Raw genomic sequence first — 72,089 nt, 5'->3', positions numbered from 1 at the left:
CAACCCAAACATTCAATGTTAGTGGCGTTTAATCTTGTGATCTCAACTTTCGTTATTCTTCTCCATTGTGTTAAACCTCTTGTGCTGTCATAACTCTGTTAAAACTCTAAGTATGTTAAGTTTGTAAACACTCGTAACCTTTGTAAACCCGTTAACGTAAAGCATTATAACATATGTGGCGGGTGTAGTGGACCGGTTTAGGCACAATGTAGGCTTATTGGGCCGTACATTTTAGTAGGCTACGCACATGACAAGAGTGGTTTAGCATGCACACTATACTTGGGCCGCACCTTCACGAATTCTATTTGGGCTGCTACATTTTATATACACACACCCAAAGCTTATGGACTACCTATTCATGGAAATTGATCATATATGGTTGGGCCTGGTCAAGCCCAATAGGATTTAGTAGATATGGGGCGGCTAGGAGTTAGATTATATACACACAAGTTCCGTAAATTAATAACTCAGTTATATCATACACAGAAGTTACATAAATTAATAACTCAATAGTACAACTTTTAATTGCCATGTGTTTGGGCCTAAGCCCATTGCTTCGGTTGTTAAGTAAATCTCCCAAACTTTGTCTATTATATTTCCTTGATTAACAAGTATACGTAACATACTTGCTTATAATTGGATTAGCTTAAAACCAAAGAATAAACCATATTGTTCCCTTATCGCACGAAGTCAGTGGAGACCCCCCCCCCTGTTTGTGATTGCACCTTAATTAATCAAGTTTTTGGTAAGTAATTCTTGCTTATTGATTTCCTGTTTGTGTGATAATGATTGGCGTTATGGTATTGATTGTTTGTTGTGTGGACTGAGCATGTATATATACTTATATATCGAGTTGTGATGATTATAATTATGAACGAATCAGGGTTTCTTCATGCTAGAGTCACGATAATAAGAAAGTTTAGAGTTGTGATGATTTCCGGATCACTGTATGAACAATAAACGCATGATTAGGACTTTTGGTTTGGATCGAATACCTTAACAGGGTGTATATATATTGTTGGGCCGATGTTTATGCTAATTAATCAGGTGATTTTTTTGATGCGATTGCCATGATGATATACTAGATTGTTAACGTGTTGTTACGTGAAATTAGGGTACAATACTTGCTTCGGATTATATGACATACTGTGTAATGTTGAGATTGGTTGAATGATAATTGATGATGCTGATGATAACATAGGTATTGAATATGATGACATGATCTAACAGTGCTCGAATGATTAATCTTAGGTCATTAGAGAAACAGTAGTGTCACACCCCGATATTTCCACATATTACCGGTGGGCCCGGTGGGGAGTATCGTGATGTAGTTGATATCATCATAGTCAAACAACACAATTTAAATGCACAGCGGAAGCAAAAGATGAATATATTACAAACCGATATAAAGTAATATCAAAGTATTACAAACGGAAAGTAAAGGATCCACAGGCGGATCGAAAATAAAATGAAACGTTGTTCAATAGACTTTAAGCATCTAAGCTTGCGAGACTCTTTAATGATGCTAGGAGTAGCCAGCCTATTCCGATTAGTACCTTCACTTAGCCTTTTTGGAAAATACGTCAGTTTTCACTGGTAAATACAATTTAACTTACTCATTTTGAAAATGTTTTAGAAAATTGATTTGAATGCACATGGCACAAAACTTTTTATAACTTGGGATAATTATTTTAATATAATACTTGTAAAGAATTACATGTTTATTATGCGTTCAGTTGCCCGGTTCATGCCGGGTTAAAGATTAATAGACACACCACGGGTATAATGCCCACAAGGTTATTCCTTTAAGTGGGATACCAGTTTTTACATATGCAGCTGTCAGGTGTACGCCTACACCCCGTGCTTAGGTCGTGGCCATTTCATGAATGATGCCAAGGATATCCGGGACATGGTCATTAAACTCCCAAAGGCGTTAAACAAACAAAACAATTTTTAAACGGGTCATCTTGATAATACTTAACCACTAATCGATTAAGGTCAAATGCCCGACCAAGCGGTATTTTATATACCGTACCCCAAGCCCGTATTAGTGAAAATAAGTTAAAAGTATTTACCTGAGCAAATTTATACAATTTATCCCAGCCGTATACCACCAAGCAAGTATAGATAGCTTTTACTTGGCTCCTAAATCTGGAACGAAGATTTTTAATAACCTATTAGATTCCTAACGGGTCTTTGAGATAAAAATGATATGGTTTGACCCGTTTCGGCTAATATATGCAAATTAGTTACAAAAGCCGATCCGAACGCGAGAAGTGCGTAACGGGTAACCAAATGAGTCATATACAATTTTCTTAAGTTAATATGCCTTAAATATGTTGTGACATCAGTAAGATATCTTCTATTATGCCCCAAATGAATTTAAACTCAAATTATGCCCCGTAAGGGCATTTTGGTCATTTAAAAGGTTATAAAAGAGTTTAAATAAAATTCTGAATTTCGGGTCTGATCTAATCAGTAAAAATACTTAATTTAATAAGTTATATCAGTAGGGTATAACCTATATGTGAAATTTATCATTTCTAACCATACTATGCACCGAATGGGGCGTTTTGGTAATTTCACTTAAGGTTTAAAGGTCAAATCTGGAAATCTGAGTTTAAAACTTTTGCTTACTGCTAAAGTATAGAATTTTACTTAAAACATCAGTAGGTATCAAGCCTTATATAACTAAAATGGTTTTAATACATACTATGCGTTAAAAATACTTAAAAACGCTTAAAAAGACGATTTTGAGCTATTTCCGGGTTCTTAAAGGAAAGCTGATATTTTTAGTATTCCAGAAGGCTTAAAATATTCTATTTATCATAGGATCAGTAGAAAAAGGTTTGGTATCAAAATTTTTGGTAAAACTCATTTTATAGCCTAAAAGGGTAAAACCGACGACTACCGAATTAAGCTTAGAATTCTAGGTTATGTTCCGCCTAAAAATAAATAAAAATCTCCAAAAAAAATACCAAAATATTATTTTAAATCAGTAGGTATAAAGTTTGGTATCAAAAATTGGGTTTAGATAGGCTATATGCTAATTACGTCGTTTAATTAATAAAAGCTTTCTAATTACGCTATTGAGCATAACTCTTAATCTAGACCTCCAACTGATGTGAAAATTTTGGGACATGCTTATAAATTAGTAATAAGGATTATTGTCCTCTCACATTTTCAAAATTCTTGTTTTAAGGTCAAAAGGGCATAATAGTCAACATTTAAGCATTTAACGGAAACATGCATATGAATCGGATAACTAAGGATGCAAGTTGTATAACCTCAGAGGGTTATACTAACCTATACTATGGTCCTAAAGGAATCCTAAGGCATATCTAAACTAAGCTAAATCGGGTCAGAACTGAAAGTCAAAGCAAAAGTCTAGTTTTGCGACTTTCGGTTCCGAACCGAGCCTATAATCAAAATCGTCGGGTTGAACATGGTTAAACATGTTCTTATATTAATTACCAAGTTATTTAAGTGTTAAAACATGTTCCATAACTTCAGTATTATTAGTTATGATTTTATTTGAAAAGACTGACTCGTTTGACTTTTTATTAAGAAGTTTGACCCGACAATTGACTGAGTAAACGTGGTAATTAGGAGGTATAGTCACAAGAGACTAAAACCATCGTGATTACGCTCACGTTATGAAGTTCAAACGAACTTCATGTTGACCATAAACTGGTCAAAGCAGAAAGTCAAACACAGTTTGACTTTCACGCGAAAAAAGAACAAAAGAGGACTTACAACGGGTCCAAGAATGGAAATCTAGATCCAACTTGCTCAGGTATGAGGTGCTAAGCCCCAACTTAGAGCAAATAGATCAGATTGAGTGAGTTGCAACAATGAGGAGCATGGGTATTTATAGGATTTCTAGGACCGTTAGGATCGTTCCTCGAAAAACGAGCTTCGATCTCATCCGTACACATGTGCCCACGGTTTTGTGAAACCATGGGAGCCCCTAGTTTCATTAATACCATGTGCAAATGAGGGGAACAGCTGGAACAAGCTGGAATTTAGATTTTTCATTTTGGTCCCTTCCTAAGATAACTATGGCAGATTGTCAATTTTGGTCCCTGAATGTGCAAAACATGGTTTTTGATGCATTTTTGACACGTTTATGCCCCGTTAATCCCATTTCAAGGATCTAAAATGAAGTTGAAGTATAGGGAACATGAAACATGCTTAAAAATATCTCGGATGTCGGTTCGTTTGGTCGTACGGTTGCGTTGTTCGGCTAATTACAACGAAACACGGACGGATGCTAAAAACGAACCAAATTACGTGAAGAATGGAATTTTATCAAGCCAAAAACTAAAATAAAAAATTTTAGTGCTTACATAAATTTTTGGGTGTCCGGGGATATTCCGAATGCAAGATATGCGCGAAAATGCAAACTTGTGCACTTTTTGACACTTTTAGTCCCTGCATGACGTAAAAGTTTATGTTTGCGCACCAAACACCTCTAAGCCTATAACTAAGCTATATAAAGAATAAATAGGGTATGTTAAACTAATGGGCATATTCCGGAAGTTCCGTTTTCAAACGAATCGACATACTTTTGCAGTTTGACGCAATTAGTCCCTTAATTGCGCAAAGTAGCGGGGAATGTCGTTTAATGACATCCAAGCCTTCCATGGCCCATAACAGGCATTTCCATGCATATGTTTAAATATTACTACGCTCCCGATCACTTAAATGGTCACCGAAAGGCGTAGATTCAAAAGTTAACGCTTTAGGTCCCTCTATTGCGCAAACTTGCGCATCTCATCATTTAATAGCATTGAAGCCTCATCTAATCCATATTAGGCATTCTTGAAAGTGTTATTAAACATCAAGATGCTTCGGGTTCACTAAAAGGTCATTCAGAGGTATAATTAAACATATTGACACTTTTAGTCACTCTAACTTGCAAAGTTGCGCGTAACTTCACTTATAGGCATAAAAACCTTAGACGGCCATTATTTGGCATTCCCGAGAGTATAATTAAATATTATGAAGCTCCCAGTTTGTTAAAAGGTCACTCAGAGGTAAGAATTAAAATGTTGACGCTTTTAACCCTTTATTGCGCAAACTTCCAATTAATTACGCAAACGGCTACACTTAATCATCAAGTGGAACATTTGTGAATATAATCATTGTTAGAGGTTATTTAGAAACCTATTTTAGGTATGCTAACACTTCCAGTCCTTACATAAACAAAGTTTTTGATTTTTCGAAAAAATAGTCCTTTAAATTCAATATTGGACTTTATTAGGGTTTATTACACGTGTCAATACATCATTGGACGTGATTTTACGAGGTGTTACATCCTCACCCCCTTAAAAGAAATCTCGACCTCGAGATTTTCTTAAACGCTGGAAGTACTTTCTGATGTATCATGGACTTAACTTCCACAGTATATTTGGGGCTTCTTCAAGCACCCAAGTTGTCCTCTATAATAGGTACATGTATTCTTTTGGGGCTTCTTAACTTTGCCGATCTTTAATTGATACGAGTTTCTCATCAAACCAAAAATATTCATTAATCCGCATATCATTAGGTGATAATGCTTCTTGATTAATTGGGGAAACATATCCTTTAACCATTAGTGTGTAATATATTGTGAGCTCCGCCAAGCTCCTTAAATGGGTTTTAGCTCATAAGCTATTTGATCTTGGTACATTCGATTCCTTCGAATGATTTTATATATTCAGAGCTTAACTAGTCTGATAATTAACAAATTGGCACACCCCTCCAGGGTGATATATTTTGTTGAACCTTATTCCTTAATAAGAACTTAGGAGGGTTGTTACTTTCATAAATCCTTGTTTTTCTGCCGAATACTGGCAACTTACAGATGATTATGGATTTGTTTAATCTTATTCTTTGTTTCCAAGGCAACTTTCAGATCCTGATAATTGGACTTACCAATCTTCTGTCTAACAATAGATGTTTAACATTCCATCTTTACAAGGTCTCCCAAGGAGCAGCCTTAGTACTTATATATCAACTATTATAAAAAAAAAAGCTTATCTTAAGGTGAGATGGTTATTCCAACCACTGCTTAAAACTAATCTTAAGGAATAGCTAATCCTTGCCGTTAGTCGAACAAATCGACGATCCTGGGCAGCTGATGGCAAATTCTTAATTGTTGCCTAATTTGGGTTGCGGTAATCAATGCATAAGCAAAAAGAACCCTCTTTCCTAATTAACTATACCGAATTCTCAGAATATTGAGTTAGGCTATACGAATCCTTTATTTTAAAACTTACTTAATCAGGGTTTCGATTCTTCCAATGACGGTACTAGCCGTCTTGGAGATTTCATACTAATACAACCCTAAATGGGATATAAATCTTAACTCTACTGGCCTCTCAGGAGGTAAACAGGGTAATCTTAGGAGAAGATAATTAAGATACAAAGAGGTTGCAGAGATTATCCAAATCTCAGGCCTCAGTTCATCCATCATTGCTTGTGTCAAATAAGTGACACATTTATGTTACAAGTCCACGAATTCCTTATTCGGGAACATTTACTTGGACAATTCCATTATGGATATCTTCTTTGAATACCATTAGTTGATTTTAGTACCATATGACCATCCTGATATCTTTGTGGTCCCATGCATTAAACCTCCATACTGATTAGGCATGGAAGCAATCTATGGAACATATTAAGATACATCAATCCTCATATGGCGCTTTTATCATACTATCTGGTATTCGTAATCGATAGAGATTAAAGAGATATCAACTATATGTGCTGACGCACCTAGAGAGAGGATACTTCTAGAATTCTGCAATTGGAAGTTTCTGACAGGAACAGAAGGAATGGTTCTTATGATTTCGCTTGTAAGTTTTACCTTACACTTAATATTTGGGGTTCTTACGGGAAAATTTCTAAAAGTTTGCTAAACTTATGGTCTTATGAGAGACTTAGCAGCACCTGCAACTAAACGTAACTCCTAGCAAAAATTACAATAAGGGATTTATCTGGTGTCATTATTAATGTGAACTGCCTCTAATCATTCATCAGGAGGGTTAAACACCTCCATTCTTAATCCTTTTAAACTTAGCTGCAAAATCTTTGAAAATTTTTTAGGGCAGACTCAGCTTTGACTGGTTGTCTCTTAATCTATATAACATGAGTAGCTGAGGTAGATCCATAATGGATTTATAATAAGCAGACTTTGAAACCTTAATGTGCCCTCTTATTGCCGATGCTAAATCATCATTATATATAGTGCATTATGCTTAAATTCTAGGCTAACCGTATAAGGGCACTATTTCAATCAATGAGCCAAGGTTTGCAATATACTGCCGATAGTTTATAACTCTTATGGGGAAGTCGGAAAATTCTTATTCCATCTTTTTCCATTTCGTGATGCGGATAATAGGTTTTCTAATAAGGTCCTTAAAACTTGGACCATTCCATACTGTATAAGAGGATATTTCTTGTGGACTTCATTAATGTCCTCACTAATCAAGGGTATTGCCATCAAATGACTGTGACGCATACCTCACCGTGTCCTTTCCAGCACAACCGTTGATACATCTAAATGTTTCTACTTCCTCCAACAATTTCCTGCAATTGATGGCCCCTTTTTACTATTGAAGTCTCTTGACTTCCAAGAGACGAAGTACTTTTAAGTACATCCTAAAAGGAATAGGCTCTTTTCCATATATGATTTTGTTGAGTTTATTCTTCGCAATTGAAGTATGAGTAAAGCTCTTCTCATGAGTAACGACATATGTTTTAAAGCAAACAACATTCAGCTTCTTGAACCTTTTTATGACTTTTCTCATAGTCTTTCTAACCGCTGCGTTAATTCCAGTTTTGGAGATTAACTCCATTAACATTGAGGTTCACATTTGATGCACCATTAACATTTGTCGCATTTCTAGCATCGCGACTTTTGTTTGTCTCTTCTGAGTTTTCCATACTCAAAGCTTTGGTATTAAATACCAAATTCAGCAAGTGCCTAGGCGATCCATACCCAGTGTCTCCTTGAATTGTCAAAGGCTCACCATAAGGAGTCTTGATAACTGCTTGATTCTTATCACATAGTGTGGCCTTGGTTATAAGACGACCAATCCATTCCTATCACTATATCGAGTCCCTCTATTTTAACGGAAAGAAGGACAACGGAAAAGAATGATTCCTAATGGATATAAAACATCCATCTAATATTGCTGAAGCAGTCTCTGAGATACTATCGACCAATTCTACTTTATACTTAACGCTTAGAGTTTTTAACAGGCAGATTTAATGATTTACAAAATCCATTGTCTACGAAAGACTTATCTGAACCTGAATTAAATAATACTCTAGCATGAGCGCTATTGATAAAGAAAGTATCTGTTGTGACATTGTCATCTTGAATAGCCTCTTGAGCATCCATTTGAGAGCTTCCAGCTTTGGTCTTCTTAGCCTTGCCAGGCTTCTTGGTTTTATTTGGGCAATTTGTCTTGACGTGCCCTATTTCATTGCAACCACAGCAGGTTGCGTCCTTTATGTCTTGGCACTCCAAAGTCTTGTGCCCTTCCTTATTATAAATTCCACAAGGCTTAGCTTGTGAATTTAAAGTGCCTTTTCCTTTAGTCGCCTTCTTTGGGCAGCGGGTCCTTTATGTGCCCTTTCTCGCCACAACCATGACAGGTCGCATCTTCCAAATTTTTGCAATCCAAGGTCTTATGCTCTTTGGACTTGCAGATTCCACAGGGTAGAGGCTGAAATTCGAATCTGCATTTCCCGAGGTGGTATTTCCTACAGGTTTTGCATCTGGTCTTTTCACCTGACTGCTGGTTGTCCTTCAAGTCCTTGCATTCATGGCTCTTGTGATCCATCTCTTTATAGATGACGCACCCCCTGGTCTGATCATAGAAACATTTCCGAAGTGCTTCTTCCCGCAGGTTTTACATTCGAGTTTTGCCTCCCTTAGCTTGGACTAGTTATAGCTTGAACTGGTTTCACCCTTTTTATAATCCTTATTTGGGGTATCATCGCACTTTTGCTTATGATCCTTCAACACACGATCCACGGCGTTGTTTATGGCTATATCTATCATAGCCTGTAGCTCGGTGCCCGTTAAGTTTAGTCTTGCATCATCATTCTGATCAACTGGATGATTGCGAGCTTCAGAGGGGTCAGCCATGATGAAGCTTTGAAGGTTACAAACTAAGTAGTAATAATTTGCTTAATTATAGGGAATCGTCGAGTTTGATGATTAAATAGACATGGTGCAAATAAACCATATAGGCCAATAGATAATATTAAGTTTATTTGATTATGTTTTGCCTAGGTTTTTAAATAAACCATCTTTGGCGTTTAAACGGAATATAATCCTTCATATTTATTAGACAGGGGACATAAATCACGACTGTCAATGTCGCACCGACATTTTATAGCACAGGGCTTGTTCCAAAGGACTTTTGATGGCACAGAAACCTTGTCACTAAGGAATTTTAAAACATAATCAATGATTCCTTTGTATCGGAAAATTTCATAGCTCATTGTCTTGACAAGACATTATGAAATGAAACTATCTTTTTCATGTATACACCTTTGCCCGTAGGTATACATCCCAGGTGGATGTTTAGATGTGTACATCATGTTTGATGTTTATTAGCCATGATTCCTATTGATCATTTATGCTAAATAAGGGGTTTGGAAGATTTCTAATATAAGGATGACAAGTGTGATTTTATTGCATCACCTTTGTCAGGAGTGTTAACACGTTTTCAGGTGTTAACATGGATCTGAATCTCTTTTAAACAGGTTTTACCATCGTAGCCAGGTCTTTAGTGACATTCAAGCTAGGTTATGCCCTTTGAGACTCTTTTTGATATAAATACTGGCAGGAAAGGAGAGATATTTATTTTATTCAGGATTTTCATTATAATCCTATATCATAATCTAATAATAGCACAAATGCCTAGTCACACAGACAAATTAAATTTAAAAACCAAGATTTTCACAGAATCAAGGTATTTAAGGTTTGAATCAAAGTTCATTACCTTTTTCTAGACAGGGAGTTGTAGGCTACCACTGTCTTTTAGTCCCAAGGACATTATTCTTTAGCCCGTAGGCACTTCATCCTTAAGGGATGGTTATATAATTAAGGGAATTTAAATAATCCAATTAAATGATGACCTATGTGATTTTATCGCTTCACAGTTTGTCATAAAGGTTAACATTCTTTCAAATGTTAACAAGATTTGGAATCCTTTGTGTAGGTTTTACCATCTTGGTCATGTCTGCAACAACATATAGACTAGGTTTTACCGTTAAGATTCTTTTAATATTTAACGCAGAACGATCCTAAATTGAGATGTTAATAAGGATCTAAATCTAATTGAGGATCTACCATCTTGGCCCTGTCTTAAAATGACACCTGAGATAGGTCTCGTCCTTTTTAGATTTTTGCCATTTTATAATAATGGTAGATCTTAAAAAAAATAATTTATTTCATATACTATATTCATATATAATGATATAAATGAATTTAAATAAAACATCCCAATGATTTTTAAAAGAGGCACAGAATTGACCTAAGCGAGACTTGAAAGAAATGATGTTGTCCATAAAGGGACTAAAAGATAAGAATACCCTTATAAGGACTTACTGAGGAAACGAATTTCAGCATAAGGAGTTTCTTCTTCATTATATTTCTGAATGCTTTCTCCTTGGTTGCACGTTCATCCTGGTCGCAGTGCGAAGCTCGGCCTTCCCTAGGCTTCAAATGGGGAGAATTTCCATTATGGCTTCTTTGCTTGGCGACATATTAAAATATATAGAATTGAAGGCAAAAATTCTCCGAATAGAGATGAGAGTGTTCCTATGTTAAGTCTGGACTCAGAAGGTCAAGAAATGTGCTATTGTGTCATTGAGATTAAACACAAAAGGCTGGTGTTTAATTCACTCAATGTTGGCTCTGATACCAACCTGTCACACCCCGATATTTCCACATATTACCGGTGGGCCCGGTGGGGAGTATCGTGATGTAGTTGATATCATCATGGTCAAACAACACAATTTAAATGCACAGCAGAAGCAAAAGATGAATATATTACAAACCGATATAAAGTAGTATTACAAACGGAAAGTAAAGGATCCACAGGCGGATCGAAAATAAAATGAAACGTTGTTCAACAGACTTTAAGCATCTAAGCTTGCGAGACTCTTTATTGATGCTAGGAGTAGCCAGCCTATTCCGATTAGTACCTTCACTTAGCCTTTTTGGAAAATACGTCAGTTTTCACTGGTAAATACAATTTAACTGACTCATTTTGAAAATGTTTTAGAAAATTGATTTGAATGCACATGGCACAAAACTTTTTATAACTTGGGATAATTATTTGAATATAATACTTGTAAAGAATTACATGTTTATTATGCGTTCAGTTGCCCGGTTCATGCCGGGTTAAAGATTAATAGACACACCACAGGTATAATGCCCACAAGGTTATTCCTTTAAGTGGGATACCAGTTTTTACATATGCAGCTGTCAGGTGTACGCCTACACCCCGTGCTTAGGTCATGGCCATTTCATGAATGATGCCAAGGATATCCGGGACATGGTCATTAAACTCCCAAAGGCGTTAAACAAACAAAACAATTTTTAAACGGGTCATCTTGATAATACTTAACCACTAATCGATTAAGGTCAAATGCCCGACCAAGCGGTATTTTATATACCGTACCCCAAGCCCGTATTAGGGAAAATAAGTTAAAAGTATTTACCTGAGCAAATTTATACAATTTATCCCAGCCGTATACCACCAAGCAAGTATAGATAGCTTTTACTTGGCTCCTAAATATTGAACGAAGATTTTTAATAACCTATTAGATTCCTAACAGGTCTTTGAGATAAAAATGATACGGTTTGACCCGTTTCGGCTAATATATGCAAACTAGTTACAAAAGCCGATCCAAACGCGAAAAGTGCCGAACGGGTAACCAAATGAGTCATATACAAGTTTCTTAAGTTAATATGCCTTAAATATGTTGTGACATCAGTAAGATATCTTCTATTATGCCCCAAATGAATTTAAACTCAAATTATGCCCCGTAAGGGCATTTTGGTCATTTAAAAGGTTATAAAAGAGTTTAAATAAAATTCTGAGTTTCGGGTCTGATCTAATCAGTAAAAATAATTAATTTAATAAGTTATATCAGTAGGGTATAATCTATATGTGAAATTTATCATATCTAACCATACTATGCACCGAATGAGGCGTTTTGGTAATTTCACTTAAGGTTTAAAGGTCAAATCTGGAAATCTGAGTTTAAAACTTTTGCTTACTGCTAAAGTATAGAATTTTACTTAAAACATCAGTAGGTATCAAGCCTTATATAACTAAAATGGTTTTAATACATACTATGCGTTAAAAATGCTTAAAAACGCTTAAAAAGACGATTTTGAGCTATTTCCGGGTTCTTAAAGGAAAGCTGATATTTTTACTATTCTAGAAGGCTTAAAATATTCTATTTATCATATTGGATCAGTAGAAAAAGGTTTTGTATCAAAATGTTTGGTAAAACTCATTTTATAGCCTAAAGGGTAAAACCGACGACTACCGAATTAAGCTTAGAATTCTAGGTTATGTTCCGCCTAAAAATAAATAAAAATCTCCAAAAAAAATCCCAAAATATTATTTTAAATCAGTAGGTATAAAGTTTGGTATCAAAAATTGGGTTTAGATAGGCTATATGCTAATTACGTCGTTTAATTAATAAAAGCTTTCTAATTACGCTATTGAGCATAACTCTTAATCTAGACCTCCAGCTGACGTGAAAATTTAGGGACATGCTTATAAATTAGTAATAAGGATTATTGTCCTCTCACATTTTCAAAATTCTTGTTTTAAGGTCAAAAGGGCATAATAGTCAACATTTAAGCATTTAACGGAAACATGCATATGAATCAGATAACTAAGGATCCAAGTTGTATAACCTCAGAGGGTTATACTAACCTATAATATGGTCCTAAAGGAATCCTAAGGCATATCTAAACTAAGCTAAATCGGGTCAGAACTGAAAGTCAAAGCAAAAGTCTACTTTTGCGACTTTTGGTTTCGAACCGAGCCTATAATCAAAATCGTCGGGTTGAACATGGTTAAACATGTTCTTATATTAATTACCAAGTTATTTAAGTGTTAAAACATGTTCCATAACTTCAGTATTATTAGTTATGATTTTATTTGAAAAGACTGACTCGTTTGACTTTTTATTTAGAAGTTTGACCCGACAATTGACTGAGTAAACGTGGTAATTAGGAGGTATAGTCACAAGAGACTAAAACCATCGTGATTACGCTCACGTTATGAAGTTCAAACGAACTTCATGTTGACCATAAACTGGTCAAAGCAGAAAGTCAAACACAGTTTGACTTTCACGCGAAAAAAGAACGAAAGAGGACTTACAACGGGTCCAAGAATGGAAATCTAGATCCAACTTGCTCAGGTATGAGGTGCTAAGCCCCAACTTAGAGCAAATAGATCAGATTGAGTGAGTTGCAAAAATGAGGAGCATGGGTATTTATAGGATTTCTAGGACCGTTAGGATCGTTCCTCGAAAAACGAGCTTCGATCTCATCCGTACACATGTGCCCATGGTTTTGTGAAACCATGGGAGCCCCTAGTTTCATTAAAACCATGTGCAAATGAGGGGAACAGCTGGAACAAGCTGGAATTTAGATTTTTCATTTTGGTCCCTTCCTAAGATAACTATGGCAGATTGTCAATTTTGGTCCCTGAATGTGCAAAACATGGTTTTTGATGCATTTTTGACACGTTTAAGCCCCGTTAATCCCATTTCAAGGATCTAAAATGAAGTTGAAGTATAGGGAACATGAAACATGCCTAAAAATATCTCGGATATCGGTTCATTTGGTCGTACGGTTGCGTTGTTCGGCTAATTACAACGAAACACGGACGGATGCTAAAAACGAACCAAATTACGCGAATAATGGAATTTTATCAAGCCAAAAACTAAAATAAAAAATTTTAGTGCTTACATAAATTTTTGGGTGTCCGGGGATATTCAGAATGCAAGATATGCGCGAAAATGCAAACTTGTGCACTTTTTGACACTTTTAGTCCCTGCATGACGTAAAAGTTTATGTTTGCGCACCAAACACCTCTAAGCCTATAACTAATATATATAAAGAATAAATAGGGTATGTTAAACTCATGGGCATATTCCGAAAGTTCCGTTTTCATACGAATCGACATACTTTTGCAGTTTGACGCAATTAGTCCCTTAATTGCGCAAAGTAGCGTGGAATGTCGTTTAATGACATCCAAGCCTTCCATGGCCCATAACAGGCATTTCCATGCATATGTTTAAATATTACTACGCTCCCGATCACTTAAATGGTCACCGAAAGGCGTAGATTCAAAAGTTGACGCTTTAGGTCCCTCTATTGCGCAAACTTGCGCATCTCATCATTTAATAGCATTGAAGCCTCATCTAATCCATATTAGGCATTCTTGAAAGTGTTATTAAACATCACGATGCTTCGGGTTCACTAAAAGGTCATTCGGAGGTATAATTAAACATATTGACACTTTTAGTCCCTCTAACTTGCAAAGTTGCGCGTAACTTCACTTATAGGCATAAAAACCTTAGACGGCCATTATTTGGCATTCCCGAGAGTATAATTAAATATTATGAAGCTTTTGTTAAAAGGTGACTCAGAGGTAAGAATTAAAATGTTGACGCTTTTAACCCTTTATTGTGCAAACTTCCAATTAATTACGCAAACGGCTACACTTAATCATCAAGTGGAACATTTGTGAATATAATCATTGTTAGAGGTTATTTAGAAACCTATTTTAGGTATGCTACCAGTCCATACATAAACAAAGTTTTTGATTTTTCGAAAAAATAGTCCCTTAAATTCAATATTGGACTTTATTAGGGTTTATTACACGTGTCAATACATCATTGGACGTGATTTTACGAGGTGTTACAAGTAGGGGGCTAGAGGCTGCCATAATAATAAAACTTATGCAAGTGACATTTATGATTTGGGCTTAACACATGATTTATTAGATTAACTAAGTATTGGGCCGCAACATGTAAGAGGCTGCCATAATTGTAAATTCGAAATTTGAGTTATGTGTTTCAAATGAAGGGTGTGTGTATTTGGTGATGAGTTAATGGACCAGACTGTGTTCGTGATGAATTAATAATTCATGGGCTATGGCCATAAGGTGCATAAATTATCTATGGGCTTTGTATAGTAGATGGGTCGCATTAGAATGTGATGTTGATTTAGTTAACAAAAGGTTTGTAATATGTGAACTAGTAACATGAACTTGTATTATGATTGAGCACGGCCCCGGGGAGGAATGCTAGTTTATTGGGATGTTTGTTATTATTAGTCAATTTCTATCACATAAGACCCCTTACATCTACCAACAGTTACCGGGGAGGCAGCGAGGTTATTAGTTGATAGCGCTATTAGGTTTGGCACCCTCACACCGTACCGGGGAGGACGGGCGTGAACTAATTACCTTAAAGCATGACCAATGTTTTGATAGAGACATTGGGGTTGGGCAAATACATCTTGTAGCCATTTCGGTAATCAAGTTAATAACAACATCAAATCAAATTGATAAACTGTTTTATATATGTATCTGGTAAACTGAACTCGGTAACAAAACTTTGAACTCACCAGCGTTGTCTGACACACTTGGTTGCATGTTTGTAGGTTGTTAGATGTTTTGCATTGGAACTTGCTGTCTGGAGTAGCTGGAGTGGTCATGGGTCGACTGGATGCATTTATGTTATTGATTTCTTGACACTCTACTTTGATTTTGAAACTATTTAATTTTGCTTCCGCTGAATACTTTGGTTTTTTGCTTAAACTTGATGATGGTGTTTAATTAATAATTAAGGATTTTATTTGGAAACTTGTGCGCATTCAATGTAATTAGTGGCTCGTTATTGGTATGTTGCACGCCTGATAGGGACATTCCCTAGGTGGTAATTTGGGGGTGTGACACCTAGCATATTCGAAGAATATGGTAGTGTAACCTTTGCAGTCTATTCCAGTCATTCTAAGATTTAGGAACTTATTGACGATTTATTGCTTTTCATTGGGAGGACAAAATTTTTCTTTCAACCATTTCCTTAAAGTTGATCCATTCCATATTATAAACTCTGTCACTTCCCCTAGACTGGAGAATAATATTCCACCATTCTAAGGCTGCATTTTTTAAAAGATTAGAAGCAAACATTATTTTTTCTTCGTTTGCGCATTTACATATTTTTATGACTGCTTCTGTCTTCTCTATCCAACGTAAGGCTGCAATGGCTCCTTCATTGCCTGAGAATTCTATTGGTTTGCAAACCAAGAATTCTTTATAAGAACAACCGTAAGAAGCGGTTCTTCTTTTAGGAATTGGAGCTTGGATTATAGGTCCATTATCGTTCACACTGTGACTTGGTTCAGTGTGTCGACGTTTACTTCCATTTGCAGATTTATTACTTTCTGCTTCTTTAACAGTCTTGATAATATAACGCATAGCATCTATAATTCCTTGTGCTACTATATGTTGGATGACACTGTTATCTATTTGGTTTCCATTATTCTCATTATTCTGGTTTTCCTGATTTACTTCATTCGAAATCTGAATTGGGAATATTTATCAGGTATTAATTATCACAGAATGAACTTAAGATAATTACATATACATAACCACACAACAAATTGATCAAAAACGTTGTACATTGCGACTTTTACTCTTTTTGATATATATATATATATATATATATATATATATATATATATATATATATATATATATATATATATTAAAAAAAATTTGGCTACTAAAAGTAGCAATTTTTTATAAAAAATATAAAAAAAAATTGTGTGTTTTTTTAGCTATTTTTAGCTATTTTTAGTTGTGTTCAAATTGGTTCTCGCGGTTCTCGCAATAAAGGGTAAGGTTCATTTGAGAACCACCCTTATTGCGAGAACCGCGAGAACTAATGTGAACACAAAATAAAATCTAAAAAAAAAAATCAAAAAGCACTCAAAAAAAATCTTTTTTAATATCTTTTTAAAAAAAATCGCTATATTTGGTTAGCAAAAAAAATAAACTTTTTTTTTCGAGTAACAGTTATCCATGCACATGTGTATATGTATCATTACTTCGACAAATTCCGTAATACGTTATCAGTAATAGACAATTGCACTTTAATTTACAATATCATCCGTAATACACTACTTTTTACAATACCAATATTCAAAATGCACATGTGCATCATTATGTATAACCATGATATAATGTGTTTTGGTACAAAAAGTTTGTGATTGTGAATGGAGAAGTAGGCCCATATACATGTTTTTTTGGTTAGTTATATCTAGTGGTTGATAGTTTAGTTATAGTTGTCAATTTACGATGTAATATGTTGATTGGATGGTATAAATGGTGTTGATATACATGTAATAAAGTGAAAATATTGGTAACGGTATTGTATTATGGATGGTAGGAGGTAATGGTATTGTATTATGGATGGTAGAAGGTAATGGTAGTGTATTATGGATGGTATGATAGATGAAAGGGAAAGTGTATTCAAAGTAGTGTACCAAAACACCTTATTTTATGTTGATACATATAGATGCACATGTGCATTTCTAATATTGGTAATGTAAAAAGTAGTGTATTATATATGGTAGTGTAAATGAAAGTGCAATTGTCTAATATTTGTAATGCACATGTGCCTGTTTGTGTATTATGGATGAAATGATAGATGAAAGGGAAAGTAGTGTACCAACACACCTTATTTCATGTTGGTACATATAGATGCACATGTGCATTTGTAATATTGTTAACATAAAAAGTAGTGTATTACACGTGATAGTGTAAATGAAAGTGCAATTGTCTAATATTTGTAATGAATTACGGAATTCGTCAAAGAAATGATACAAATAGGGGTGTGAATTTCTGACACGACCCGAAAACCCGACACGAATCTAACACGAAATTCGTGGGTTTAGGTTTAGTCTAAACGGGTTCGGGTCAGTTTCAGGTTGAACCCGCAAACCCGTTTAGGTTAACGGGTCGGGTTCGGGTCAACCTGGTCGGGTTGGCGGGTTGACCCGTTTAACACATTTATACTATATTATATTTTTTTTACAATATATTTTATGTTATAAATTAAATAGGGTCTGTATCTTATGCAATGATTATAACTTAAAAAGAGAAATTAACATAGATTTTATAATTTAAATATGATATTATTATATACATTTGTGTTTTTTAAGTAAATTGAAATTTTAATATATAAATTTCAGAAAAAATAATTAAAAAATTCGCGTTAAACGTGTCGTGTTCGGGTCAACCCATGAAACTTCGGGTCGTGTTCGGGTTCATATGTATGATACGATTTTCGGGTTCGGGTCGGGTTCGGGTTCGTGTAATATTTTCGGGTTCGGGTTGGGTTGCACCCGCCAACCCACAAACACGACCCATTTAAAATTGCTCATGTGCATGGATAACTGTTACTCGAAAAAAAAAATTGAAAATTTAAAAAAAAAATTTTTGATTATAAACAAAATATAGCAATTTTTCCAAAAAAAATAGTAAAAGAAAATTTTTTTTGGGTGTTTTTTAGATTTTTTTAGGTATTACTGTTTGTGTTCACACTGGTTCTCGCGGTTCTCGCAATAAAGGGTGGTTCCTAACGAATCCTTCTCCTATATATATATGTATGTATATATATATATATGTATATATATATATATGTATGTATATATATATATATGTATATATATATATGTATATATATATATATATATATTTTACCAAACACAAAATTACACATATATCTAGGTATGTTCTAAGTGCCGTTTATCCAGTACTGCATTTCTCGCTCATCATATTTCCAAACTAGTTTTTCTCCTATCTATCAGATTCTATTCCCCTCATTCACTACATCTTCTCCATACTGATGGAGTTCCTGCACCTGTTTCCGACTCATTGGTGGGTCTAATGGTTCAGGAGGAGGTACGGGTTCTTCGTAAGGATCTGCGCTATTCATTTCGAAAAATGTTCTATCATTATCCTGCCACGGATCGCGTTCTAAAGGCATTGGTTCTTCAGGAGGGTATAGGGTGGAGTATGACCTATTATCATCAAACCATGGATCATATTGTAAAGGCTGGGAGTTGGGATTCTAGGTAACTCGTTGGGGTCAAATGCAGGTATTGGGAATTGGTTTACTTGGTTGAGTTCTAGCATTTGCTGGTCTAGGAATAAAGGTAATAGTGGCGGTTTAGCTTTTTGATTTAAGTTAGCATATACTGCTGTAGTGGCTAACATATGGAAATTGGCCAAGGTGGCCTATTGGCTGTTTCCTGAATCTAGGCTTTTGCTTCCCTATTAGCCCTGACTATCGTTCTTTACTGTTGTAACATCTTCATTCTTTTTCTTCTCTCATGTGCTCCTCTATTAAACCAACCTCTTTTCTTAGTAGTAAAGGGTTCCTCAGACTGTGCCGTAAATATAAATATTCCTTCCTCAGTATCGGCTGAGTATCCTGAGGGATTAGGTTGAGATGATGTTCCTCATCTTTTGGTGAACTATCTAAATGACGATAAGCGTCCAAAGTTCCTTGCTAACTCATACTGTAAACTAACAAATAGACAAATAACACACAAAACATAATCACATAAGTTATTTCCTAACACAAAATTTAAAATTTAAGTGTCAGTAGAACACTTCTTTGGTTTAAACCAGTGGCTGTAGCTCTGATACCACTCTCTGTCGCAGCCCCCGACCCCTACCCCGGAAGCGGGCACCGCGAGGGCAGATGGGTGGTATCAGTGTTTTTTAATTTGGCAGCGGAATACATCAGGACCGTAGTTAGAAAATATTTTGATCAGAGTAAACCACCAACTTTTATAATAATAAATCTTTGGGATAAAAATCCAAGCTCATTTAACAATACATTTGTAGGGAAAAACAAAAATTTATTGAAAACAAAAACTCCTTTTTATTTAGGTAACTTTTAAAGCCACTTTTCCATGCCTTCAGTGCTCTCTAGCTAGCTTCTATTAGCTTTCACATTTTGTTACCTAAAACGCGTTTTAAAAATATTTTATCAGCAAGAAATACTGGCGAGTGCATCTAGTTTAATCAAAATAGTTTTACCACTTTTACAGTATTGAGGGCATTCGCAATTACATTTGCTAATATCTTTCCAATTACCCCTTTTCCTGGTACTTTCTTTCCTGAATGGTTGGGCATGCTACTATTCCAATAGTAGCGAGTTTCAAGTAATGTATATAAAACTCCAACATATCGGCAGTAATTGTAGAATCGCAAATACTCAATTACTGTTAAACGTTATTTAAAATATTTGATGTTTTGGTAAAGAATTTTGACTCATAAAAGTAATTTACAAAAAAAAGTGTTAAAAGCAGATGTACTCACATTGTTTACTTAGGTAAAACTAAAGCTTCCTGAGAATCTCCTGGTTATTATCTATTAAAATTAAACAATGAGCACGTGTTAGTAAAATAACCCAATTCACAATAACCGTACAACTCGAGACAGAATTCCAATGACTGAGACGGGCAGAGCCGACATGCATTATGGAATCCTAGATCAATCGGGTTTACACACGAGACAGAATTCCAATGACTGAGTCGGGCAAAGCCGACAAGCATTACGGAATCCTAAATCGATCGTGTAGGGTAATAGCAGGGTTATAGTACTTACAACGAGGCAGAGCTTCGCTTTATAGTGGGTATTATGCCCGAGTAGAATTTCTACTATTAGAGAATTTGAGAGAGAAATCGAGAAATGAACGAAACTCAAATGAAGCCGAAGCCCCCCTTTTATAGGCTGGTCGAGAGGTCCTCCGCGCCCCGCGACGCCCCAAGGCTTGTCCGTCGCGGGCCGCCGGAGCCAGAAAAGGCGGCGGTAGGTTTGGTTAGTCAAGGGGTAGGCTGGCCACGAGTGGTGCCACGTGGCTTCATTGTGTGTCTGGTAAGTCAAGGTCGTCGCGCCCCGTGAAGGATCCTCTTTCGTCTGTCACGGGCCGCGAGCGACTGCCAAACTTTGTTTTTCTTGATTTTTCTAAGTGTAGGGCCATTTCGGGCTCGTTTCTTGCGTACGGGGTATATTTTAGGACATTTAGGGTTACATTAAGGGTTCTAGGAGGGTCGTTATAGCGGATGTCTTATATTTTAAGTTTAGGGTCTCAATCCGTATATTTTGATGCTTTATTTAATAAAAAATAAAGGGAGTTTATGGGTTTACGCTTTATGGGCATGGAACATGAAAGGATGGCTTAATAAGCCGAAGAGTGGGTGATCAAATAGCAAAAGCGGTGATATCATTGGTAGGTCATCTCGACACACCGGTGGATCAATGGGTTTTGATGAACATCGTGAAAATTGGGTAAGCTAATTATATTTATGAATTTCAGTATTTGTATGTACTTTAAATCTCATAACATTAATTATACTCTATTTTTGTGTAGAGAAGGACATATGATAGGGAGCCTAGTTGGAAAGAACTCTTCCTATAAACCCACCTCGACAAAGAGTGCAAAGAAAAGTTACAGAAAGAGGATATTAGCATATATGACATGAAGAATTTGAAGTTTTGTGTAGACCGATCCAAAAAAGTATATGTAAGTTATCTTCGTCATTTTGTTATAATTGTCATATAAAGATTTTAGTACAATAAAAATTGTATTATTTTGATGTATTTCAGAGGGGGTACTTGGAGGCAATGCATGAACTTCACGGGCTAGACCTCACTGATTGTCCTGATGATCCTGAGGTGTGGGCTCGTGTGCAGCCAGAAGGTCATAGGACCATTCGGGCATTCAAGGTAGACTCTTCAGATCTGCATTACATGATGAGCAGGACATCATCCTCTTCTAGCGGGTGTGGACCATCATCTATTGAGTACCAACAGTCTCTAGAAGAGGTATCGTGTTCATACTCAATTGAAAAATAACTAGGATCTGTTTTGCTATACGTAAGGGTGCTTGGGTTTGTTGCAAAATTAATCATCTCCAAAATCAAAACCACATAATCATTAATCAATTTTGAAACAAAATGACCTGAGTAGTCAAAGGCGCAAAAGATGCTCACTTCATAGCCAAATTGCAATCTGAATAAGTACAACTAAAACTAGTCTGAAACATCCAAAGATTAGTGATGCGGGTTGGTGTGTATATGGATTTAAGTATATTTTAAGACCTTTTTACACGTTAGTCAAGTTTTAAATTTATAAAACACGATATTTTACTAACACCAAACACACATATGGGCAAGTGCACCCATCGTGAGCGTAGTATAGTGTTGGCAAGATACCGAGGTCGTCCAAGGACATAAGAGCTTTTAGTACCGGTTTATCCTCAACATCTAATCAAATCAAAAGTTAGAAAAAGGTTTTAAACTAGAAAAATAAAAACTAACTTAAATGCTGAAAAATAAAAAAAATAAAAACAGATAGACAAGATGAATCACTTGGCTCCGACGCGTATATAGTGTAACCTTTGATTATTTCCGCACCTTTGCACTTCTTAAGAGATTATCTTAGTTAATGTAGTAGGCCCCTCTTTTGAAGGGGACGTTACCCTCAACCCAGTAGTTTGAGTCAGCAAGGATACAATCCTAAAGGGTTAGATTATTAAAAGATAATTAATTAAGTTATTAATGCATATTGTGGTAGGCCCCTCTTTTGAAGGTGACGTTACCCTTGGCTAAGTAGTCTGAGTCAACAGGGATACAGTCCTAAGTAGCCGGGTTAAAATATTAATAATAGTTTAACTTATGAGGGGATAAAAGAGTTTGGACCCCTGCCATCCAATACCGGTGGGTATTGAAGGAGGTCCTACAAAATTTGACCCAGGTCCTTTACAGGATCTATACACTGAACAATGGCAAGACTCTTACCAAAGCGTTCCCTTAACCCCCACCAGGTAGCCAACATACCTCCATATAGACCGTGGAGATATGAATGGTTAAAATCTTTTATTTTATATAGACAATAAAATAATGCCAAGACACCACGGACAAACGATAAGGAAGAATCACCTTCAACATAAGAAACTAGTTATTAAAGTCATTAATACATAACCAAGTAAAAAGTGCGAAAAGATTAAAAATAAAAAGTATTACACTAGACACTTGTCTTCACCAAGTGATGTAAGAGACTTAGGCAAACATGGCCTTTGATTGTCAAGAACTCTTACGATCAATCTTGGATCCCGAGACGACTCACACACTCTATGATGGACAATGGATGGTGGTGGTGGATGATGGTGTTGTGATGGTGGTGGGTGGTGGGTGAAGTGTGAGAGAGGTGGTGTGCCAAGCGATGAGTTGCAAGTGATCCAAGCACTCCTATTTATAGGATGAACAGAAGCACGGGCACGGCCCCGTGTCCGTTGGGCACGACCCCATGTCCATCCTTCTCTCTTTCTTCATTAATTGCAGTTTGTCTGCATTAGTTGACCACGCCCCCGTGTCCACTGAGCACGATCCCGTGTGTAGAAGCGTATACGTACTATCAAGATTTGCCTGGATTCTGCGAATCTTATAGTTGACCACGGCCCCGTGTCCGCTGAACACGGCCCCGTGGTGGGTGATGGAAGCTTCTACAACTTTGTCTTTTCTGCTGACACTTGGGCACGCCCCCGTGCTCACTGAGCACGGGGCGTGTTCAGCCTTCTGTCTTCTTGATTTTGCTTGGGAAGATGTTGTCGGGGGGTCGGGCATGCCACGTTTGTTCCTTTTCTTGTATTTATGTTAGATTTTGTTGCCTTTTTGCTTCTTTTGTTCATTTGAGCTCATTTAATCCTGAAAATACAAAAGGAAGACAAAAACACACTTTTTCCAACATTAGTACTAAAAAAGGGTTAGTTTTACGCCACAATTGATGTAATTTATATGTTGCATTTTGTGCACATCAAATACCCCCACACTTGAATCTTTGCTTGTCCTCAAGCAAGACTCTTTATAATGTGGCTTTACACTCCCAAATGGAATGGGTAGAAGAGAAGGTTTTTTGGGCTTGTCATAGAGTGTCGGGATTTCCATGATTTTTTATTAAGTTTTATTTTTATTTATTTACAATCCTATTCGTCATGATTTATTAAAAACGTTTCATAAGACAAATTACTTAATAGGGCATAACATGCCTTTTTAAAATTCCATTTATATACAAGTTCACATACCTCACAGGGGATCACTCAACACTCGGCCGAAGGTGTATTTCTAGTGAATCACTCGAGAGCGGCATGGAACTTACTCCTACCATAGGCTTGCCAAACAATCAATCCTCCTCCTTTTTAACTATGCACCTTTGTAAATATCAAGAGGACTCTTTTGGGTGAAGGGTTAGGCTTGGGCTAAAGGTGGGAGGTTGGGTTAGTAGTTAGTAAAAGATCGAAAAGCGTAAAAAGCGTCGGTTTTCGTAAGACTCAATATTTTTTTTCAAAACTTTTTTTATTTTGATGAAGTATTTACAAATAAAGTTATTTTTGATAAACTTGTTCGTTTATTCCTTTGACTTCATCATTTTTTTTTCAAGTCATAAGAAAAATCGAGTTTTGTTACTAAAATAAAGGGTTTAAAAGGAAAAAGGTTTAGGTGGGTAAAAGGGTGTTTGAATTTGGTTAAGAAACGAAAAGGTTTAGGCTCAAAGGGGTTAACTAGGGGGATTTTGGGTAGGTGGTAAAAAAAAGAAAAATAATGATGTAGAAATAAAAAGGGTTAGTCCTAATGCCTCCATCATTACTTACTCGGGTTTAAGTTGGTAAGGACCGGGAATGTATCGTCGTGGCAAGTTGTAGAGTCGTGAGAACCAAGCGGCTATTCACACAAGAAACAAAAAATGAGCATTTAGTTTAAAGATATGTATTTATATGCTCAATAAAGGCTCAAAACTCACTTTTGTGGGAACGGGTTTTATCTGATCAAGTATATATAATCAAATTTTAACTAAGCTTGTCATGCTGTTTCATAATTTTCTTATGTTGGTTCTTTTTATCACGACGCTATCGGTTATAAATTTGTATAAATATAACCTTTTTAGAACTTTAAACTTAGACAAGTAAAAAAAATGAAAATTTTTTTGAAAAAAAATTGGGGTGATTAGCGGTTCCAATAGAATTTTGTGTAAGGCTTGTTGATTAGGACTTGCAAGATTCAAGGTTTTAGCATCCCCCCACACTTAAATTACACATTGTCCTCAATGTGTCCCAAAAATAAGTTTTTAGGTTGGTTGAATGTGTGAAAAGGTGTGAAAAAGCAAAAATTGGTGTTACTGGTGGTCTGGACACGGCCCCGTGTCGAGTAGACACGACCACGTGTTCAGGTGCCAGTAACGAAAACTTATAGAAGGTGGACACGAGGGAGTGTTGGCTGGGCACGACCCCGTGTCTAGCAAAAATCTGCAGAATTTAAACAAACAGCAGATCTGGGAGGTGGGCACGGGGGCGTGTCGGCCGGACACGACCCCGTGTAGACAATCTGCAATGGTGAAAAACAGGTCTCTGGCTTTGGTTTTCCTGTCCAGGCTTTAGTAGTACTAATATTTAGTACTCTAAGCCTCATATGTACCTGTTTTATCAATAAACACCACACCAAACCATAGCAAACATCCTAGATTACCAAGTTCAACATCCAAACCACAAAGTTAAAAATAAAAACAAAAGCAGAAAATAAAAAGAGTAGAAGGGAAAGTAAATTTTTCAACACTCGGCACGCATGCCGGAAATTTGTTCGATAGAAAAGGGGGTTAACCCGTGGGATCACCAATCAGCTGCTCCTGCTCCTACTCCACCCGCCTAGTCCATGTCCTCATCCTCGTTATCACCTCCTCTTCCATGCCCCGCCATGTACTCCTGGATGTTCCCGATGTCATCTTGGATATCGGAGATGTTTCTTTCAATGGCTCCGACCCGGTTGTATGTGTTGTTGGCGAGGTTATAGGTGTTCCTAGTGCACAAAAGGTTTTCCTGCACCAAATCATGTAAACTTTGGAAGTTAGGAAAACCACCTCAGTGTGAGGAGGATTGGCCCAGATCACCGTGAGGCTGGTACTGGTAATGGGGAGGTTGTTGAAACTGTGGAGCATGAAGGACTAGTGCCTCCTACGGGTTCCATGCATGCCCCTGCATTCTCTGGAAGCTAACTGACCCGTCTTCAGCCTCATAAATTAGGTTCATGGAGCGGCAAATGTGTATATCCACTCTTCCCGACCATGGACTCCTTTCAAAAGATCGAGGCATGTTTACGAAGCGCTTGAAGAGACGGTATATCCAACCCCCGAAGAAGATAGGGGTTGGTGGAGTAGCAAGCCGGTTCCAGTGCATGTTTCGGAGTAGGAGGAAAGGAACATTGAGAGGTTTGCGGGTATGGATGCAGTGAAGAACTATCAGATCTCGCAGCCCAACGACACCACTGCTATCGTGCCTTTGACTAAGAGAGTAGGTGAGGACCCGATGGATTTTACGGTAAAGAGGGTCCCTCAACCTAGTACGCTTAGTGCTGCTTGGGTTGTAGTGCCCATCTCCAATTTGTGCCCACGCAGCTTGGCGTTCATTTTCATCAAGTTCACGTAACCCGCCAGCGTTTTCTTCATTGCCCGCGTCTTCCTCCTCATACAATCCCACCATTGACCCAAACTGCGTCATTGAAATTGAGTACTTGGTTCCGCCACGTCGGAACTCCACACCATTATTGTCAAATGGCTCGCACCTTGAGTTGAACACAAATGTGCTATAGAATTCCAAGGTGTATTCGGGAACCGAACGAAGGGGAGTAGTAAGGGCGACTCTCAGCGGCCCGGTGACTAGATTGTTGAAGCGGTCCCATTGGTTTACTAATCCCAAAAGATCCGAACACACTTGTCTTGGGTATTCTTCCGGTCTTGTTCGAAGTGAATCATATCTTGCCTTGGCATCGAGCTCACTTGCGTCGAACCTTGTGAATTTCTTCGACATCTGAAAGAATACACCAAAAGTTAGTATGAACGGTGAAATTTTCGGAGAAAACTGAAAACAGTGGGCTAGACACGGCCCCGTGCTCAGCGGGCACGACCCCGTGTCCAGGCGTCTGTTACTCAAAATTTTCATTTTTCGACCCGGTCCCGAAAACTTGAAAATTTTTGGTCAAGTAGGTGCAGTTTCCCCCGAAAATGAAACCCCAAGTGCCGTTTTTCCCAAAACACACCGTTTACCCCTTCAATTTTATCTTTTTCGGTTCAAAAACAAGGGTTTGGGGTTTTTGTGAGAGATCGGGCAAATCTATGAACAATACAAGTGGATTTACTTCCTATAACACTAATCTAAACTAATGCTAACAGATTTATGCAAAAATTTGAGGTTCGATCCGGATGAACTTCAAGAACCCTAGATTTTTCCCCAAATTTTTGATGTTTTAACTACATGCAAGTAACTAATCTAACTACTAATGGTGATAGAATCATACCTTGATGTTGTTAGAGTGAGAGGAGACGTCGAATTTCTGCGGAAATTCGCCTGAACCAAAGCGTTTTGTGGGGAAACGGGGCGTGTTGAAATGAAGAAACTGTTTTGAAAAGTGGTTTTATCCCGACAGTTGCGCGGACACGGCCCCGTGCCGAGCAAAGTTTTTTTTAGTGCTCGTGTGAGTGCCCTGTTTTCCCAAAAGTTGGTTAGAAGACTTACCGGTTTCGATGTTTATCCGCTTGTTCGTAACTTACCAGGTATGATGTTGATGTTTTTATTCTTCGACCGTTTGAAGCGAGATTTAATTTCTACTGCACCGTCTGGGAAAATATGGGTGATAGAAAAAGGCCCTGACCACCTAGACTTTAATTTTCCAGGAAATAATCGAAGTCGTGAATTAAACAAAAGAACTTGATCCCCTACTCGAAATCCATTAGGTTTAATATGTTTATCATGCAAGTTTTTCATTCCTTCCTTATAAATTTCAGAGTTAGAGTATGCATAATTCCTTAATTCGTCTAATTCATTTAATTGACAAAATCGATTTTTACCTACAAATTCTAAATCTAAGTTTACGTTTTTAATTGCCCAGTAGGCCTAGCTATTTCTACCGGCAAGTGACAGCTTTTTCCGTAGACAAGCTTATATGGGGTTGTACCTATTGTTGTTTTATAAGCAGTTCGAAAGGCCCATAAAGCGTCATCTAATTTATCAGCCCATTCCTTTTTATTTAACCCTGCGGGTTTTTCAAGTATTCGTTTTAAACCTCTATTAGTCACTTCGGCTTGTCCGTTTGTTTGAGGGTGATATGCTGTTGAGACCCGGTAATAGACCCCATATCCTGTTAAGATTTTTTCAAGTTGATGATTACAAAAATGGGTACCTCTATCAATTATTAATGCTTTAGGTGTTCCAAAACGAGAGAATAATTTTTTTTTTCAGAAATCTTACCACGACTCTTCCATCATTTGTTGGAAGTGCCTCGGCCTCGCCCCATTTAGACAAGTAATCGACCGCCACAAGTATATATTTGTTTCCTCTTGACGGTGGGAAGGGTTTCATAAAGTCGAGTACCTACACATCAAAAATTTCACAAACAAGAATGCCATTTTGTGGCATTTCGTTTTTGGAAGAAATATTACCTGTTCTTTGGCAAGCATCACATGTCTTGACAAGAATTTGGGCGTCTTTGTAAATGGTTGGCCAATAAAATTCTGAATCAAATACCTTTCGTGCGGTACTAGCGGCACCATGATGTCCTCCGTATGGACCTTCATGACAATGGCGGAGAATTCTTCGTGCTTCGATACCATGTACGCATCTTCGGATGAGTTGGTCGGCACACATTTTGAAAAGATAAGGATCTTCCCAAAAGTAATGCTTTACATCGGCAAAGAATTTTTTTCTTTGGTGACGTGGGCATCCTTTGGCGACTATACCGCTAGCTAAGTAGTTAGCATAGTCGGCATACCATGGTTCTTGTCTATATTCCACCATCTCTAGGGACTCCGTTGGAAATTTTTCATTGATTTGCTCGTCCCTGGTTGCCACTAAAGCTGGGTCTTCTAGGCGTGAAAGGTGATCTGTTGTGGTGTTTTCTGCTCCTCTTTTGTCTTTGATTTCAATATCAAATTTTTGAAGATATATCGAATGGCTGCATGATCTGTATAGACTATAGTTTTAGAAAGAACAAGATAAGAACGAAATTTATCAAAAGCAAATACCACGGCTAGTAATTCTTTTTCAGTTGTTGTGTAATTTTCTTGTGCATCGTTAAGTGTTTTACTAGCATAATAAATTGGGTGAAAATGCTTTTCTTTTCGTTGTCCCAAGACAGCTCCAACTGCAAAGTCACTTGCATCGCACATGATTTCGAAAGGTAATTTCCAATCAGGCGCTATCATGATAGGTGCATTGACTAGCATTTCCTTGAGGGTTAGAAATGCTTGATTGCAATCCTTGTCAAAGATGAAAGGGGCATCTTTTTCAAGTAATTTTGTTAGAGGTCTTGAAATTTTAGAAAAGTCTTTGATAAACCGTCTATAAAATCCGGCATGCCCTAGGAAACTTCTGATGGCTCTAACGGAGGATGGGGGTGGTAATCGAGAAATAGTGTCTATTTTGGCTCGATCAACCTCCATTCCTTCGCTTGAGATCTTGTGACCGAGTACTATTCCCTCCGTTACCATGAAATGGCATTTTTCCCAGTTAAGGGAGATGTTAGTTTCCTCACAGCAGGATAGCATTCGTTCAAGGTTATCGAGGCATTGGTCGTATGAATCTCCAAAGATAGAAAAGTCGTCCATGAAGACTTCCATTGTTTTTTCTATCATATCATGGAAGATGGCCACCATGCATCGTTGGAATGTTGCGGGGGCATTACATAGACCGAATGGCATGCGTCGATAAGCAAAAGTTCCGTAGGGACATGTGAAAGTTGTCTTTTCTTGGTCTTCAGGTGCTATCGGGATTTGAAAGTAACCTGAAAAACATCCAAGAAACAATAAAATTTATGACCGGATAATCTTTCTAACATTTGGTCAATATAGGGCAAAGGAAAGTGATCTTTCCTTGTTGCTTCATTTAACCATCTATAGTCTATACATACCCTCCATCCTGTGATGGTTCTTGTTGGTATTAATTCATTCTTTTCATTAGTTATTACCGTCATACCTCCTTTCTTTGGAACTACTTGAACGGGACTTACCCAAGGACTATCGGAGATAGGATAAATAAGTCAGGCGTCAAGTAATTTGATGACTTCGTTTTTAACCACTTCTTGAACATTTGGATTTACTCTACGTTGTGGTTGTATTACTGATTTGTAGTCATCATTCATTAAAATTTTGTGCGTACACATGGAAGGACTTATTCCTTTAATATCTACAAGCTTCCAAGCGATTGCATTTTTGTGTTTTTTCAAAAGTTTAATTAATTTTTCTTTTTCTAAACTACTTAACTTAGACGAAATAATTACATGTGATTTACCATCTTTGTCTAGAAAAGCATATTCCAAACCTTTCGGAAGTTCTTTGAGCTCAAGAGGTGGGTCTTTAGGAGACTCCTTATTTGGTTGCTCATTTTGATCTAGAACCTTAAAAGTTTGTTCTATGGCGACCTCTTCTTCAACAAAGTGGTCCATCTTTTCACTTGTATCGGGTGGTTCATCTTCATCTTCAATTATGGGGTCATTATTGCCAAAAGGGTATTTCATTGAGCACTCAAGATCTATGCTCCTTTTGAATGCCCCTAATTGAAGAGGTAGATTGTTGTACTTCCGGTTTTTCAAAGCTTCATGAGTTTTTACAAAAGGTCGTCCCAACACTAGAGGAGCGTCATCAAGGATGACAAAGTCGGTTGGGATTACCAATTGATTTGTTTGAACCAAGACATCCTCAACTATACCGATTGATTTTATTACTTTCTGATTAGATAGAAAAATGGGTATTTGAAGTGGAGAAAAATCACTAATACTTAATTTTTTGAAAATGTAATTAGGCATTATGTTAACACAAAGATCTTTATCAATAGTGACATTACTAATAAATGAGTTTTGAAAAAAACATGGAACGGGTGTAATGTTGATTTCAAAAGGGTCTTCTTTTATTAGCGAAATTTGATCGTTAGTTAACTTAACGCTTATCGTTTCGTCAGTTTTAGTGTTAGTGTTTAACTCTTTTAAAAACTTAGCATGAGTGGGCACTAAACAATGATTTTCAAAAGAAGGTGACAAGAGATTAATTTCTTTAAAATTAGACTCTTCTTGGATTTTAACGTTATCGAACTCACCTTTTTCGTTGTTTAACTCATGTGTCGGTTTTTCACTTATTTGTTCTTCCATTTTTACACTTTCAACTATTTCTTCGTTATTAATACAAGTTAATTCTTCTCTTGCGCGGGACTCCACTTCCCTTGCGCGGGATTCTTTTATATAACGTTCAATAGTTTTAAGGTGTTCTAGTATCCTATCGGTCACTTCGGTGATAGAGAAAGGATCGGGATTTTCAAAGCTTGAATCCGGTTGTTCGATCCTTGGTTCCTCATAGTACTCATATGAAGTAGATGGTTCACACCATTGTTCTTCATTGTAAGTATATGACGGATAAGGGTCGTAATTTTGTTCTTCATAGTACTCATATGAGGTGGGTTGTTCACGCCATGGTTCCTCATAATAAGTATATGGAGGTGGTGGCTCATATCTTGATTCCTCAAAGTATGAGTATGAGGGAGAAGGTTCATACCTTTGGTCTTCATAGGATGTGTATGAAGTCGATGGCTCGTACCTGGGATCCTCATAATAGTTGTATGAAGTGGATGGTTGAGATGAGTTGTAATATTGAACCGAGTGCGGGTTACCACAATTAGTGCAATAGTCTCTCCTATAATCATCCTCCTCATAGGTGTAGTTGTAGCCTCCTGAGTATTGATCCATAAGAATCACTCAGCAGACCACAACAGAGTCTCGGACCAGAAAACAAAAATAAAAACGGAAACAGAGGCTGGACACGGCCCCATGTTCAGTGGACACAGCCCCGTGGTCAGGATCTGTATCTTGGCGTTTTAATAAAAGTTACTGGTTTTATGCAGCACGGGGGCGTGTTCAGTGAGCACGGCCCCATGTTCAGGCTCTGTATCTGGGTGTTTTTATGAAAAATATGCAGCACGGCCCCGTGTTCAGTGAACACGGCCCGTGTTCAGGCTACTGTAAATGCAAAACTAAACTAAAATGCAGAAAAATGTGCGCGCGTTTTGAAAGGTTTTGAAAAACTGATTAGGCCGTCGATTTTAAGCTTTCTTAAAATCCTTGTGTCCCCGGCAACGGCGCAAAAAACTTGATGCGGGTTGGTGTGTATATGGATTTAAGTATATTTTAAGCCCTTTTTACACGTTAGTCAAGTTTTAAATTTATAAAACACGATATCTTACTAACACGAAACACACATATGGGCAAGTGCACCCATCGTGAGCGTAGTATAGTGTTGGCAAGATACCGAGGTCGTCCAAGGACACAAGAGCTTTTAGTACTGGTTTATCCTCAACGTCTAATCAAATCAAAAGTTAGAAAAAGGTTTTAAACTAGAAAAATAAAAACTAACTAAAATGCTGAAAAATAAAATAAAAATAAAAACAGATTGACAAGATGAATCACTTGGCTCCGACGCGTGTATAGTGTAACCTTTGATTATTTTCGCACTTTTGCACTTTTTAAGAGATTATCTTAGTTATTGTAGTAGGCCCCTCTTTTGAAGGTGACGTTACCCTCAACCCAGTAGTTTGAGTCAGCAAGGATACAATCCTAAAGGGTCAGATTATTGAAAGATAATTAATTAAGTTATTAATGCATATTGTGGTAGGCCCCTCTTTTGAAGGTGACGTTACCATCGGCTAAGTAGTCTGAGTCAGCAGGGATACAGTCCTAAGTAGCCGGGTTAAAATATTAATAGTAGTTTAACTTATGAGGGGATCAAAGAGTTTGGACCCCCGCCATCCAATACCGGTGGGTATTGAAGGAGGTCCTACTAAATTTGACCCAGGTCCTTTGCAGGATCTATACACTGAGCAATGGCAAGACTCTTACCAAACCGTTCCCTTAACCCCTGACCAGGTAGCCAACATACCTCCATATAGACCGTGGAGATATGAATGGTGAAAATCTTTTATTTTATATAGATAGTAAAATAATGCCAAGACACCACTAACAAACGATAAGGAAGAATCACCTTCAACATAAGAAACTAGTTATTAAAGCCATTAATACATAACCAAGTAAAAAGTGCGAAAAGATTAAAAATAAAAAGTATTACACTAGACACTTGTCTTCACCAAGTGATGTAAGAGACTTAGGCAAACATGGCCTTTGATTGTCAAGAACTCTTACGATCAATCTTGGATCCCAAGACGACTCACACACTCTATGATGGACAATGGATGATGGTGGTTGATGATGGTGTTGTGATGGTGGTGGGTGGTGGGTGAAGTGTGAGAGAGGTGGTGTGCCAAGGGATGAGTTGCAAGTGATCCAAGCACTCCTATTTATAGGCTGAACAGAAGCACGGGCACGGCCCCGTGTCCATCCTTCTCTCTTTCTTCATTAATTGCATTTTGTCTACATTAGTTGACCACGCCCCCGTGTCCGCTGAGCACGACCCCGTGTGTAGAAGCGTATCTGTACTATCAAGATTTGCCTGGATTCTTTGAATCTTATAGTTGACCACGGCCCCGTGTCCGCAGAACACGGACCCGTGGTGGGCGATGGAAGCTTCTACAACTTTGTCTTTTCTGCTGACACTTGGGCACGCCCCCGTGCTCACTGAGCAAGGGGCGTGTTCAGCCTTCTGTCTTCTTGATTTTGCTTGGGAAGATGCTGTCGGGGGGTCGGGCATACCACATTTGTTCCTTTTCTTGTATTTATGTTAGATTTTGTTGCCTTTTTGCTTCTTTCGTTCATTTGAGCTCATTTAATCCTGAAAATACAAAAGGAAGAAAATAACACACTTTTTCCAACATTAGTACTAAAAAGGGGTTAGTTTTACGCCACAATTGATGTAATTTATATGTTGCATTTTGTGCACATCAATTAGCCTAGAACCAACTGTCTTATGAACAATTCTGGTGTTCAGTTTAAACTTCCATGGGGGTGATAATTAGGGTTATGTTTGTAGTGAAAAGGTTGGTAGGGTTAGCAAGGTTTTGGTCTGGTTAAGTGGCTATGTGGTAGTCTTGTGGGGCATAGTTTGGTTAGATGGTGGTTAAGTAATCAACTAAAAGTACATTCAATGTATAATACATAAGGACTTTATTAATATTAGTATGCTTACTGAACATGTTAAACGAGTCAGATAATGGATTGTTGATGTATTATTTTTTTGCTAGTACCTTTTAACAAATTTTTAGGCTCAATCTATGCGAACACAATTGGCAAAGATTCATGCTTGGCTTGAAAACGAGATGAAGGAGAGGGAACACTACTAGAAAATACACTCCTTTTGACATGCGAACAATGACATGCGCATATTTTATAACATTCAAAAGCGTATGTCAAGAAAAAAATATCATGGTTTACAAAATTTAATAAATCTATGACATTCTTCTTTGTTTGTCATGTTTTTAGCGTCATAAAAAAACAAGATTCATCTTGACACGCAAACAATGACACACGCTCATTTTATGACATTCGAAAGTGCTTGTCGAGAAAAAAATGTCTTGGTTTTATAAAATTCAATATATTTATGACACACTTTTTTGTGTGTCATCCTTTTAGCGTCATAAAAAACAAGTTCTATCTTGACATGCGAATAATGATACACACTTATTTTATGACATTTAAATTTATGAAAAAATGTAATGGTTGTACAAAATTTAATAAATTTATGAAACTGTTTTTGTGTGTCATCTTTTTACCGTCATAAAAAACCATTATATAAACATAAGGGTTAATTTCCTATAGCAGTTATTGTTTATGTAATATGAACATCATGGTTAATTTCCAATAGCAAATCATGGGAAAAACTTGAAAACTGTTAAAGAGAAAGTTTTGTACAGACTTATGAAAAGTGATATATATCTAATATATTAATTAAAAATTATATTAATAATGTCTCGTTTAGGCTCATGGGCTGGGTTGAGCTGGGCTAGTTTACTTAACGAGCTTGTTTTTAGGTTCAAGCTCGTTACAATTAGGCTCGTCATAGTGGTTTTGGGATATGGCCATGCCGTTTGGTGTTGGTTTTGGAAGGTACCCTGTCAACGAGGCGATGTTCTTGCCGGTCTCTCATGATTTCTCATCCCACCCACATCTTCCCGTATCCAATTTTTCACTCTAATAGTTATGATGACTCTTAATGAACCTGTTACACGCTATATTAGTAATAACGTCAAACTCGATCGACCAATTTTTTTGCACATATACATGTACATACATGCATATTTTTAGCCGGTCTCCTAAAATAGCATAGAAAATACTACACTTTATGAAAAATGTCTCTGTCTTTTGAGCTAGACTAATCTTTAGATGGAAAAAACCATTTTTGGTGCTCCATTTAAAATCGTCAAAATGGTAATATTTTAGGTGATTAACTGGTTTGCAAATACCAAAAGCACTATTTTGGGTGTTTTAGGTTATGACCAGCCCAGAACAAAGTTTTCAACCGTCCAAACTCTTGCGTTTTCTAATAGTGAAAAATGAGCTAGCTTAGATAGCTTAAACAAGGCAAAGCGCGGCTAGAGTTCGACACCCAACTTAAAATAGTACGTATATCATATATATAATATAAAATTTGTAACTTTGTATGTAAAGCTCGAGATCAGGCTCGACAACTAAACGACTAGACGCACTACAAACAAAATGCCATTTAGTGGCACACACTTTCGGTGGCATTTTGTTTTTGTGCCACTAATTCAGCTTTTTAGTGGCACACTGCGTAGGTCATATTTGCTTGGCACACACTTTTAGTGGTGTTTAACTTTTGTGCCACTAATTTAGGTTTTTAGTGACATTTTATGTATGCCACATTTGTTTCGCATACACTTATAATGGCATTTAGTTTATTTAGTTTGAGTGTAACTATATACACTATACTCTACAACACCTTACTCTATAACAATTATCAATAAATACAACAATATTTTTAACTATTATTCATTAATCATATATTTTTAATGAATGCAACCTTTTCTTTAATTGTGACAACTCGAGTTTTCAAGATTCCATCTTCGCATTAAGTGCGCGTTGATTGTTTAGTTGTTTAGTTGTTTGCTTGTTTGCTTTGTAACTGTACACGTTTGTGTTATGTTAGAATGTTTGGTGATTTTGTGTTATGCTTGGTAATCTTAACTGAACTGTTAGAAGTTAAAAACCTTAAACAGTTGTACCCCAAATCTACTCGACGAAACGGATGAGCTTCGTTGCCAACCAACTCGACGAAACAGATTGTGTTTCGCCATAAATCAATTCGACGAAACAGAGTGTTTCACCATCTTCATCCCGACGAAACAAGCCGCTTTGCCGGCCCAACGATTCGCAGAGCTTCGTTCCCAATACGTTACGCAGATATTTATCGAATTCTGCTGTTTCATTCGTGGCATTCCTAACAAATTAGAAACCCTAGTTTTCTCTTCCTCTCTGTTAACCGACGACAGCCATCATTATCATCCGTGGAAACTTTCAAGTTCTTCATCCTAATCTTTACACCTCTCGGTTAGTTAACCGTTGATTTCTTATGAATTTATTATGTATATTGTGATGATTTATGAATACATGACTCGCATGCTTGTCTGTTAACAGTTTGTTATAGGATAGGGTTAATGGTTATTATATATGTATGAACAAGAATGATACTTGTAAACCCTACTCGAATATGCGACGACAATATGTTAAATCTGTTAACCATTAGGGTTCTCGGTGGGTTGATATTGTTGCATCCGTGAACTATATGCTAGATTGTCTAGGATTGTAACACATGATTATGTTATGATTGGTATAATAAAATGGTATCAATAATTTCTGAATGATTGCATGTTGCTGTTTGATTGTGGGTGATCATTGGGTACCGGCTGTTCAAGATGATTAGGGTTTCTTTGTTTAAATCATTAATCGACGTAACTGATCAGAAGAATCATCTGTCACGATGAAACGGGTATGACGAAACAGGTGTGTTTCATCATGGGCAAACACGGCGAAACAGATGTGTTTCGTCGAGGGAAATCACGACGAAACAAGAGTGTTTCGTCAAAGGGAAGTCACGGCGAAACAAGGGTGTTTCGTCGAGTGGGAAATTTGCACAATAACTTAATTTAACTCTTTTAAGAGTTAACTGGATTAACTAACTGCTGTTAGATGATAAGCATGACTTGTATGGACTTGAATACGTGTTTTGTGCTATTTGGTGATCACTGATTTAATATCCACCGTGATTGTACTTATATGTGAACTTCGTGAATATAAACTGATTATGTACACGTGCGTACTTTAGGACTTGACTGATTATTTGTGAGCACACACTTTAGCATACCGAGCAAACCAAGGTGAGTTCACACTCTTTCCAAGGCATGGGATTCCCAAGGGTTAGGAATGGGTAAACGAACTAAACGGTAATTACAACCATCCTACGGGGTAGGATGCCAAGATTACACACTGGACCAAATCTCTATCATTGAAGTCCCTCATTTTATCGACTTAATCGCCGAGGCCTATGGCGAGCAGGTCATTAGTTAATAGCGCTATTAGGTTTAACAAACCTCACTCCGTGTCGTTCGAACGGGGACTATGGGCAAAGGGTCAATGCTGATAGACATTGACTTAGGGCACCTCTTAGATTTTCGTAACAGTCGATACACTCGGTCTAGTAACACATGGGAAGCCCCCACTAATCTTCGCACACATGTCTGGGAGACCGCGATACGAATTAATACGATACATGGTTTACAAAACGAACATATGCTTTACGAAACGAATACTATAACTAAACAACCAACTGTGAACTCACTCAACTTTGTTGTTGACTCTCTGTTACATGCCTTGCAGGTCGCTAGGTACTCATGGAGCTTGCACAGGGAGGCGCGATCGTTGTGGGACATGGCAGTGTGTGCCATGCTAAAAACATTACTTTATTTCGTACTTAATACTTACATTGGGTTTTACAATTATGCTTCCGCTAAACACTTAACTATTGTGACATCTGTGCCTCCAAGACCATCGAACAAATACCAAAACAATGAAATATTGTATTTCATACTTGGAATTTGTATAAATATGTGTATCGTTTACACATATCAATTCTCGTTCGATTTCAAGCTCTAAATCGCTTTCTGGAAGGTTATACGCGATCTGATGCGTAAATATAACCAGTTTAATGCAACAAACACTCCGGAATAGTGACATAGGCTTAACATACCTTAAATAACCTTTACATAACTTAGAAATAAGTTCTGGATGGTTTGGTATGCCGAAATCAAGTTTATTCGATTGCAGGGACTATTTGTGTCAAACTGCGAAACTATACCGATTCGTATGGTCTCGAACAGTCCGGAACTTGATCATAAGTTAAACATACCATATATAACCTAAAAATGGCTTAGAAATAAGCTTTGATAGGTCCGGTGTGTGAAAACATGCTTATATGATCTTACAGGGACTAAAAGTGTCAAAAACGGCGTAAGTTTGCATTTTCGCGCATATCTTGCGTTCTGGACACATCTGGACATCCAAAATTTTTGTACACACTAAAATATTTTTATTTTAGAGATCGCCATGCAAAAATTCCATTCGTCGCTTAATTTGGATCGGTTTTGCGTTCGTTACGACTTCCGTTGTAATTAACCGAACAACGCAATTTTACGATCAAACGAACCGACATCCGAGATGTTTTTGAGCATGTTTTGAGTCCCCTTTACTTTAACTTCATTTTAGAGCCTTGAAATGAGGTTAACGGGGTTTAAACGCATCGAAAAAGGCTTTAAACACGTGCAGGGACCATTTCTGCCATTTTTGAAACTTTGCTGAAACAGACACATGGTAGCTTAGCGCGAGCACCTCCTGCCTATGCCGTCGCGCTACGCGAGCGTCACATCTGGGCAGAAAGTCTGTTTTCAGCAACAGTTTGTAAATTCAGGGGCCAATCTTGCAATTTCTTTGTGTTGTAACCAAGTTACCACCTCTCCAAGGCTTTGCACCTGCTCCTAACACTTGTATGGATGAGATTTATTGCTTAATGGCTAAACAATCCACTTGTGATGATCTTGTTCATCACCAACAAGTATAAATAGCCAAGCCATCCATTGTTTCATTTGCTCATTCCTCATTTCCTCCCTTCTTATCTGCTTTGGAAGCTCTCTCAACTGATTTGGGACTTGTCTTCTTTGTAGAAAAGATAGCAAGGACTATTGTGAGCCTTCTTTCATTCTTTTTCTTGCTTTTTCCTTATGTAGTGCAGAAAGTCAAACAGTTTGGCCAACAGTTTAACTTTCGGTTTTGACCATCAATTGGTCAAGTCAAAGTTCAATTGAACTTTGAAACGTGATTGTAATCACGATAGTTATAATCCTTCGTGATTATAGCCGCTGATTACCACGTTAGCTAGTTCTAGTGTCGAGTCAAAGTTTCGGTCAAAATGCGTTTTAGCACGCATTTTGCAACGGAACTACTTTAGGGTATCAAAACACTTTGTTTTGATACCAAATCAGTAGGTTAGACATGTTTTGACATGTCTAACTCGACACTATTAGTTTGTGCTTGTTTAGGGTCGTAAGATATGCGGTCTAAACAACCGCTTACACTTTCGAACCCGACCCGTTTGGTCGATCTTTGGATCCGACCAAGCTTAGTTAGTGATCGTAATTACATAGGGAATAACCACTGAGGTTATTCCTTATGATCACGTAGGATCGGTTAGTCATTTGCTAGTTAGCTTGTATGCCCATAGGAAATGACCAAAATGCCCTTTTGAAGCTAAAATCCGTAATTTGACTATGTGAACATATTTTTGACTTGTAATCTGATTTAGTAACATGTTTAGGGATAATTGGGCATGTAAGACTTGGCATAGCACATAGATTACCGTCCGAACATAGTTTTACGCTAACGACGCATTATAGTGGCTTATGTTACCATAATGGGTCGAAACGGGTCAAAAGCACTTAGGTAGGCCTTTCAATCAGAATGTAGGGCCTATTAAATCATACCATATGAGTTCAATTACTCATTTGATTTATAGAACCTCATTCTATCCTATCTCCCGATTTAGGTGTCGATTTATTTATCTAGCAATCCGATACTAGGTACCACTTGATTCCTTGATTGCCCGTGCATCGATAGTTCACAAAATCAAGGATACCCTACAATCTCAAGTGAGTACATAGTTCCCCTATTTTACTGTTTTCAATTGTTTTGGGGTGAATCATATGTACAAAACGATTTTCAAGGTTTAAACGATGATTTCAAAAACGATTAAGATGGTTTATACAAAACTAATAACGATTTCAATAAGGTGAACAAGACTTGTTGGTTGTAATTACATAACGAATGACATTCATTAGCTCTGATCAAGCCGACAAGTATTAGGTTATGGTACCATAGGATCTGACAAATCCCGTTATCAGACTACACCCATGGTTATGTGTGGGGGTTATGTAGGTAACCACCGAACCTGATAATTGTTAACTTACCCTTTGGTGGTTTGTTAATACGAAATGAGAAACGAGTTAAACGAGTCACGAAGGTTTGAATGTTGTTAACGAGACGACCAAAAGTATTTTTCACTATTAAAACAAATACGATTTTGGGTCGAGTTAAACGATTTGAAACGAGATACACGATTTGAAACGAGATAAACGAATTAAACGATTGGCTTTGGGTAGTGATTAAATAATGGGATGGGTGTAGTATGATAGAATCATGGTAGATACGCCGCTGGTACTTCTTATATATAAGTGATTCTATCATATTACATTGCGTGTCATTATTTAGTGCACTTGGGAAAACGATTTGAAACGATATCACACAACGAGGTTTTCGAAACGATATAAACCATACGAGTTTTATTAACGAGCTTTTACGAGATGTTTCCAAATTATTTTACTAAAACAAATGTTTTTGGGTTAAGACTCATGGCTACGAGATTTTATAAACTATAACCAATTTGATTTGAGTTGGTTAATTTTGTTGCAATACACTTTTCAAAACGAGGTTTGTATTTTGACTCTTGTAGTCTAACGAGGTACTGCAACATATAAACGAGCCATGAATCTGATACTCCCATAAAACCTATGTACTCGCCAGCATTTCTTTGCTGACTTTATTTTTTTTACATATGTTTCAGGAGATATTGCTTGATGTTGCTTGCTAGGAAGTTTGCGTCACATAGGACCTGGACGAGGCCTTAGTGATCTAAAAACAGCAATAAACAATATGTAGTTTGTTTGTTTTAAAGACAATATACATTACATAATAATTCAATAAAACAAAACATTTGGTTACCATGGTTGTGAAACAATAATTCTGTCGCCTCACTCCCCGGCGTTTCCGCCGCGGTTTGTTGTTTTAACGCGGCCGGGGTGTGACAGAAGAGTTGGTATCAGAGCCAATGGTTATAGGGAATTAGGTTATTAGCATTGCTTTGACCTAGACTATAACTTTAGGACCCTAACACAAGTTTACTTGTGTTTAGAAATTTTAAAACACTACCGTCACCTATTCTTAGGTGATAACCACAACAAGAACACAATAACGAATCCGCTTCGAAAATTAATCATCTATCCTTAGATGATTGATTACTAGGTTTTGAACCTTCTATTATAAGGTTTTGAACCCTTCCAGTCTGATTCATCTTTGGCTTTGTGCCTTTCGAGTTTTCAAAATCTCGTCAAAGTTTGAGTCTAAATAATGTGAACACGTGCAAACTGGAAGAGTGAATGCCTGTACCCTGATTTTTCTGTCTAAGGCTAGAGTGTTCGTACAAATCCGCATTATCGGACCAGTCACTCTTACCTGGGAACTCTTGGGGTGAGTGTTCACTTATAGGCGAGCATGTCTTCGCGATACATTATTTTGACCTATTTACTTTGATTTGTCACTGCATGTCGTTTGTTTGTTCAAGGTAACGAACAAATGATCGCCTTCCTTGTGTGGTGTCGATATTTTCAATACCTCTTTTGTTCCTCCAATTGTCAACCTCACGCGTTTCCCATGTTTCCTTTTTAGACAATGCCTCCACGACGCAATACTCAAACCGATGCTCGAACTTATACTGCTGAGGAACTCGCAGCCCTTGTCTCTAAACAAATGGATGCTGTGCTTCCAGGCATTGTGACCCAAATCCACGAGCTATATAATAACAATAATAACAACAACAATGCACCATGTAATTTTAAAGATTTCAATTCTGCGAAGCCGCTTAAGTTTTCTGGGTCACAAGGAGCAACCGCACTCCTGCAATGGTTTGAGAGTATCGAGAGCACATTCAGACATGTGCAGTGTCCGAATGCGCGCAAAGTTGAGTTTGCTTCAAGCGTATTTGAGAAGCGAGCTCTTACATGGTGGAACGGAGTGATGCGTGATAGGGGTGCCGAAGTGGCACTAGCACAGACTTGGGATGAGCTCCGAGCTCTCATGATGAGAGAGTTCTGTCCCCGACACGAGATTCGAGTGTTGGAACGAGAATTTGACGATTTGAAACAAGTCGGGGGAGAACACCGTGCTTATACGGATCGATTTGAGGAGCTTAGTTTGTTATGTCCCACGATGGTTACCCCGTTGGATAAGGCAATCGAGAGGTATATCGATGGTTTACCCGACTCCATTCAGGACATCCTGACTGGCGTTAATCCTACTACCGTTCGTCAAGCGATCGAGTTGTCTGCTACCCTGACTGAATCTCAAGTCAGGAAGGGTAAACTCACTCGCAAGGGTGATAAAAAGAAGTCAACCGATTCTGAAAAGGGTAAGGGTGAAAAGCAGGATGAGGCATCAAAGAAATCAAGGAAGCGCAAGGCTTCCCAAAACTTTGCTGTCACCAATCAAACTGCTCAAAACCCTCAGAACCCACCGACTCAACCTCCTGCAAAGAAAGCATATGCTGGTACCGCACCTCACTGCACTCGATGTAATGGTCACCATGTTGCCCAACAGGCCTGTAAACAGTGTGCTACGTGTGGTAGGCTTGGGCATTTGGCCAATACTTGTCGTTTTGGTCAAAATCAGGCTGCCCAGGTTCCAGCACAAGCTCAAGGGAACGCTGCGAGATTCCCACCTGGTTCATGTTTCAATTGCGGAGAAATGGGTCATTTTCGCAACAATTGCCCGAGATTGGTAAACGCGAATGCGAATGTTAAACCAAATCCGAACGCGAACGTGAATGTGAATCCCGCTCGTGGACGAGTGTTTAACATCAACGAGGCGATCGATGATGCAGCTTTAAACAATTAGTATTTTGTATTTCTTCTGGTTGTCATCTTTTAAACATTTAACAGACAATGCGGTTGTTATATAAATAAAATTTGTGGTTTTATTTTAAACTACTGCAATTGCATGAATGTTTGAAGCAACCTTGTAATGTAAACACAAAGACAAACTGCTCGTGTAGTTCTGTCAATCCCATGATCACTTGTGATCTCCCCTAGAACCTTAAACGCTCATTTCTTTTAAAAACCCATTGTTATTTGAGAAAAGGATTCATCTGTCCAAGCTTTTTCACCTTGGGGAGCTCCTGCCCTCTTTGTGAAAAGGAAAGATGGATCTTTTTGTATGTGTATCTATTATCGTAAGCTTGATAAGCTTACCATCAAGAACCGAATTCCTATTAAGATCTTCCTATCTTCATGGTTAGACTCTTGGAAATATTTAAAGTGCCAAATGAAATCCACGGATTGGATTCCTGGCGTACTTTAAATACCCTGGTCCAAAGATAACAAATTAAAGGTCGAATTAATCAATTATGCGATTTTGTGATTATGTGTTTATGTGTTCTCCTTTGTGTTTTGTGCGATCCGATTTGTTTTCAAAATCCTCATAGAATCTCCCATATCTTCATATGATGGATTCATAGTAGGATATTCAAAGGTACTACCTTAAATCCTTAATGGGCTTCTACGTGGTAGTTAAGACCCTTGGATTATATAAGTGCCATTTCATATTTCGAAAAAGACCCCTTGAGTGGTCTAGTTAAAGATTGATTCAACATCTGGTCAAGAATGATATGTGATATAGCTGGAAAGACTTCTAGGTAGTCTGTTTTAAAAGATCATTTATTGATCTAAAGGACTCAATGATGGTCTAGTCACGCTCATCACAGGTTCGTTCATTTGGTTCCTCCCTACACATTATCAAATACACTGTGTGGACTATGCAAGGAATTACGTAATTATGGACGCGTACATAATTATGAAATTCAGTGCACAGAAACCACAGTAAGATTTATCATGTGTAAGAACTGATAGTGGCAACAATGACGGAATGTGAACGATGTAATGGAGGTACGGTGGACGCACCAATGACACTTCATATACTTGTATATAAGTGTCCCTCTTACACTGCAAGCATAATGTTATTAAAGATACTAGAAGTTCAGAACCCAACCAGTGTTGTCTTATCTTTCCGACTTCATGTTTCGAGCTCTCACAAGTTTCCTCTGATTAAATTTCGGGACGAAATTTCCTGAAGTAGGGGAGACTGTGACATCTGTGCCTCCAAGCCCATCGAACAAATACCAAAACAATGAAATATTGTATTTCATACTTGGAATTTGTATAAATATGTGTATCGTTTACACATATCAATTCTCGTTTGATTTCAAGCTCTAAATCGCTTTCTGGAAGGTTATACGCGATCTGATGCGTAAATATAACTAGTTTAATGCAACAAACACTCCGGAATAGTGACATAGGCTTAACATACCTTAAATAACCTTTACATAACTTAGAAATAAGTTTTGGATGGTTTGGTATGCCGAAATCAAGTTTATTCGATCGCAGGGACTATTTGTGTCAAACTGCGAAACTATACCGATTCGTATGGTGTCGAACAGTCCGGAACTTGATCATAAGTTAAACATACCATATATAACCTAAAAATGGCTTAGAAATAAGCTTTGATAGGTTCGGTGTGCGAAAACATGCTTATATGATCTTACAGGGACTAAAAGTGTCAAAAACGGCGTAAGTTTGCATTTTCGCGCATATCTTGCGTTCTGGACACATCTGGACATCCAAAATTTTTGTACACACTAAAATTTTTTTATTTTAGTGATCGCCATACAAAAATTCCATTCGTCGCTTAATTTGGATCGGTTTTGCGTTCGTTACGACTTCCGTCGTAATTAACCGAACAACGCAATTTTACGATCAAACGAACCGACATCCGAGATGTTTTTGAGCATGTTTTGAGTCCCCTATACTTTAACTTCATTTTAGAGCCTTGAAATGAGGTTAACAGGGTTTAAACGCATCGAAAAAGGCTTTAAACACGTGCAGGGACCATTTCTGCCATTTTTGAAACTTTGCTGAATCAGACACATGGTAGCGTAGCGCGAGCACCTCCTGCCTATGCCGTCGCGCTACGCGAGCGTCACATCTGGGCAGAAAGTCTGTTTTCAGCAACAGTTTGTAAATTCAGGGGCCAATCTTGCAATTTCTTTGTGTGGTAACCAAGTTACCACCTCTCCAAGGCTTTGCACCTGCTCCTAACACTTGTATGGATGAGATTTATTGCTTAATGGCTAAACAATCCACTTGTGATGATCTTGTTCATCACCAACAAGTATAAATAGCCAAGCCATCCATTGTTTCATTTGCTCATTCCTCATTTCCTCCCTTCTTATCGGCTTTGGAAGCTCTCTCAACTGATTTGGGACTTGTCTTCTTTGTAGAAAAGATAGCAAGGACTATTGTGAGCCTTCTTTCATTCTTTTTCTTGCTTTTTCCTTATGTAGTGCAGAAAGTCAAACAGTTTGGCCAACAGTTTGACTTTCGGTTTTGACCATCAATTGGTCAAGTCAAAGTTCAATTGAACTTTGAAACGTGATTGTAATCACGATAGTTATAATCCTTCGTGATTATAGCCGCTGATTACCACGTTAGCTAGTTCTAGTGTCGAGTCAAAGTTTCGGTCAAAATGCGTTTTAGCACGCATTTTGCAACGGAACTACTTTAGGGTATCAAAACACTTTGTTTTGATACCAAATCAGTAGGTTAGACATGTTTTGACATGTCTAACTCGACACTATTAGTTTGTGCTTGTTTAGGGTCGTAAGATATGCGGTCTAAACAACCGCTTACACTTTCGAACCCGACCCGTTTGGTCGATCTTTGGATCCGACCAAGCTTAGTTAGTGATCATAATTACATAGGGAATAACCACTGAGGTTATACCTTATGATCACGTAGGATCGGTTAGTCATTTGCTAGTTAGCTTGTATGCCCATAGGAAATGACCAAAATGCCCTTTTGAAGCTAAAATCCGTAATTTGACTATGTGAACATATTTTTGACTTGTAATCTGATTTAGTAACATGTTTAGGGATAATTGGGCATGTAAGACTTGGCATAGCACATAGATTACCGTCCGAACATAGTTTTACGCTAACGACGCATTATAGTGGCTTATGTTACCATAATGGGTCGAAACGGGTCAAAAGCACTTAGGTAGGCCTTTCAATCAGAATGTAGGGCCTATTAAATCATACCGTATGAGTTCAATTACTCATTTGATTTATAGAACCTCATTCTATCCTATCTCCCGATTTAGGTGTCGATTTATTTATCTAGCAATCCGATACTAGGTACCACTTGATTCCTTGATTGCCCGTGCATCGATAGTTCACAAAATCAAGGATACCCTACAATCTCAAGTGAGTACATAGTTCCCCTATTTTACTGTTTTCAATTGTTTTGGGGTGAATCATATGTACAAAACGATTTTCAAGGTTTAAACGATGATTTCAAAAACGATTAAGATGGTTTATTCAAAACTAATAACGATTTCAATAAGGTGAACAAGACTTGTTGGTTGTAATTACATAACGAATGACATTCATTAGCTCTGATCAAGCCGACCAGTATTAGGTTATGGTACCATAGGATCTGACAAATCCCGTTATCAGACTACACCCATGGTTATGTGTGGGGGTTATGTAGGTAACGACCGAACCTGATAATTGTTAACTTACCCTTTGGTGGTTTGTTAATACGAAACGAGAATCGAGTTAAACGAGTCACGAAGGTTTGAATGTTGTTAACGAGACGACCAAAAGTATTTTTCACTATTAAAACGAATACGATTTTGGGTCGAGTTAAACGATTTGAAACGAGATACACGATTTGAAACGAGATAAACGAATTAAACGATTGGCTTTGGGTAGTGATTAAATAATGGGATGGGTGTAGTATGATAGAATCATGGTAGATACGCCGCTGGTACTTCTTATATATAAGTGATTCTATCATATTACATTGCGTGTCATTATTTAGTGCACTTGGGAAAACGATTTGAAACGATATCACACAACGAGGTTTTCGAAACGATATAAACCATACGAGTTTTATTAACGAGCTTTTACGAGATGTTTCCAAATTATTTTACTAAAACAAATGTTTTTGGGTTAAGACTCATGGCTACGAGATTTTATAAACTATAACCAATTTGATTTGAGTTGGTTAATTTTGTTGCAATACACTTTTCAAAACGAGGTTTGTATTTTGACTCTTGTAGTCTAACGAGGTACTGCAACATATAAACGAGCCATGAATCTGATACTCCCATAAAACCTATGTACTCGCCAGCATGTCTTTGCTGACTTTATTTTTTTTACATATGTTTCAGGAGATATTGCTTGATGTTGCTTGCTAGGAAGTTTGCATCACATAGGACCTGGACGAGGCCTTAGTGATCTAAAAACAGCTATAAACAATATGTAGTTTGTTTGTTTTAAAGACAATATACATTACATAATAATTCAATAAAACAAAACATTTGGTTACCATGGTTGTGAAACAATAATTCTGTCGCCTCACTCCCCGGCGTTTCCGCCGCGGTTTGTTGTTTTAACGCGGCCGGGGTGTGACAACTATGTTTTTTATTTTAAACACCTTTCATATTGTATGGTTGAATTCTACTTATTACTTGTTATGGTCAGTATGATTGGTGGCTTGATCCTGGTCAGTCACGCCTCCCAAGTGGTAGTACTCCGCGTATGGATTTTGGGGGTGTGACAGATTGGTATTAGAGCCATTGGTTATAGAGAACTTGGTTTTAATAAACGGAAAAGGGTTTTTATTAAAATCAGACTATAACCAGAATAGTGCTCGACGATCCACAACGACGCTTCGCTCCACGTGCAAGACTCAACATTCTAGGTGATATGGTTTATCTTTACATTGCCTACTTGCTAGATTACGTAGAACTTTGCTCATGGTATGCTTAGATAAGCGTAACAACTATTGCTTGAGAACACTTGTGTGCTTACTCTCTTTTGTCATCGCACTTTCGCGAACCTCTATCACTCATGTTTCCTTTTGGTATGAAGATCATGAGTGGATGCATTAACATGACTAAAGCCCAGCTGACGGCTTTGATCAACAAACAAGTTGCTGAGGCACTTGCAGCCGCTCAAGCAGGAGGTATACCCTGTAGTCGCAAACTCACTCTAGGAGCTTTAGATCCTACCCTCATAAACCAACTCTTGTGTTTAACCTTGTCCTGTTCTTATACACAACAGGTCAACACGCTCAGCTACCTGTTTGCACCTTCAAGACTTTCATGAACTGTCGTCCTAGCACATTCAGTGGCACTGAAGGAGCTGTTGGACTCCTCCATTGGTTTGAAAAGCTCGAGTCCGTCTTTGAAATTTGTGAATGCCCTGGGGCTCGCAGGGTGAAGTATGCCACTGGTACTCTTGAAGGCATTGCGCTGACTTGGTGGAATGCGCAAGTTCAGATGTTGGGGTTAGCGGCTGCTAATGCCACCCCATGGAACGACTTTAAGGAACTGATTAAGCGAGAATACTGCAGTCGTGATGACATCCACAAGCTAGAAGTGGAGTTCTTTAATCTGAAAATGACGGGGTCAGAGATAGAAGCATATACGAAGCGATCAAACGAGCTGGCCATCTTGTGTCCAACTATGGTGGACCCTCCTATCAAACGCATTCAGTTGTACCTCAGAGGCTTAGTACAAGAGATTGAAAGCCATGTGACGTCTGCCAACCTTGCTACTACTCAGGATGTTACTCGTCTTGCTCATCGTCTCACAGATCAGGCAGTGGAATAGAACAGACTGCCTAAGCGTATCGGTGTTACTACTACTACTTCTGCTACTCCTGGTGATAACAAGAGAAAATGGGATGGGGATTCCAGCAAGGGTTTGACTATAGTTCAGTCTCAGGCACAGCAGCGAAAGACTGATAACTACCAGAGTCCTGGTCAGCAATCTTCTGGTAGTCAAAGGTAGGGTGGATACCGAGGAAATCTTCCGAAATGCAACACATGCAACAGGCACCACAATGGTCAGTGCAACTAGGGTCGTTGTCAGAGGTGTCTCAAGATGGGTCATGAAGCTAAGGATTGCAGGAGTTCACAACCTGCGAATCAGAACCAACAACAACAACCACCCGCTCCACAGAACCAGCAGCAGCGACAGCAGTGAGGCTACAAGGGATGCTTTCAGTGTGGTGCTGAAGGCCACTTTAAGCGGGACTGCCCCCAGTTAAATCAAAATCAGAACAACAACAACAATAATCAGGGCAATGGGAACAACAATGGGGGAAACAATAATGACAATGGCGCTAGGGGTCGTGCGTTCGTACTGGGGCAGGGTGAAGCAAGGAATGATCCTAATGTGGTGATGGGTAAGTTCCTTCTCGATGACTTTTATGTTACTGTTTTATTTGATTCGGGTACGGATACCAATTATATGTCTCTGAAAGTTAGTCAAATGATTAAACGTACACCAACTCCTTTAAACACCAAACATGTCGTAGAGTTAGCCAATGGTAAAAGTTTAGAGGCCACTCACATAGTCAAGGATTGTAACATCATTCTAGTTGGTCAGACTTTCTCAATCGATCTCATTCCTATAGCTTTGGGTAGTTTCGATATCGTCATTTGGATGGATTGGTTATCCCAACAGCAAGCAGAGATCCTATGCAAGGAAAAGATTGTTCGTATTCCCCATTCGGGTAAAGAACCTCTCGAAGTTCAAGGCGACAAGAGTGGTGCTGTGGAAGGCATCATCTCCTTCCTTAAGGCCCAGAAGTGTTTACGAAAGGGCCACACCGCTATCTTGGCACTTATCACTGACGGGTCAAAGAAAGAGAAGAAGATCGAGGATATTCCAGTAGTACGCGACTTTCCTCAAGTGTTTCCTGAAGATTTACCTGGGTTACCGCCTCATCGCCAGATCGAATTCCAAATCGAATTAGCTCCTGGAGCAGCACCAATAGCTCGTACACCGTATCACTTAGCTCCATCAGAACTGGAAGAACTATCTACACAACTACAAGAACTATTGGATAAGGGTTTCATTCGGCCTAGCTCTTCGCCCTGGGGAGCTCCAGTGTTGTTCGTAAAGAAGAAAGACGGTACCTTCCGTATGTGCATAGATTGCCGCGAACTAAACAAGGTGACGGTTAAGAATCGTTATCCTCTTCCACGTATTGACGACTTATTTGACCAGTTGCAAGGGTCGAGCTACTATTCAAAGATTGATCTGAGGTCAGGCTACCATCAACTGAGAGTCCAGGACGAGGACATCTCCAAAACAGCATTCAGAACTCGCTACGGCCACTACGAGTTTCTAGTTATGCCATTCAGGTTAACAAACGCACCTGCAGTCTTCATGGATCTAATGAATAGAGTATGCAAGCCTTACTTGGATAAGTTTGTGATTGTATTCATCGACGACATCCTGATCTACTCTAAGAGTCAGGACGAACACGAGCAGCATTTACGACTCATTCTGAAACTCCTTCGAACAGAACAGTTATACGCCAAGTTTTCGAAATGCGACTTCTGGCTTCGTGAAGTCCACTTTCTAGGCCACGTGGTAAACAAGGATGGGATTCATGTTGATCCATCCAAGGTAGATTCGATTAAGAACTGGCCTGCACCTCGCACACCAACGGAAATTCGCCAATTCTTGGGTTTGGCAGGTTACTACAGGAGATTTATCAAGGATTTTTCCAAGATCGCGCAACCTCTCACCTCACTAACGCAGAAGGGCGTTACTTATCGATGGGGTAATACGCAGGAAACCGCTTTCAGCACTTAAAGGATAGACTTCGCAGTGCACCTATTCTTTTATTGCCAGAGGGCACATACGATTTTGTAGTTTATTGCGACGCATCAATTCAGGGTTTGGGTTGTGTATTGATGCAACAGGATAAAGTCATTGCCTATGCTTCGCGCCAACTTAAGATCCATGAAAGGAACTACACTACGCATGATCTGGAGCTGGGAGCTGTTGTTTTCGCACTTAAGATATGGAGACATTACCTGTACGGTACCAAGTGCACCGTCTACACCGATCACAGAAGTCTCGAGCATATCTTCAAGCAAAAGGAATTGAACATGCGTCAATGACGATGGGTCGAGTTACTGAACGATTACGAATGTGCCATCAAGTACCATTCGGGCAAAGCCAACGTTGTGGCCGACGCCCTCAGTCGAAAAGACACTGCACCTAGACGCGTGCGAGCACTACAACTTACCATCCAGTCTAGTCTTCCTGCACAGATACGAGATGCTCAGGTAGAAGCATTGAAACCAGAAAACGTCAGGGCTGAAGCCTTACGTGGCTCAAGGCAACGGTTAGAACAAAAGGAAGACGGCGGTTATTACGTAACAGGACGCATCTGGGTCCCACTTCATGGCAACTTACGCGAACTTGTAATGGATGAAGCTCATAAGTCTCGCTACTCAGTACATCCTGGTTCAGATAAGATGTACCACGATATCAGAACTACGTATTGGTGGCCTAGCATGAAAGCCCACATAGCAACTTACGTCAGCAAGTGTTTAACCTGTGCGAGAGTCAAGACAGAATACTAGAAACCATCGGGCCTACTCCAGCAACCAAAGATACCACAATGGAAATGGGAGGAAATTTCTGTAGGATCGTGTTCTCGACCTAACGAGTCGTTTAGAGGCAATCTCCTATATTTCAGATGCGGAATAATAAGAAACGTAGGTAGAAATAGCTTGTTCTTCACTTTAATCTACTGTTGTATTGATTTATCAATGTTTACAACTCAAACGTCACACCGGCAGCACCTCGGTATGGAAATCACACACATTACAAATGAATTCGCTTCAATGGTATATATAGTGATCAGGTTTCGCTTGAAGTGACATGTTCACACAAGAGAAACCTTATGTGAACACTCAAGCGAAACCAATCACTTGACATACAAGCGAAACCTTCTAAGACCATTTAAGCGAAACCTTCTCCTAAACACATACATTCTCCTATTTTCTCGTATATTGAGCCCTAATCTATACAAAACAATATATGACTCGATCAAAGACGAAATCAACAGATGTAGTGCACCAACAGACTCCCCCTCAGATGTTATTGGAGTCGTTCATCACCCTGCTGTGACTTCACATCTTCTGTCTTGATCAGTCTCTAGGCTTTTCTCTCTTCACCAACAGACTATTCTTACTCTCATTCTGCTCAGGTATCTTTAGACTCCCCCTCTCAATTTGTTGGCATTCCTTTGTTCTTCGGCAACATCTTCAGCATCGTTTTTTGGCCTATACAGGATTTCAGGATTGATCAGCCTGACTCAAACATAGGTTTTCAGGAATCGAAACCTGGCTAAAACCTGCACATTCTTAACCCAGCAATAAGATTTCTAAATTTAACATTTAAGTGCACCAACACTAACTCATTCTCATAACATATGCACCAACTACAATTCTTCCTCAAATCATTTGCATATGATGAACCACTTGTTGATTTGAAAACTATGTTTTAACAATTTTACACTCTCCCCCTAACAACAATGTCATCATGTTTAGCACTCGGAATTCTGAAAATCAGCTTTCCAACATCAGTTGTCGAAAATCTTTTTGATTTTTTTTTAAAAATATTTATGCTAAAACACATACAAAATCTTTTTGGATTTTTGTCATAACGAAACATGTAATGCAGTAAAGAAATATTTACAGACAATAATTTTGTGAGTTCGTGTAAGAGGATCATATCAGTTTTAAAACATATCACTAACACTGTTAAGCTTGATTTCATTTTCAGTTCTAAACAATTCACCTAGATTGTCAGTATATCAGTCCAATGAAATTTTCACACAAAGTTCAATTGATCCGAGATACGATATTAATGTCTTAGATACTAGCTTATTCGTGTGTCTCACTACTTGAATATACTCCCGTATTCAAATCCCAATATTCAGTCTTACAGGTGAGTATACCACAACTGATATCTGTATAGGGGTTAGATGCGAGGGCCGTGAGAGCTTAGCTCGATACTTCCGTATACGCAGAGAGATGATGGCTTCGAATTTTGGTGTGTCCCCTTTAGAGGATCTTTTTATTTCAACAGCAGCGACTATCAATTTTATTGTTTCATCAGCATGCTGAGGGTGAAGCTATGTTTCAAGCTTTTTGCGGAAAGCATTATCCGGTGACTAGGTCAGTACTTCCATACAGCAGAAGTCCCGGGATAATACCCCAGATATCACTGAGCATAAAGACCTAGTATCTCAGAATAAGGGACCTTTCAAACAAGATTTCAGGGGTTACTTATATATCCAAGCTTGTTTTAACCCACAGAATAAGCAAGTTTGATATTTAGTTTATATCTCGTCACAATTTACTAAATGTGTAAAAACCTACTGACATATCCACAGTGAGATTGTTTATCACATATTATCTCTACATTTCTTTAGCATGTTGTGACAGCCTACTGATGTACTATCATTTCCTCTTTTCTCAACAAAACTCATTTTTTTTGAATTTTATCATGTTTTTGTATTTTTCAAATTTTCTAATGTTTTTGGATTTTCTGAAATTTCCCTACTCCCCCTAAAATGCAAACACATTTCAAAGGAAATTTGAAAATAACTAAACTCTTAGCCTACTGGAAACATGAAAAGTAAAACAAACTTTACATAAACTAGACAACTGACATCGAATCACATCAAATCGCCATTCACTCGGCATAAACAATCTGAACTCCCCCTATCACAAACCATTTTCTCATTTAGATCTCAAAACACTTAAGTTTGTTTTAATCAAAATGATTTTTCCGGAAAATGAGTTTGTGTTTACCACTTTTAAGTTTACCACTTATGAAGCATGGGGATATGGTTCATCATCTTGTTTATCAATCTCATATGTATAGTAAATCAAGTACAACTTAATGTCCCTGATTTACCATTTGCAGTTAAACACCCTTTATACCACTTGTAAAACAATCACTTGTAGGACCACAACCAATACCACTTGTATGTATAGCAAACTAATACCACATGTAGGAATGAATCATCTACATTTTACCCATCAAAGTGCCGATTCCTGCTTCGCACTTACCAACCTGGAAGCTCCGGCGTAGTCCTTCAACCTGCAAACATCAAACACTATTCAAAATTTTTCAAACAAACTTTTAAACACTAGAATGATGCCGATTCCTGATCCACGATATAAACTTGGGATCTCCGGCGTAGTCCTAAGACTATCATGGAAAGCAAACTTCCATCCAAGTCTTTTCAGACTTGATGGTTTTCAATTCTTGCTCAGTGGGGTTGTATGTTGCCTTTTTGGTAGCATAAAAATCTTTTACCCCCTTTGCTTTTCCACTCAACATTTTCCCAAAAATCTTTTTAACATTCCCGTTGAATGTTTTCTCGACATCAAAATCCTTTTTCTCATTGTAAAACTGATTTGAAATCTCTGTTTTACCAACTTTCTTTTTAATCTCCTCAAATTTCAGCGATGGAAAATCATCATCATTTACTGAAATTTCTCCTCAACTTGTGGCTCTTCTGGCTTTGTGGAACCAGATTCATCGCCGACATTCACATCAACCTTCTTAGCAACCCAAACTTGATTATCTTTTCCCTTTTTTTCTTACCTATTTTTCTTTGAACACTCACCAACCTCATAAGTTGAATTTTCAAAAACTTTAAGTTTTTCAGTTGGTGGTTCAAAATCAACAACTTTTTCTTTTAGTTTCTAAGAAACTCCCTGTTTTGTTTTGACATTTTTTGTACAATTCCATGCAATGTGACCAGCTTCATTGCACTTGTAACAGGTACGATTCTCTCTTGGATGAAACACTCCAGTTCCATTCCTTTTCTTCTCAGCAAGAAACTCCTGGTTCGATTGTTTCCAGAACGGTTTCTTCTGTTCCTCATCTGAACTTCCACCTGAAACAAATTCTGTTTTTGTGTTAGAATTTTTCTCATTTTTATCATTTTCTGGTGGAACAAAACCTAAACCTCTCTTTTTGTAGCTACGATTTTGGTTAGGTTTCTTTTGAAAACCAGGACTAGAATTGTAACCCTTTTTCTTGTTTAGACGTTGTTGAACTCTTGAAGTATATTTTTTAGGTTTTTCAAAACTTTTTAAAACTTTCAATTCAGGAATATTAATTTCTATTAATTTGAAAGTTTTGTTAATCAATTCCATTTTAATACTCATAATTGGAAACTCTTTGTTGTAATATAATTTGTCAGAACCATTCAAAGTATAAACAACTTCGAATGTTTCATCATTCAAATTTGTCTTTGATAATAAAAACTCTTTACTATAAGACCGTTTGACCGACGAATTTTCCCTGTTGACTAACGGTTTTGACTTTCCAGACATAGATTTTGACTCAGACTCCTCATCAGTATCCAACACTTGATCGACCACCTTTTTTATTAACTCAGACTCATGATCAGTATCGGATGAGGTAAACGTGACATCAGTGTTATCTGGTAACGCGTTAGTTGTGTCAGTTTTTAGCTTTATATTGACTGCTTTTTCAAGTTGTTCCTCATTTGGTTTTCTAGGAGAGTATCCTTCCCAAATTGGAGGCGGACATTTGTTATAGCTAACAGTCGGTTTCTTACCACAATCTTTCTTTTCTTTCGGCTTCTCGTTTTGAAAAGCTTCCATACCTGCAACAGTTGGGGAAATACGATCAATGAGATAATCAGAACTAGAATAGCTAAGCAGTAAACGTCTAATCCTCTCATTTTCGATCTTCTCGGTCTCCAACTCTTGCTTCCACTTGGCACTCTCTTCGATGTAGAAGTTGATGGCTTTCTGTTTTGACATCATGATTGCATTCATCATCGTCAGTGCTTGTTCTCTCTCTGAGTTTGTCTTTTGAAGGCAAGTTACTGTTTTGTTCAAGACATCATAAGATTCTTTCACATAGTTGAGATTGAACAGTAACTGCTCCTTCTTCTTCTCGTACTCAGCTATTATATCATCTTTTGCTGCACATTCCTTGCAAGCTTCCAAACACTTCTCGCAAGGCTTTACAACTTCAACAATCTTTTCAACTTCGATTGTTTTCACAACTTCAATCACCTTTTCTTCTTCTTTCACCTTCTCAGCTTCAATTACTTTCTCAACTTCGGTAATCTTCTCTTCACTCACCAGCTCAGTCTTAGCATTCTCCTCAGCAACACTATCAATCTTCATTTCCATGTGTTCTTTTTCAGCTCGTGTCTCCTTCAGTTTCTCCATTCTATCTGCAAAATAAAAATGAAAACTTTCTGGAGAAAGATGAGATTTAGCAACATTAATATGTTTCTCTTCCTCATCATCACTGCTACTATCAATTGGTGACTGATCAAACTTTACAGATTTTTCAGATTCAGCATCTGATAAACCAGAATCAGATGGTGTTTGATCAAATACAACTTCCTTTTCAGAACTAGCAACATGTTCAACATTCTCATCTGAACTCACTGAAATTTCCTCAACATTTTCTGAAAGTTCATCACTACTTTCCGGAATTGCGTCAGATGTAACAGACTTTTCATCCTCACTCGTCACATTCACTCCGATAGACTTCATCCATGTAGCAAACAAGTCTGGCTCTTTAACAATCTTTGCAATAAAAGCCTTGAACTCTCTTTTCTCATCAACAAACATATCCCAACTAAAACCTTCAGGTAGTTTCTCATCATCTTGATCCACTATGCATGCTGCTTTGCCATCAGATGATATGTAATTACTCCAGCTGAAATCTACCAAACATGCTCTCTTAGAATCTTCGATCTTCATACCATGAGCCGTCTGTGAGTCTTGTGATTGACCAACTTGCTGATAAATGGCTTTCCGGTAGTAGTCGTCTTTTCCAAATGGATTCTGAGCACCACTAGCTTCTCTTCCTTTGCATTACCGTTTGAAATGGCCTTTCTCCCTGCATCGAAAACGAGTAACTTTAGATTTATCAAAACCTAAAGTAGATACATGAGCATCAAGGAAGTCATTTCTCCCGGTAATAGTTTTAAACTTTTCAGCACGCCTAAAAACACTTGCAAGACACCATTTGATATCCATTAATTCCATCTCTTCGGCGTCTATCTAATCGTAATCCTCCTTCGTGAGCATAGGATTCCCAATCCGACCAGCTATAAGACCCTCATATGATAACAACACAGAACCAAGAAGTGCCATGTGGTCTTTAGTAGTGTCTTCTGAAAAGCTTTGACCTTCTGGAAGGTTTAGAGCTATGTTGCACTGGATCACGTAACCATTTCTAGTTTTAGTACTCTGAGACTGAAAGCTTGTGTTTGATTCTATAGGATTGACACTCGGAAATGATGAAAACCCGCTACTGCTTTTTGTTGACCTCTGATCAGCTTTTTCCGTAGAATCACCAGCACTGAAAGCAGTTTGAATTTTTGGACTTCTCTCAGCTTCAGGAACTGGAATGCTACCTTTATAGTACATCTTTACATCCTGCTGACCACTCAGACTATTCATCCTAGCGATCTTCTGTTGTTCCAGATCCTGACTTTCGATCTTTTCGATGAACTGTGAGATTGTCAACCAATCATAAACACTCGTGTTTTTCAGAATCATCAGATAGGTTCCCCACTCTTTCTGTGGTAGTGCATCAGCCAACTTATCCACCCACTCTTCACGATCTTTTTCAACACCCAACATTGACAATGATCGTACTAAGTGACAATATTTCTCAATCAACTTCTTTGTATCCTCTCCTGGTAAGCTGCTGAACAGATCAAACTCTTTCTTAAGCAGTGCCTTCTTACTCTTAATCATGTTCTCGCTTCCCTCAAATTTTACTTTAAGAGCATCCCAAATCGACTTAGCAGTTTTGTCGTGCTGTAGCAGAATGAATATATCTTCTTAAATCGCTTGCTGCAATAAACTGATCATCATCTTCTCGGCTTTGTACATCACTCGTTCCTGATCTGTAAATTCAGATAACTGTTTAATAACTTGCAACTCCGTTCTAGGTAACACATACTTCTTCAATATACACTCCCATGATCTAAGATGATTTGCCTGAACCCAGTTCTCGAACCGATCTTTCCACCCGTAGTATTCTTCGATATTCATCAATTTCGGGGGCTTTTGGGTGGTTCCCGTTTCGTTCTCTAAGTTCATGGCCTGAGCAATCGCAGTTGGACTAGACGATGTTGCGAACACGTTGTAAAACTCAGAATCCATAATGATTTTGCACGTTTTTCAATAACAGTGACAAATAAGCGAAACTATAATGATCTCAGAAGCGAAACTATAAAATGCACTTGAAGCGAAACTGTAGCTGACGAATTAAGCGGAACCTAATAAGTGAAACTTCAACACAGTCTCTTGAAGCGGAACCCTGAAGCGGAAATACTTATACTTGACCGAATAAGCGAAACTCCAATGTAGTTTGAAGCGAAACTATCAAGCGAAACAACAAAAATTGTCTGTTTAAGCGAGACCTTGAAGCGAAACTAACAAGTATCCTTACAAGCGAAACCTATTCCGAAGATCTTTTTGTCCATTTTTAATCCGAATTTTTGCCTGAAACTTTCCAGGGTTTGTATTTGATCTATTTCGCTCAATCTGTGAAATTTTGATCCAATTCTGACCGATAAAACTTTCTGATTTAATAAAAGAAGGTGTAGAAACAAGAAAACAAGATGAAATCCAGCTAATTTCTGTAGAAAACCTCCTCCCAAGCTCTGATACCATTTGTAGGATCGTGTTCTCGACCTAGCGAGTCGTTCAGAGGCAATCTCCTATATTTCAAATGCGGAATAATAAGAAACGTAGGTAGAAATAGATTGTTCTTCACTTTAATCTACTGTCGTATTGATTTATCAATGTTTACAGCTCAAACGTCACACCGACAGCACCTCGGTATGGAAATCACACACGTTACAAATGAATTCGCTTCAACGGTATATATAGTGATCAGGTTTCGATTGAAGTGACATGTTCACACAAGCGAAACCTTATGTGAACACTCAAGCGAAACCAATCACTTGACATACAAGCGAAACCTTCTAAGACCATTTAAGCGAAACCTTCTCCTAAACACATACATTCTCCTATTTTCTCGTATATTGAGCCCTAATCTATACAAAACAATATATGACTCGATCAAAGACGAAATCAACAGATGTAGTGCACTAACAATATCCATGGATTTTGTTACTAGCCTGCCTAGATCTCAGCGTGGAGACGATACTATTTGGATGATCGTGGATCGACTCACTAAGTCTGCACACTTCTTGGCTATCAAGGAAACAGACAAATTCTCTACCTTAGCAGACATTTACTTAAAAGAAGTGGTTTCGAGGCACGGGGTGCCAACCTCTATTATTTTGGATCGTGATGCACGATTTACTTCAGAACTGTGGCAAGCGATGCACAAATCTTTTAGCTCTCGATTAGATATGAGCACAGCTTATCACCCTCAGACGGATGGGCAGTCTGAGCGCACTATCCAGACCCTAGAAGACATGCTTCGGGCATGTGTTATCGACTTCGGCAACGGCTGGGAAAAACATCTCCCGTTAGTGGAGTTCTCATACAACAACAATTACCACACAAGCATTCAAGCCGCTCAGATCACGGGTCCAGAACTTGTAGTCGATGCTACAGAAAGAATTTCTCAGATACGACAACGAATGGCGGCAGCTCGTGACCGTCAGAAAAGCTACGCTGGTAAGTACAGGAAACTACTCGAGTTCTAGGTTGGGGATCGAGTGCTACTCAAAGTCTCACCTTGGAAAGGTGTTGTTCGTTTTGGCAAACGAGGCAAGCTCAACCCGCGATAAGTTCGAAATCATCGAGAAAATAGACAAGGTAGCCTACAAACTGGACCTACCAGCAGAACTTGGTGGAGTTCACAACGTTTTTCACGTGTCAAATCTGAAGAAGTGTCTTTCAGATGAGACCCTCATAGTTCCTTTGAAGGAGCTCACTATCGACGAACAGTTGCGATTCATCGAGGAACCTGTTGAAATCACGGACCGGGATGTTAAGGTCCTCAAGCACACCATAATACCTCTTGTTCGAGTTCGTTGGAACTCCCGTCGTGGCCCAGAGTTCACCTGGGAACGAGAAGACCAAATGAAACTCAAGTATCCCCAGTTGTTTGGAAACAATGCAACTACTACTGAGGCCGAAGCTACTACAGAATTTCGGGACGAAATTCCAAACCAACGGGGGGATGATGTGACACCCCAGGGAAACCAGTAAACTACACAACTCAACTAGCTTCCTCATTAACCGCATGCTAAATTTCGGGACGAAAATTCTTTCAAGTTGGGGATAATGTGACAACTCGAGTTTTCAAGATTCCATCTTCGCATTAAGTGCACGTTGATTGTTTAGTTGTTTGCTTGTTTGTTTTGTAACTGTACACGTTTGTGTTATGTTAGAATGTTTGGTGATTTTGTGTTATGCTTGGTAATTTTAACTGAACTGTTAGAAGTTAAAAACCTTAAACAGTTATATCCCAAATCTACTCGACGAAACGGATGAGCTTCGTCGCCAACCAACTCGACGAGACGGATTGTGTTTCACCATAAATCAATTCAACGAAACACAGTGTTTCGCCATCTTCATCCCGATGAAACAAGCCGTTTCGCTGGCCCAACGATTCGCCGAGACCCAGTAAAGGCCCAATACGTTACGCGGATATTTATCGAATTCTTCTGTTTCATTCGTGGCATTCCTAACAAATTAGAAACCCTAGTTTTCTCTTCCTCTCTGTTAACCGACGGCAGCCATCATTATCATCCGTGGAAACTTTCAAGTTCTTCATCCTAATCTTTACACCTCTCGGTTAGTTAACCGTTGATTTCTTATGAATTCATTATGTATATTGTGATGATTTATGAATGAAAGAGAAAAGGATTCTATAATCAGCAATAAGATAATTCATGAATCACTTAGTCACTCCAAATACCCGGATTCGTTATAGTCCCCCCCGTGATACTCCAACCGCCCCAGGAATTTGTTACATGACTCGCATGCTTGTCTGTTAACAGTTTTTTATAGGATAGGGTTAATAGTTATTATGATATGTATGAACAAGAATGATACTTGTAAACCCTACTCGAATATGCGTCGACAATATGTTAAATCTGTTAACCATTAGGGTTCTCGGTGGGTTGATATTGTTGCATACGTGAACTATATGCTAGATTGTCTAGGATTGTAACACATGATTATGCTATGATTGGTATAATAAAATGGTATCAATGATTTACGAATGATTGCATGTTGCTGTTTGATTGTGGGTGATCATTGGGTAACGGCTGTTCAAGATGATTAGGGTTTTTTGTGTTTAAATCATTAATCGATGTAACTGATCAGATGGATCGTCTGTCACGACGAAACGGGTATGACGAAACAGGTGTGTTTCGTCATGGGCAAACATGGCGAAACAGTTGTCGAGGGAAATCACGACGAAACAAGAGTGTTTCGTCAAAGGGAAGTCACGGCGAAACAGGGGTGTTTCTTCGTGTGGGAAATTTGCACAGTAACTTTGTTAGTGCATACATCTGTCGACTTCGTCTTGTATCGAGTCTTAGTCTTAGAATGTTAGATTAGGGCTCATTGTACGAGATTTCCCGACATGTCCGTATGTGGGAAACCTTATGGATAGTTCCGCTTATGTGTACATGTCCGTATGTGGGAAACTATTAGTTCCGCTTATGTGTATATGTCCGTATGTGGGAAACTATTAGTTCCGCTTATGTGTACATGTCCGTATATGGGAAACTATTAGTTTCGCTTATACGTACAATAGGGGGTTTCGCTTTTGTGTACATGTCCATATAAGCGAAACCTAGTCCCTATATATACCATATGAGCGAAATCATTTGTAACGTTTTTGTTTTCCATACCGAGGTGCTGCCGGTGTGAGATTTGGTTGTAAACGCTGTAATATCAATCAGAAAAGTGATTTAAGTGAAGATCTAGTTGTTCTACGTCAGGTACTTGTTTTCCGCACCTGTATCTGATCAAAACACCTCTGATAGACTCGTTCAGGTCAGAATTCGATCCTACAAGTGGTATCAGAGCTTCAGGAGGAGGAGTTCTGAAGAAATTAGCTGGAATTTGTCATCATTTCTTGCTTCCACACCTTCTTTCTTAAATTCAGAAAGTTTTAACGGTCAAAATTGAACCAAAATTTCACAGACTGTGCGTAATTGGATATAATCAAACCCTGGAAAGTTTCATGTTGAAATACGAACTAAAACTGGTTCAAATTAACCTTCGAATAGGTTTCACTTATTCAGACATTGTATAGTTTCGCTTTTGTGACACATTACACATAAGGTTTCGCTCCAAATTGCTTAACAGTTCCGCTTTTGTGTCACTTATTGAGAGGTTTCGCTCGAAGTTACACCAAAGTTTCGCTCATTTGTACACTCCTGGTTCCACTCGTGTGTACACTCCTGGTTTCGCTCTTGTATACACACCTAGTTTCACTTTTAAGGTCACCAAAGTCATAGTTTCGCTCCAACGGTCCAATAGGGTTTCGCTTATCAGTCATCAAGGTGGTTTCGCTTATAAGTTCTTCGGTCCAATTATATGTCGTTTTAATTGATATAGGATGGACATTGATAGTTTAAAAAGGTTTGACGCATGTGAAGTATAACTGATATCGACTCACTAAAGACATTGACTGACAACTGAATAATCTTGCATGTTAATGTTGTGTCAGTCCACTATTAGAATCAGCCCTATAGAATTTATGTGATTAGCCTTTAAATAATCGGCCCTATCATATTTTTACAACCAAAATATCGGTCAAATCACATTCATCATTAGTGGATATATAGCGGCCCAATCATATATATGTGAACCAACCCACTAAGAGTTGAAGGCTCAATGATAAATGTGTGTTCATAAAATTGTCAGCTATCATGATTAAAAATTGCATGTGCATTTAATAATTACATGATTTGTCGGTCACTTGATTTGTTTGTTTGTTTGTCAATTTACATGATTAAAGTTTGTCGGCCCAAGGAATTAAAAACAACAGTATATTTGGATTGAATATTGTGAAGTAAAAGCTCGATGAGATTTTAGTGTATAACCCTACTAAACATTAAAAGTCTTCGGCCCAATCTCATAGTGAACTTAGTTTGTCGGCACAATTCTGTTCATGTATCTCAGCCCAACGTTTACAACATTATAGTGTTGCGGCCCAATTACATTTTTTTGCACAATTAAAAGTTGTCGGCTAATTGCTTTTGAATAATATCAAGATTAAAAGAACCCGTTTACATTGATTTGGTACGGGTCGTGTGGTGTTATCAAGGTCATTTGAAAGAATCAAGTTTATTTGAAAGGTCCAGTTCGTTTGAACCTTGTCAGTTCGTTTGGAGTAAGGTCAAGTTGTTTGAATATTGATCCGGGTCATAGCACTTCGTACGGTTTGACAACTTAAATCTCAGTTCGCATCAAGTTCAGTCTGCACAGTTTGTCAACCTTCTGTCCGCACAAGAATATTCACCAGTTCGAGTATTATTTTGTTTAATTTGTTTGATAAGTGTTTTAAACTGATTGTGTTTTGTTTGTTTCTACGTCAGGTGATACAGGTGCATTACGAGGTGAACCAGTTAGAAACATGGATTCTGAATTCTACAATGCGTTTGCGACAACTCCGACTAGTCCATCTGACATTACTAAGACCATGACAATGGAGATTGAAACCGGAACAATGCAAAAACCTCCGAAACATATGGGAATTGAGGATTATCACGGATGGAAGAAACGGTTTGAGAATTGGGTTCAGGCGAATCATCTAAAAGCTTGGGAGCGCATCGAAACTAAATATGAGAGGCCAAAGAATTCAATGGGAGTTGGTAAAATCATTTCAGAATTCATGGAGCAAGAGAGAGTAAGTTATAAAGCAGAAAAAATAATGATCAATCTGTTACAACAAGCTGTTAAAGAGGATATTTTTGCATTGCTTCAACTTGATGAAAATGCTTATTCTATCTGGGAAGCTCTTAGAAAGAAAGTTGAGGGAAGTATTGAAATGTTACAGAGTAAAGCAGCTTTGTTGAAAAAGGAGTTTGAACTTTTTACATGCATGCCTGGTGAAACAACAAAGACTCTTATTGAAAGATATTGTCATCTCGTACGCACCATGTCACAGTTGAAGATTACTAAAACTCCAGCAGAATGGGTTGAAAAACTTGCTGATGCGTTAACGCAATAGGAATAGGGTACATATCTGATGATATTGAAGAATTCCGGACAGTTTAGCAGGTTATCAATTGCACAGTTTATCGAGAAGCTGGAGGCACAAGATTTGGAACAGTAGAAAATTGCTAGAATGAACAGTTCAACTCATCAACAAGATATTAAATTGTACTATAAAGGAAATGTTCAAACTGCTGAAACCAGTCCAAAGATACAAACTGCATTTAGTGCTGGAAATCAGTCTGCACCAAGTAGTCAAGGATCAGTCAACACTAGTGGGTTCTCAACGGTGAATCCTCCAAGGGGTTCAAAGTACATCTGCTGGAAATGGGCATTTGATTCAGTGTAATGTAGCTCTACATCTTCAAAATGGTCAAAATTATTCTGAAGAAGTTGTAAAGCATCATATGGGATTACTGGTCACTGCATTAGAGTCTTATGAAGGGTTGATTGCTAGAAGAATTGGCAATCCGATGCTCACAAAGGAGGATTATGACCAAATCGATGTAGAGGAGCTGGAACTGATGGATATTAAATGGGCTTTAGCGAGTGTTTTGAGGAGAGCAGAAAAGTTTAGATTGATTACAGGAAGAAATGACTTCTTGGATGCAAATCTTTCTAATTTAGGATTTGATAAATCTAAAGTTGTCTGTTTTCGTTGCAGGGAGAAAGGCTACATTAAAAGAGAGTGCAAGAATCAGGAGCCGAGAGGAGCAAAGGAGTCATCTGGGAAAGATGATTATTATAGGAAAACTATCTATCAGCAGATCACTCATCAACCGCATCAACAATAAGAGGCTCAAACGACACATGGAAGAATGATCGAGGATGCAAACAGGAAAGCTTATTATGGCATCGTTGATCAAGAAGATGAGAAAATGGCTGAAGGTTTTAGCTGGGACAAGTTTATTCCAGCTGATTCAAATGTTCAAGCGTTTATTGCACATATTATTCGAAAGCCAGAAATGCTGAAGGAATGGATGGAAGTGTTATCTGATGAAGAGAAAAGTGAAGATGAAAGATCTGTTTCATCTGAAAAACAGTTCATCAGAAACAAGTGATAGTGATGAAGAGATAGAACAGATAAATCTTGGAAAAACGCATTTATCTTCTGACACTTTTGAATTTTATTTTGCAGAAAAACTGAAGAAACTGAAAGAGAAGAAAGCTGCAAAAGAATTGAAAGAAGTCAAAGTGATTGAGAAGATTGTGGAAGTTGAAAAGATAGTTGAAGTCGAAAAGATCGTTGAAATCACAAAACCCTGTCTTACATGTTTAGAGTCTTGTAAACAATGTATAGAAAAAGATGAGAGGTTTAGTGAGTTAGAAAAGTTGAAAGAACGATTGTTGTTTGATGTAAAGAATTTGAAAAAGTCGTATGATGTATTGAACAGACATGTGAATAGTCTGGAGAAGACTAACTCTGAAAGAGAGAAAGCTTTGAAGATGATAAATGCTACCATGATGACAAAGCAGAAAGAGATCAACTTGTACATAGAAGAATGTGCAAAGTGGAAGAACGAGTTGGATAGTGAAGCAGCTGAGAATGAAAGAATCAGAAGATTGCTGCGAAGTTACAAAGGTTGTGACTACATAATCGACAGAATTTTTCCAACGGTTGAAGGTTTTGAGGCATTTAAAGATGAACAACCAAAGAAGAAGAAGGATACTGGTAAGAAACAGGGTGTCTGTTATAATAAGTGTCCGCCTCCAATTTGGGAAGGGTACTCACCTAGAAAACCTAACGAGGAAGAACTAAAACAGGCGGTCAATATTAAGCTAGAATCCGAGATAACCGATGTTTTACCGGACAATATTGATGTCACGTTCACAGCGTCCGACATAGATCATGAGTCAGAATTGATAAAAAGAGTGGTCGATCAGGTGTTGGATAAGGATGAGGAGTCAGAGTCAAAGTCCGAGTCCGAAAGTTCGTGTCAGTCAGTCGGGAGTTCAAATTCGTCCGAAAAGAGTTCAAAATCATCGGGAAAACGGGTTTACAGTAAAGAGTTTTTGTTGTTAAAATCTAATTTGAATGACGAAACGTTTGAAGTTGCATATACTTTGAATGATTCTGACAAATTATATTTCGACAAAGAGTTTCCAATAAGAGGTGTTAAAAATGAATTGATCAAAAAGGTTTTCAAACTTTCAGAAATTAATATTTCTGAAATAAAAGATTTAAATCTTAATGGTAAACCTAAACATTACACCTCAAGAGTTCAACAAAGGTTAAACAAGAAAAAGAGTTACAATTCTGGTTATGGTTTTCAAAAGAAACCAAACCAAAATCGTAGCTACAAAAAGAAAGGACTTGGTTTTATTCCACAAGAAAACTATAAAAATGAAAAGTTTTCTAAAACAAATACAAAATTTGTTTCAGGACCATCTGCTGAAGAGGAAAAGTAGAGCTCATTCTGGAGACAATCAAATTAAGAATTGCTTGCTGAGAAAAAGAAGAATGAAGTTTAGAGAAAAGAAACTAGAACCTGTTTTAGATGCAATGAAGTTGGACACATTGCATGGAATTATCCTAAATCAACCAAGACAAAACAGGGAGTTTCTGGAAAACTGAAAGAATTTTTGTTGATAAATCCGAACCACCAACTGACCAATTTAAAGTTTTCAAAAATTCAACATTTGAAGTTGGTGAATGTTCGAAGAGATTTTACAGGCGAAGTGTGAAGCTTGACAACCAAAAAAGGGTTGTTAAGAAATCTGAAGTAAAATCTGGCGATGAATCTGATTCCACAAAATCAGAGGAGCAACAGTTTGATGAGAGTGATGAAAACTCAGTTCCTTCAATGGATGATGAGCACTTTCCACCATTGAGGACTGAGAATTTTAAAAGAAAAGTAGGAAAGACTGAAATCTCAAATCAGGGTTATTCTGAAAAGGATAATTTTAATGTTGAGAAAGCATTTAATGGGAAAGTTAAGAAGATTTTCGGAAAAATGGTTGATGGGAAGGTGAAAGGGGTAAAAGAATTTTACGCTAAGAAGAAAGCAACTTACACCCCAACAAAATCTGAATTGAAATCACCCAAGGCTGGTCAGGCTTGGGTGGACATTTTCTTTGCTTGAAAAACCTGACTTGCCGGAGATCCCAAGTTTGTAATCGTGGATCAGGAATCGGCATCCTTCATGTTTAATAAGGTTGTTTTTGAAAATGCTTGAAAATTGTTAAAATTTTACAGGTTGAATGACTACGTCGGAGCTTCCAGGTTGGTAAGTACGAAGCAGGAATCGGCACTTTGATGGGTAAAATGTAGATGATTCATTCCTACAATTGGTATTGATTGGTTATATCTACAAGTGGTTTAGAGGTTGCTTGATTGCAAACAGTGAATCAAGGACATTAAGTCATACTTGATTTACTACATTTGATAAAACTGACAAGATGATGAACCATATCCCCGTACTTAAACAAGTGGTAAACTTACAAGTGGTAAAAACAAACTCATTTTCTGGAAAAATCATTTTGATTAAAACAAACTTAAGTGTTTTGAAATCTAAATGAGAAAATGGTTTGTGAAAGGGGGAGTTCAGATTGTTTATGCCTAGTGAATGGGGAATTGAGGCGATTTGATATCGGTTGTCAAGTTTTTGTATAGTTTCTTTTGAATTTTCTTCAAGTGGGTCTAGAGCTTAGATAGTTTTCAAATTTCTTTAATGTGTTTGCATTTTAGGGGGAGTAGAAAATTTAAGAAAATCCAAAAACATTAGAAAATTTGAAAAAGCCAAAAACATGATAAAATTCAAAAATGAGTTTTGTTGTGAAAAGAGGAAATGATAGTACATCAGTGGACTGTCACAACATGCTAAAGAATTGGAAAGTTAAAATGTGATAAACAATCTCACTGCGGATATACCAGTAGGTTTTTGCACATTTAGTAAATTGTGATGAGATATAAACCTAAAAATTCAAACTTGCTTATTCTGTGGGGAACAACTTCTTGGATATATAGGTAACCCCTGAAATCTTGTTTGAAAGGTCCCTTATTCTGAGATACTAGGTCTTTATGCTCAGTGATATCTGGGGTATTATCCCGGGACTTCTGCTGTATGGAAGTACTGACCTAGTCCCCGGATAATGCTTTCTGCAAATGCTTGAAACATAGCATCGCCCTCAGCAAGCTGATGAAACAATAAAATTGATAGTCGCTGCTGTTGAAATCAAAAAGATCCTCTAAAGGGGACACACCGAAAAGTCGAAGCCGTCATCTTTCTGCGTATACGGAAGTATCGACCTGAGCTCTCACGGCCCTCGCATTTAATCCCTTTACAGATATCATCTGTGGTATACTCACCTGTAAGACTGAATATTGGGATCTAGATACGGGAGTATATTCAAGAAATGGGACACACGGATAAGTTCAAGTTCTTAAAACATTAATATCGTATCTCGGATCAATTGAACTTTGTGTGAAAATTTAAATAGACAAATATACTGGCAATCTAGGTGAATTGTTTAAAACGTAAAATGAAATGAAGCTTAACGGTGTTGGTGATTTGTCTCAAAAACTGATATGATCCTCTTACACGAACTCACAAAAATATTGTCTGTAAATATTTCTTTACTTCATTACATGTTTCTTTATTCCAAAATCCAAAAAGATTTTTAGTGTGTTTTAGCATAAAGTTTCAGAAAATTCAAAAAGATTTTTGACAATTGGTATTGAAAAGCAAATTTTCAAAATTCCGAGTGCTAAACATGATGAGCAATATTTGAGGGGGAGTGTATGTTTGGAATTAAATGTTTTCATAATCTAACCTTTCAAGTGGTTCATCAGTTTGGAAAATCATTTTATTTTTGAAAGAGAGTCTGAGTTAGTGCATGTGTTTATGTTTGAAATATGTATGTGAAAGAAATTTACTTTGAGGTAGAGTTTTTGCAGGATAAGATGAGTCAGGTTATTCGTTACTGAGATCCGAGCTAGATGAGAGTCAAGTTCCAATACCTGAGGACTCTGATTGGAGATAGTCAGGCAACGATCTTGGAACATGAAGAGCGAAGCTGATTGATCCTGAAAAATTGTGAGATAGAAAGCCAGACAACGATCCTAAAGCTGATGATGCTGATGAACTGAAGAAATGCCAGCATATCGCAAGGGGGAGTCTGAGTAAAGCCCAGAGACAGATCAAGACTAAAGATGCGAAGACTCGACACTTAAGACTCGTCAACATCTGAGGGGGAGTCTGCTAGTGCATACATCTGTCGACTTCGTCTTGTATCGAGTCTTAGTCTTAGAATGTTAGATTAGGGCTCATTGTACGAGATTTCCCGACATGTCCATATGTGGGAAACCTTATGGATAGTTCCGCTTATGTGTACATGTCCGTATGTGGGAAACTATTTGTTCCGCTTATGTGTACATGTCCGTATGTGGGAAACTATTAGTTCCGCTTATGTGTACATGTCCGTATATGGGAAACTATTAGTTTCGCTTATACGTACAATAGGGGGTTTCGCTTTTGTGTACATGTCCATATAAGCGAAACCTAGTCCCTATATATACCATATGAGCGAAATCATTTGTAACGTTCTTGTTTTCCATACCGAGGTGCTGCCGGTGTGAGATTTGGTTGTAAACGTTGTAATATCAATCAGAAAAGTGATTTAAGTGAAGATCTAGTTGTTTCTACGTCAGGTACTTGTTTTCCGCACCTGTATCTGATCAAAACTTCTCTGATAGACTCGTTCGGGTCAGAATTCGATCCTACAAACTTAATTTAACTCTGTTAAGAGTTAACTGGATTAACTAACTGCTGTTAGATGATAAGCATGACTTGTATGGACTTGAATACGTGTTTTGTGCTATTTGGTGATCATTGATTTAATATCCACCGTGATTGTACTTATATGTGAACTTCGTGAATATAAACTGATTATGTACACGTGCGTACTTTAGGACTTGACTGATTATTTGTGAGCACATACTTTAGCATACTGAGCAAACCAAGGTGAGTTCACACTCTTTCCAAGGCATGGGATTCCTAAGGGTTGGGAATGGGTAAACGAACTAAACGGTAATTACAACCATCCTACGGAGTAGGATGCCAAGATTACACACTTGACCAAATCTCTATCATTGAAGTCCCTCATTTTATCGACTTAATCGCCAAGGCCTATGGCGAGCGGGTCATTAGTTAATAGCGCTATTAGGTTTAACAAACCTCACACCGTGTCGTTCGAACGGGCGTGTACTAATGGACTATGGGCAAAGGGTCAATGCTGATAGACATTGACTTAGGGAACCTCTTACATTTTCGTAGCAGTCGATACACTCGGTCTAGTAACACATGGGAAGCCCCCACTAATCTTCGCACACATGTCTGGGAGACCGCGATACGAATTAATACGATACATGGTTTACAAAACGAACATATGCTTTACGAGACGTATACTATAACTAAACAACCAACTGTGAACTCGCTCAACTTTGTTGTTGACTCTCTGTTACATTCCTTGCAGGTCGCTAGGTACTCATGGAGCTTGCACAGGGAGGCGCGATCGTTGTGGGACATGGCAGTGTGTGCCATGCTAAAAACATTACTTTATTTCGTACTTAATACTTACATTTTGTTTTACAATTATGCTTCCGCTAAACACTTAACTATGTTTTTGATTTTAAACACCTTTCATATTGTATGGTTGAATTATATTTATTACTTGGTATGTTCAATATGATTGGTGGCTTAATCCAGGTCAGTCACGCCTCCCAAGCGGTGGTACTCCGCGTGTGGATTTTGGGGGTGTGACATTAATTATTACCAAATATATCTTTTTTTTTTTGGAACGACGACTTTCTTGTGTTAGGCCACCACACTTCCTAAATTGGAGAGTCTGGTTGCCCCACTCCGGCGAAACTATGTTGTCTTAACCGGGCCCACATTGGCTTCAAGAGTTTGGCTTTGGCTTCCCCTGGGAAACTATACCATCGACTGCAACTTGACAGACTTGTGCCAACACAAGAGCTGAACACTCTCTAGCGTAACACATGATGGGATGAAAACTTGGGTGGGCCCCGGATAGAACCTAACACCTTTGCAAGGAGGCTAGGCTTTATCCATCTTGCCTAACCCACTAAAGTTACACAAGTAAGGTTTTGACCCGAACAGGAGTGTCATGAATATGTGTATAAAAAAGTGTCATAAAATGAGTGTCATTAATGTGTGTCATGAATGCGTGTCACTAAATGTGTGGCATTAAATGTGTGTCATAAAAATATGACACACAAATGCATGTCATGTTAATTTTTGACTCCTCAATCAACGACACGCTTTTGCGTGTCATAATTACCGTTTTATGACGCACAATGTGCGACAAGAAATATGTATTTTCTAGTAGTGGAAGATCTTAGAGTTCGTCTTGAAAGTGAGAGAAAAGCGAGAGAAGACCTCCACCAACACATAAACGAGACCGTGAAAAAAGAAGAGACCGTGAAAAAAGAATTACAAGACTTTATGAAGAATTGGCGT

This window comes from Helianthus annuus, chromosome 10 (genome assembly GCF_002127325.2).
Source record: "Helianthus annuus cultivar XRQ/B chromosome 10, HanXRQr2.0-SUNRISE, whole genome shotgun sequence".
Taxonomy (NCBI): Eukaryota; Viridiplantae; Streptophyta; class Magnoliopsida; order Asterales; family Asteraceae; genus Helianthus; species Helianthus annuus.
Note: the sequence above shows the minus strand (reverse complement) of the source record.